This window comes from Puntigrus tetrazona, chromosome 3 (genome assembly GCF_018831695.1).
Source record: "Puntigrus tetrazona isolate hp1 chromosome 3, ASM1883169v1, whole genome shotgun sequence".
Taxonomy (NCBI): domain Eukaryota; kingdom Metazoa; phylum Chordata; class Actinopteri; order Cypriniformes; family Cyprinidae; genus Puntigrus; species Puntigrus tetrazona.
The window spans coordinates 17,574,394-17,635,062 of NC_056701.1; the positions used below are offsets into that span (position 1 = coordinate 17,574,394).

Genomic DNA, 60,669 nt, shown 5'->3' on the forward strand with positions numbered 1-60,669 from the left:
TTCAATTCATAATGCATCTATAAATGAGTGAACAGGACACACTAGATGTAACGAGATGTATTGTAACAGAATGTGCTTTATAGTTGCTGCATGTTGTGGAGTAAACTATTACGTTAGCTAAAGTAGTGTAAGGAGTGAAATCAATTCCATGTGAAGCCAAAAAATCAGGGACATGGCATGCAATAAAGCAATAAACCCTCCAATCTGGCAGTAAAAAAATAAAACATTTTTACTTTTTGGGTGAGAAAATAAACTCTGTAAAGTCAGAGGCGGATAGCAGTAAGGTATTTACTCGAGTTTATTTTTATTTCTTATACTCTTCTGTAGTTAACTTCACTACGTTTGAAACACAAATATCGTACTTTTCACTCCACTACGTTTCTATCAAGGTCCTCAAAGTAGAAAACCAGTTTCTATGTAGTAATTTTTTTTCTTTTCTAATTGTAATTTCTCTAATTGTGATAGGTTGTCTATCACTTGTAAAAACACCAGTTAGTGATCTCTCTTGAAGACTCCTGTGAACTTTAAGTCATTTTCTGTTCTCAGACTGCTCTTTTTTTAATCCCCCTCGTCAAAGACAACTGATGATACTCTGAGAGTATGTTTCAGTTTTGGGAAATAATTAAAGACTCAATTTGTTTCAAGTGTTTGCCAAAAACGAACTATATATTACAGCCTCATTTTAATAAGCTCTTTATTCTACAGATATTAGTCAGTGCTAGTCAGTGTATTATACAGTAGTTTTCTCCAGAGGCATATAACGTACAAAAATGAAACTGCATTGGCCCAGAAATGTACTCCTAATACTTAAGTACTATTGAAAGCAAGTGCTTTTATACTTTTACTCAAGAAAATATAGAAAATATACTGTATTTTAATGTTATTTTGGTAACACTTTAGAATACTGATCTGTCATTAATGAATAACTACACAGGAACAAATGGCTAATGCACTATTAACATTGTAGTAACTACTATTATCTGACAAGAAACTCTGATTAACAATTTAGTAAGTAATAACACTCAGTAGAAACTGGCAGTTCACCATTAGCTAATCAAAAACTACAGTTTTTTTAATATATCCTGGAGAACTCCTAAGAACTATTTTATACAGGTTCATAATTAATGTGAATTACGCATAATAAATAATCAATTCCAAAATTAAGATAATGGTAACTCACTAGTGATGACTGAAGTGTTACAAATCCTTGTAAAGATCAGTATAAGTATTCTAAAGTGAAAAAATATAACTGCCTAATGTCAGCTGACATCATTGTAAGCTTTTGAGATGTGTGTGTTTTTGGATAGTAATGACTCAAATGTTACTACATCCTTCTGAAGAAACTACTAGTTATCTGGATCCATGTTCTAAAGTGAAGATCATGGTAACCCACTAGTAATGATTTAAATCTAGCAAAGTGGATTACTAACCAGAACCTTACAAAAACCTCAAAGGTTTACAATGACTTCAGTAATTAATAGAGAGTTATCATGATCTAAACTTTAGAATACTGATCCAAAAAATGTAGTAAGACCTGAATAACTATTATTCAATACTTTACAAAACATTGCAACAAGCTTACAATGATTTCAGTCATAACTAGTGAGTTAACATATTCTTACTGATCTTAATAACTTAATAACTATCTCTGAAGTATTTGGTAATACTTGAGTCATTACTAGTGGGTTACCATGACCTTCACTTTGTTTCTCTCTCTCTCTCTCTTTCTCTCTCTTTGTGTATAGTGCAGCTTTTCCGAAAATTACTTTAACCCTCATAATGAATGTAAAAATAAGACAGATGAATAATAAGCTTCCTTCCTACTTGGTCATAGTAATACAACAAAAAGTGTGACATATGGAAACAAGACTAAAATACAAATGCATTTCTGAGAGATTTAAACTAACAGATCAAAAAAGTCTGCATGTCGTGTTGATATTTGTCTTGACATATTTTTGGTTTGGTTTCCAGTACTAAAAACTCTCTAACTGAGATTATTCGTTTAAAATCCACCATTGTTTATTTTACCAGCAAAAATATGTCTTATGAGTTATTATCATCAGATAGTTTTCATTAAAACAAACATCACCGCCCACAGAGGAGCTGCTTTTAGCTTGGGGATAGTTAACCGCTATTTGAATACAGTAGCTCGTTTAATTATATGATTAGCTTTTTTCTTGACAAGCTGCATTTTCAAAGCAGCTTCTCTTAAGATGTTGGATGGCGGCGGTCCCAGTCCATTCCGGCATTCAAGCCAGGTGTTTGATTTCGACACAGCTGTGAAATCAATGAAAGTAAATAACCGTTGGACACATCCTCTTATCCCCACCTTCTCTCACGCAGGTAAAGCCGTTTAGAGCTTCTTCCCGCCATTTGGAAATCCGTTGCTGAGAAGAGATGCCGGCTGGCGCTTTGTTTTATTGGCTCTGCTAAAGAATAATTTCAGTGTACTGAGAAGCACCTCGCCCCAGCAGCTACGTAATTAATGTGTCCAAGGCTATTTATAGTAGCGGGGAAAGGCAGTGGAGACGTGGGTGGTGTAGATGGGTGAGGGGTATGGGTGGTCGCAGGGTATAAGGATCGAGCCGGAGGGGGGTGAAGTGACACTTTGCGTCACCTCTTTGCCGTGAATTCTGGCAAACGGCGAAATGTCCCGAGACCAGGGTCTGATGTAACCTTAAAAAACATTGAAAGAAACTGAACCCAGTCTGAACATCTGATCATCTTCTGTATAAATCAGCCAACCCTTGTCAGACGTTTTTCTTGAGAGCGTGGGCAAGGATTGAGATCAATTTAGCAGAACTCAGCTAATTCATCCTTCACTGACTTCTCAGCTCTGCTTTCTCAGATAAGTATCAAAAATGTGTGAAATATTTCTCCCGAAATTCCTGATGTACAATAAAAATAGGCATTGTTGATATAGTAAAAGCTATAAAGTGAATGTGGATAGCCAACGATCTCATGATAATTCTTACGTAAAATGTTGTTCTATAAAATATGCATTTACTTACATTTGCAGGCACCAAAACGTACAATAATGATGTATATTCGGCATTCAAACATACAAATACTTAGGTATTTATGAGAAAAATATATATTTTTTTATTTCAAGTCACTCCATTTGATTTCATTCCTTTAATTTTAAAACCCTCTCCCTCAGGTTGTGATTGATTGTTTTTCTTGTGAAACCTTTACAAACTTTTACATAAGAATACCTCATTGTTAATCATATTTAAGGAGTCACCACTTAATGGAGTGAAGCATGTTAGGTTCACTTGATTATCCATACATAATTTTCAGAAATATTATGTTCAAGGTGAGTATCAAACATGATGGTTTTGAGGAAACTTTGTATGTGTTGCATGTGACTTTGATCATAAAACTAAGCATTTAAATGTTCGTTTTCATCCATTTCATCAACCATTTCATCATATCATTTGGCTGTAAATATCAGGAACATTTTTTAACGTTTCATTAAAATAAAAGAGTTTACAGAATTAAGCAGGGCCTTCGACCCCAGGTTTCCACAATTCTTTGAATAAAAATGGCCCGTGATCGAATGCGTGTGTTCTGCTTGAGTTTAAGAGCTCTTGTGTGCGACATTAAACCAAATGAACAAGCTTGCCAAAGATTGTGTGTTAATTTCCTGAATTGACTTGCCAGATCTCCCTTTTCAGACTGACGTTGGCTCATCCAATAGCTGTGTTGACACTAATCTAATCTGGTTTCCTACATTGAAAAACTGGTCATCAATAACCACAGCTCAATAAGATCAGCCTATATTAGCCAAAGAGCGGGCCGGTTTGCTTTACGTGTACACATTTCAAATCAGAAACCCAGAATAAGAAACAAAACGAAACATCGAAGTAAATTTTCCTTCAACGCCCTGTGCTTTTTCCCCCTCACTCCTCCGGCCCCGAGCACTAAAAGCATGGTGTTTTCTCATACTCTCACACGTATGTGCATGAACACAAGGCTCTCACACGTTTGGTCTGTGACTGCATGAGTCACCGCACTGTTTGGGAGCTCGGGTCCGCGCTTCTGTTTTACTCATGCTAATAAATGTCTCAGATCTACTGTCTGCAGGGTAGCACCTCCTCCTACTGGTTTGTCTAATTGGAACAAAATAGAGGAGACCTACATAAATGCCAAGTCTTGGCTGTGGCTTGCTTTCAGGGAGCTCTAAAAACAATAGCCTAGAGGTTTTATGGAGGTTTTGTGAGATTTGCCCTAGTTGTGCGATTCTGGCAAACCCGCAGTGAGGGAGAGTCAATTATTGGGCTGATTTATAAAATTGTAGGCTGTCCAGACTGTGATATTCATCTGTTTGGCAGGCAATACTCACGCAACCCTTATAGAGAATCTATTATTCCCCACACAAAGCAGACGACTTGCCGTAGCTGCAAATGCTCACACTTTCTGGACGTTTACGTTTTTAATTTGTTCTTATTATTTTAGGTCGCGGCACATAAGCTACAGGTACAACTGAAACATTTTCCCGTGCCACAATTGTATAAAACGCGGCAAAGCTGTTCTTTCTTCTGACAGCCCCTCAGCAACAGCTAGAGGCATGCAAAGTAGTCTTGCACTTCCCTTTACCATATATAGCTCGTACCGGCGCGCGCAAGAGCCGACGGAAACGTCTCGGAGAAATTAAAACGTTTTCCTGTCATCGGATGAGGACAAATTAACGTTTATTGCTTAGTTGACATCTCCCGTCTTAAAGGGATATACCACCAACCAGTTGCGTAGATTTCGATGGGCGAAGAAAAGTCTTGAGACGCACAGAAACAGTCGCCGGGGCATCGCGCAGCAGTGAATGAGAAAGCCACAGGTGAGGTGCATTTCTCTGGATTTATACGTGAATCGCGTTCTTTCGTTTAACATTATTAACTCTAACGAGTCTAATAAGCTTGTGCGGGAAGTATTAATGGCTTTACTCTATTACCTGTCAGTACAAGTCAATGCATACGTTGTTTAGTCTCGCTTTACACCTGCGTTATAGATTTTTTTCAATATACCAAATCGCATTATTTTTGTAATTTTGTCTGCGTAACGACTTGCTTCGGATTCCAGTTGCGCTTTAGTGGCTTCTTGGGCTTTTTAAGCTTTTGATTGAACGTTTCTACGCGCAGATCTCCGTTTATGTCTTATAGTAGCTAGTTCAACACCTGTAGCTATGTCTCAACAGATGTTATGGGTGGCAAAGTAGCTCTCAGAGGGCGCAGATTTAGCGTTTATTTAATCATTTATTTGTCTGTCAACGAAAAAGAGCGTTTGCCCTGAAACTGAATCATCATCTTGCTTTTGTGTTTGTATGCAGCCACTAGACACAAGTAGAATTGCAAAGGATGTGTTTTTGTGTAAGTTTTGTTGGTATATGTAGCCTGATGGCTGATACGTTGTTTCACATCGCATTCGTTTGAATAGATTATAAAATGGAGTGGAATAAATAGTGCAAAACTGCTTCATGCACTAAAAACAAGATTTCAGCCGCCAATAATGCAAGAATAATTGAGAGACGTGCGTATGGGTAACTTAGGGTGCCCCTAAAAACTGTCATTTAAATGCGAACACAATTTATTTTACCCCTGAGTAATGTGTTGATGGTGCAATGGTTCACAAGGGAGTTAGTTGCCAAGACAACAACACATATAGACACAAGATAAGGTTGAAAATCAAGAATCAAATTATAAATCATGTGTAGCTAGAATATTAATTTAAACGCGTACTTCGGAGTGCAGAAACTTTTCAGTGCAAAGAGGAAAAAAAATCACATAGAATTAAATTGCACATAGGAGCTAAACAACTTTACAGGTAGTTTGCTCAGACGAAGTGGAGTTTATTCATAACAGTGCTTTAAATAGCTACTGGCTCAGAGTGAAATGAACATAGTTATGATAAAACCCACGTGATTTTTCACATTCTTTATTTGTCATAAACATCATTTCGTAAATTGTCAAGAATTGCGATAATATTTTATGCAAGATTGAGACATCTAGATGAAAAATGTGTCTTCGTATTTTTACACTGGCCACAGAGAAGCGCTCCCGCAAGAGCTCGTCCAACTGTAATTGAATGTGAAAGCTCCGCAGTCTTCCCTTTGGTGTCTGATTGACAGTTTAAATCTTTGCTGTTCTTAATGGGGGCTTGAGCAGACGTGTGAGCAGAGCTTCCTGCCACAGGTGAAAGACAGCACTCCATTCTCTCATCTGTCTTTCTCTGAGTTGCCGAGAATGTCTCAGTACAGCTATAGAAAAAAAAAAGTGGAATTGTATTACTTTTTTTTTTTTCCTCAATGACTAGCCTATATATTTTAATGTGCTGCAATCAGATGCTGTCTTGGAGTTTAAGGGTCCTCTGATTTGAAAGTAACTGGTGTTTTATTCTGTTTTTATTCCTCTGGCTCGTCATTATTTAGAGTTTATGTTTCCCAGTAATCAGTCGCTCCACTTAGCAGAGTAAAACTCCACTACCTAATTTGAGAAGACTGCTTGAAAGTTGCTGTTTATTTGAGCAGTGTTAAATCTGTTACATCTGTAGTAAATGTCAAAAAAATAAAGACAATATTATTGTTTCATATGAAATATGCAGCGCCTAATAACATAGCCTAATAATGGAAAATATATTTAATAGATGGTAATAATTGTGATACGTAAACAGCATTGGCATCCATAAATGAAAATTAAATGATGAAAAATGAATTTGTGATTTACCTTCATTTACCTTCACAGCTCTATTTCTTTTATTTCATATTTATATCACATTACAGCTACTATGCTTAATAAGGTCCAAAAATGCATCATACAGTTAAGTTTTCTTGTATGCAAGTATTCTAAATTTATTTAAAGCATTTTTTGGTGAACAAACTTCAATTTTTTTGTCATTATTTAATTAAAAACTCTCAGTGAGTTCAAAACTGTTGTGTAGCTGCAAGAGCTCAATTTTATTATTTTTAATTATGTTTGGAGCTAAACATTTATGCACAGACATTCTGTATGATGTAACAGAATTGACATTTTTTGGGTGAACCATCCCTTTAGCTAGAAAGAAAGAAAAAAAACTAGATGAACTGCTCTTTTTCCAAGAAGCAAACATAAATTATGCAGGTTTTAGCTGAATTTCCTAGCGCATGTACCCTTTGTGGAGAATTTAATTCGATGATCTGTTGGAAAATCAAACAAATAAACATAAAATGAAATAAATCGCTAAAAAAATATGAAATATGAAATGCATGATAGATGCAGTTACACATGTGTATATATAATGTAATCTAATATAATCAATTCAACATTAAAAAATGTATTACTTAAAAAGTGTCAATTATTTCTACTATTTAAAATGAGAAACTTGATTTGCCAATGGCAGCCAGGGTTTTCAAGATATGCAACGATATGGCACTTTGGACAAAGACAATGCATCCCAAATTTCGAATGATTCTGTAGTTATAGCCATTTCCATATAAATCTAAATTATATATTGGGTAGGATTTCGCTTCCCTAAAACATTGCCATTTAAATTCTGCCCCACTTAATTTTTAATTCAATTAAATATTGGGATATAATTCATCAAACATTTCAGCCCCTTTTTTTTCATGTTTAAAGGTTATTGCAGTATTCCCTCAAAATCAACGTCAAATCAACGGTGTGCTTCAAGCCGCCTATTTGGAGCTCTGTTTGTGTTGCTGCCTATAGCCAAATATATACTGTACTACTACAGGGCTATAGCATGTAGCTTTTGATTGATTCAACCTGATGGCTAGTTTGCTACGAGAAGTCACAGATCACAGTCAATGCAGTCCGCTGAAGTTCTCCAGTGAGATGACTTGCGGGATGACTTTTGACATGTTGTTTGTTGAGCTGTTCTCACGAATCAGCTCTCCTGTTTGTACGCGAGCAAATTCGCGCAGAAAGGATCAGGGAGAAGAATGATCTCGTAATTGATGCACCTAGCCAGTGATCAGCTGTGCAGTGTGCACGGCAGCATGACAGGAGACAAGTAACTGAGTCTTTAAGTGTCCACGGGGAGATATTTTCAGTCATGCAGTGCATGTTTGGCTTATTTTGAAAGTTTGTAAGAATTCTTTCGAGAGGCTGTGATGGTTAGGATGCTGATTCAGAGGGAAATTGCCCATGTCGGCATTGAGGCAGATCACTAGGTTTTAGAAAAGGACCGATAATTCACTAGCTGTCATTGTTCGGTATTCAGTGACACACCTTTGGTGTAAAAAACGGTGTTGTTGGACATCGATCTGATATGTTCCGTCGCATGGTATAAGTGTATATAGCCGTAAACATCTCAAATGCAGCTCGGAGGGACACAAAAATACAGCTATTCTTGTTTAGTTTCATTTCAGAGAGACCAAAAAGGGTTTCGAGTCCGATCAATCCCAATTGCAAAATGTCTGCGGTATTATGCCCGATGTTAACGTTGATCAACACTGCAGATTGGCTCTTTGAGAATGGCCTTGTGGGGAATAAGCTGGCATAGATCCCCCGATAGCCCCATACACCTTTATCACAGCCTGGAGGATTACTGGCTCTGAGATCGTAATGATACGAGCCCTGGTTCCTGCCCTGTGCTACCTGCCCTGTATTAGTGTTTCCTAACCTGTATTAGTGTCTCAGGACCCCAAAAGCCCATTAGTAGAACTAAGTGTGAATTCTTGTTAGAATTAAGTAAAGTTACTGGCCATCTGGCGAGTAAGGCTATTTCAGATACTTGCCAGCACCGATCATTACTCATATTAGGTACTTGCCAAGTTTTAGTTTTAGGCCCTGGTTATTAAATATAGTACTTTTTTTCCCTTTTGTGTATCGTTGATTGCAATCAAAATATTAGTATTTGAAAGATGACATATTTACATTTTTGACAGCTCTGGTATTCTTTTATTAATATATATGTTGTGTGTATACTTTTTTTTCCTCCTTATGCTTTCTGTTACAGAAATAGAAATTCTTCTACGTTCCCATGGAATCACCCACTCACTGAGCAAACCCATGTCTCCTGCCGACAACAGCAGCTCTGCCCCTGCACTGACTGATCGCAGCTCTGTCTGTCTTTTTGTCCGTCTGGTTAGACATAGCTTTCACTCCAAGGTCTCGCTTGAGGAGAAAAAGCTCAGGGCGTTCTTCACCCACACATCTAATATAGATGACACATTCTGAGTGGGTCTGATTTGATTGGATCGCATTGTGACTAGACAAGTTAAAATATTAAATATATGTGTATATAATTTCATTATTGAAGTGAAAAAAATACAGGCACCCATACAGGCAACCTTTTACCTCAGCATTCAGAGCTTCATAATGAGAAGGACACTTGACATTTCTCCAATTCATGAAATACTGGAGACACGGTTATGGGCTGTCTCTCAGTGCTTATCCAAAAAGACTTCATTGTGAGAGAAGAGAGCGGTGATTGCGTCGATGACAATCACAGGGCCTGCCATCACAAATGATTATGAAAACAGTGCTCCTGTTGGATTAGTGGGCTGAGAGCAATAGAATAAATAGGGAATAGTGTTCACAGCACATACGACAAACATTAAAATATCACACAAATAATTCAAAACAGAAATACAGAAATACTATGATTTCAGTGATGCAGAAAATGTGGACAGAATCGTGGAATCCAGTCATAAAAATGGAATACACTGTCGCTGGAAATTGGTTAAAATGTAAATGAATAAATCAAATGTAGGTCAGTATACTTAAATCAAAACGCTATTCGGACTTTGTGTTGTGTTTGTGAATTTTAAGCCACAAAAATACTATTCAGGTATAAATCCATTATGTTCTGCGTGTCTTTGTGTAAACGAATGCCGCAGGGTTTCAACCGTTACCATAGAGCGCCTCAATATTTGCTATACATAGTTAATTCATGAGCATTTTACCATTTATTTTGAGTAAACCTATCGTCATATCATATACAAATTGAAACCTAAATGCAAGGTTTATCTTGAAGAAACTGTGACAGAAATATATTACTTAATGTAATGAAAGAACTACTACTAGGCCTACTAACAATAAAATGATTATTAAAACAATATTTTTAACAGAAAAATGTAAATACACAAGACTACTAAAACCATTGTAATAATAATAATAAAAAATACTCTACTATAAATATATATAGAAATACTATAAATTTTTTGATTGTTAAAAATCATCTATAATAAAACCATTAAAAGGGTTTTAAGAAAATTAACGGTAAACACAGACTTTAGTAAAAAAATATTTTTAAAATTTTATTAAAACGTACTTTTTAAATGTCATTTTTGTTAGACTTTTACATTTCATGTAAATGTACATTTCATGCTTTCAATGAATTTTACTTGCCTTTCGATCAATACAAATTGATTTAATTTAACCATTAAAACGTTAAAACCAAAATACGTATAAAAATGGAATCCAGAAAAATTAAAGCAGAAAAAAAATTAAATAAATAAAGAAATAGTGACATATGAAATAAAACATAAATACTGACCTGGAAAACCTCATTGTAGTATGAAAGGTCTTCTTCCTTGGATGGCATAACTTGTCAGAAGGAATTTTCTACATAAATGAAGGCTGAGGAATAGGAACCGGTCAGCCCGGCGAGAGCATTATACAGCAGCCTTGCCTCATTTCACTTGACAAAGATCAGAAGGTTAACTCATCTCTATGAATGACAATGAAAATCCATACAACGAAGCAGTCGCTCAGCCTTTTGTATATGAATGAGAGTAGGCATCTTTGTAAAAGAAGATTATGAAATCAATAAAACAATTTGGTTGCAATTGGCGAAATTGAAATCGATAAATCCGAAGCCAAAGAGAGAAGTGTATCAGCGATATTGCTTATCTGATGGGGGCGCTCTCAACTTTTACATGCGAGTTTAGGAATAGAAGACGATGTGAAAATTTTCCCGGAGGCCCCTGGTTGCCACTGCCAGCTTAACTGCCCCAACAAAAGGTGATATGAGCAAAACAAAAGCGTGATTTGTGCAGCTTTTGTTGAATCCTGTGTACCTGCATTGGCGGTTCCTCTCGCTCAACCGTTACCATAGAGACCCCTCCGTCCCCAGCGGAGAAGCCTTTGACTGCCAGGCTTACCGTCTCTCTATTGAGCAGCGGTGTCATTCACATGGCCCAAGAGCTTCTGTGAGGGACAGAGGCTCAGCGGGGACGACCCGGTGAGAAGGAGCCGATGTTCCCGCTCTCGGCTACGACGGCGCTCCCTTGGCAGCTGTTGTCTTCTGTTTGGTAGCGTGTCAGTTCTCGCCTTTCATGGGAGCTGATGACTGAGACGGAGTGACATTCAATTCAGATGGCGGAGTGCGTAATTGAAATGAGTTCACCTGGGAAGCAGCTGCTCGGTGGCCTGGTGCTAATTGCCACCAGTAAGAGCTGAGAATTCAGGTGAATGTGCCATGGTGCCATTCGATTGACATTGCGCTCGATTCCTGCACAGAGACTGGCAGAATTCGGTCTGTGGAGGTAGTCGGGAAGGGACTGCTTTGCTGTGTCTTATCTTTCGATGTTTCTTAATGCACGTTCGGTCAGATTAATAAAAGGGGGAAAGCAAACTCATCCTTTCCTTTGGCTTTCCTTTGGAAACCAGAAATGAGCTTGGCTTGCTGGGAAAGAGAAACCTTAAATTCTTGCCCAGATTGACGCTGGTTGATGACAGTCAGAGCCAGTCTGCATTTTTGAGTTTCATATGAAAATCTTGTTGTTTATGACGGACACCGATTTACATGTTTATTTTGAAGTTTCAGGCTATCATTTCATGCAGTCGGACAGGATCGAACATGTTTGAGATTTACTGTTTACATTTGTCACATCTTCTTGCAACAAGGCACATGTTTAGGCCAGTGCACACAGCACAGACAAATGCCAACAAACAAGTTGGTTGCTGGATTTAGAATTTCTTGAAAATTAACTGTCACATTCACACTGCAGCAATATATACCGACAAACTTTGGGTCAGAGATTCAAGTTAGTCTGACAGGGGAAAAAATGTAAACCTGTAACCACAATCAAATTTTTTACGTTATTTTTCACCTGAAAAGGCAACATAAAAAAAGAAACATAAAATGAAAGGTGGCGATGCTGTGGTTGCTGCTGTGGCAAGGACGGGGCACCTACTTGAATTTTTTCAGATAATAGCAGTCAGAAAATTTAAAAGCTTAAAAAGTTTTGGCTCTGTGGTCCCCAATCAGTTTCCGTTTGTCTCAAAACCTGACATTTTTAGGATAATTTGCTAAGCGCGACCAGCAGCCAACCAGCACCCAGTTTTGCCTCATTGTCATGGCAATGGTTCGTGGCCTGGTAAGATTACATCAGTTTGTTGAAAAATCGTATCACATTGCTCAGACATTTCACAACCCAACAAACACTGCTTGAAGACGTTCAGTCTGTTTGAAATAAACGCTGACCGATGGCAACAGACACAGACAGGGGTAACTCACTGATCCAACAACCTCCGACAGACTTGTCTGTTGGTATTTGTTGGCATTTGTCTGTGCAATGTGAATTGGTCTTTTGTTGTGTCTGGAATGACTCAAACGTCTGTTAGTGTGTTATAATTCATTTAGTATTTGATGAATGGTTTATATTCACGAGTAGAAGATATTTTAAGAAGCAGCAAACCAGCTCAGGATAAAACAGGGCTAGTTGTGCTTCTAGAAGTGCCACTGTCCTGGACAACATAGCTTCAATCCCAATTAAACACACCTGAACAAGCTAATCAAGGTCTTCAGGATCATTAGAAATTTCTTAACTGGATAGATTCAAGTTAACCCTACAAATGAACTACCTAAATTGGTAATCAGCATAAATTCTCCTTTTATTTTGTGGTGTTTTGAGGCAATTTCATGCTAGTCTTGTCAGGTCTTGTCTTAAGCCCTAAACACACTTTACAATTTTCAAAAGCCCCAGATGAAATATTGCCATTGTGGAGATGTTTCTGATCGTTGCACCTAAATGGTGCTCTTATGCTGTACGGTAAGAGATGTTCTTAGACGACCGTTGTTATGATTTGTGACCAAAGATAGCCTACGCTAAAGCATGATCATCGTGTAGTGGGTTTCCTGGTACGATTCATGTTTACTGACCAGCCAATAAAAATGAGAAATGGAATCAACACGACATGGCACTACAACATAAAAACTGCTTACCGCAAGCTCTTATGCCTTCATCTTTCAACGTTCCCTTTGTTTACTACTAGTGCGTGCTGATGATGTTGTATTCAACGGGTATACGAGTCAACAGGTGTCATCCTGATACAGTCTACACACAAACCCTAGCCAAGTTTATTAGATCCATGACGGACAGCTTGATATACAGTGATCTTATAGCATTGCTAAAATCGTGCAGTGCGTTTTGGTTTTAAGAGTCGGTCCAAGCTGGAATGTAGTAAATAGCTTAAAAAACATGATATAAACTGGTCCAAACTGGTTTCTTCACTGATTTAAAATGCTATATTTTCAAAAAAAATATATGCCCTTAGCCAAAAAATGGTCAATCCAGTGTAGTAATGTACCAGTGACATGTAAACGTAGAGTCATATTTGCATGTCTTTGATGTATAGAAAACAACTGATTCGACAGTGGGCTTCAGAACTCCTCCTCGTAACATTTCGAGATTTGACAAAGGAGGACTGACATGAGATGAAAGAACCGTTTGTACATCTGCACGTGACATCTCAATCAAAATTATCCTCCGCCACTCATTCTGTCAATCTCTTACTCTGTTTTTCACCCCATGGTTCTTTCTCTCTGCGAGCACCGCTTTTCCCAGAAATGTGACTGAAAGTGGCTCACTAGTGAGTCACTCTCGGTCCTTACCTACAAGTGGCTGTTCTTCGTTCTCTTTGGGTTAAGAGCCTAGAGTTTAAACCTCTGGTTCCAGCCATAACAGAATTAAGAGCCTGTGCTGAACTCTCACAATCCCCGTCTGCACCACATCTGAGCTTTGGGTGAAAAAAAAATCCGCCGCCGTCTTGACACTGAGAGTAATTGCAGGCTTCGCTTCTCACACCGATGACCGCTCGCTGCGGCTGAAGACAAATGTGCCTGACACAGACGTCAATTAACACTGGACAGCAGCCGCGTGCGCCCTATGTAAAGTGTGTTTATAACTGGATTACTAGAGGGAGGGATGATGTCTGTAATTACTCATCGTGCCCGTTGTGAGCACAGCCAATGGTCGGCTCGAGAGGTGGACGCTGGGTTAATTGTTTCGTTGCTCCCGCCTTTCTGAGAAGTGCTGTCTGATAATGGCCCCCACACGTCCCCTCGTTCTGTCACCTTTCCACCCCTCCTGCGGCGTAGCTGATGCAGTGTGTGGTATTCTGTGCAGATAGTGAAGGATCATGTCGACGCTGCTGGATCTCAAGAGCAGTGTGCTGAGGCAGGTGCAGAGGAGCCAGTCCCTGAGGACCAGGAGGGAGCCACCGGCCAGCACCAGCGCTGGAGGGAGTCCCCCGCCGCTCGCCCGCCGCTCGGGCACCATCGTACACAGGTGAGTCCGTACCACCAGAGCTCACTTTCTCAACACTAGCGCTTCCATTACAACCTAAAAGGCTTTTACTTCTGTACTCGCTTCTTTGTCCAGTAGTTCTATTCTATTTATGCTTTAGAAAGCTTCGTTTTACCTTACAGAAGGGAAACACAGTCCAGGATTGAATACCGCTGCTGTAAAGCACTAGTACAAAGGTTTATGCCTTTAACAGAAGAGAATAGTTGGAATCTCTAAAGAACAATGAAATCAATTTGATTATATTTGTATGTATTGTGCTTCTCACAATGTACCGTTCCAAAGCTCCTTTTACAAAGAATAGCCTTGTTCAACCTCCCTGAGAGCACGACAAAGATGAATGTTTAAGGAAGTTGGAAAGAAAGTTCAGAAAGGACATGGCTGTGGCCTGCATTCTCACAATCATAGATGCATATAACATTGGTAACAATTTTACAAGAATCATACAAACCATGTTGTACAAATTTTAATTAAAACAGATGTAATGCAATCATTTATGTAATATAATATAATCTAGCATACTCTTCAAGATTAAACTCACTTACAGCAGTTTCTTAGCAGTTAGTAAGATTTTCTTATTTTTGTGAAATTCAATAGTATTAATGAAAAAAATCAGTAATATTGTGAGATATTATTACTGTTCAAATTTCCAGGTTGTAACTTATTCCTGTGATGCAAAGATGAATCTTCAGCACCATTATTCCAGTCTTCGGTGCTATATGATCCCTTACAAATCAGGCTAATATATTGATTTGCTACTCAAGAATATTCTTCTTTTTATTAAAAACCAATTATCAATGATAATGGTATTGTTTAGTTTAAACACTTTCAAGGAATAGTTCACACAAAAATTAAAATTACAGCATATTGTACTCACCCCAAGCCATCCAAGCCATACGACTTTCAGATGAACACAGTCAAAGTTTTTGTAAAAACTGCAGATATATCCCACTTATGGAGATTCAAAATAATGGCTGCTATCCACCAGCATTACCAAGCTTGGAAGAGCCAGGAAAATGTTTTAAAACTCTGACTGTGTTCGTCTGAAAGAAGACGAAGTCATATAAAGAGGCTGCATTTTCAGTGATTTCAAAAATGTCAAAAATGATTTTTGTCCATAATGAACATGTGAAGTGTGGTTTTACCAGATGTGTAAACTAAAGGCTAGTTAGAAAGGACGAAGACTTCAATAGGACTTCTATGTGTTTATATTTCAGTTCAGAAAAGAAATTGCACCCACAATGTGCAATTTCATGGTTGCTTTAACAACCATTATTTTACAGAGTAATACAGTAGAGGTTAACACACTTAACAAACGGGGGGCAATTGTTTCGATCTTCTTACTGCTTCAAGTTTTGTATCGATCTATTAACTTCCTCCAGATCTTAGCAGATGGTGGCATGACTGTCCATGAACAGGCCAATGACTCATTTGTCTCTTGAACGCCTACTGTGTCTATAGTACATTCAAGCTTTGAGAATGACTCAATCTCGACACCTTGCTCGATCACATTTCAATTTTATCGTCGTTAAGAATTCAGTACAAGAAGGCCTTTGTACAGATCATGCAACAATTACCTTTCTGCCTCAGTGCAGTATTACCAGGCTTTTTCTTTTCCATTCAAGCCAGGTTTTTTGGGTGGAAAATTTCCAGGCAGCAAAGATAAAAGCGGTTTGGTCTCTGTGGTTAGCTAAGAACGATAACGCAAGTCAGTTTGATCTTCACGAAAAAGCAAAGAAAGTCCTAATACCAGAGGCTATAAATATAACACGGCTTAAGTGTTTTCCAGCACATCTCCACCGGTGTTACAAGAACAGAACATGTTTTTTTACCTCATCTGGAATATTTGCCGCTTTATGTCAAGACATCGCTTTGACTTATTTTGTACAAGTTCACGTGACTTATAAGGCAACTTCAAGTCCACAAACATGTATGTGGTAAACGGGTTCACTGCTGTAGGTAAACAAAGTCGATTGTTTTTCAGCCGTCCTCTCTGTCTGTCTTGTTTTGATTCCTTTTTCGACTGATTTCAAAGCCAAACGTAATGATGGGCATATGAACCTTGAGGTTTCTATAGCAACCAAAAACACGTCTGTTTATCACAGCTGCTCCTAAAATATGAGCTGCTTTATTTTTAATGACTGCACCTCTTCTGTCTAGGAGGGAAAAACACCTGTTACGTGCAGAGCTGAACTAAATGATTGTTTTGCGCTTGATTTGATGTACCCTTCTTCGCTAATGTTTTTTCATATCGTAGGCGAGGGTGATTGCTGTCATCGCCGGGCAGATGTAACTAGCAGTGGTCAATGCAGGAAATCTCCCCATTGTTTTTCTAACTAGCGTCTAGACTAGATAGGATTCGGTCATCCTCCTATGAGACTCTGATGTGTTTTATCCGCCGTTGCCTCAGGCTATATGACTGCCTGCCATCATTAGGTCTGCAGGAAGCAGTTTGTCTCCTTCATTAGCACCAAAGAGAACTAATACCTGTAACCCAGATACTCACTCATTAATATTATGCAAATGATACAAAGCTGTGCTGAGCACTCTGTCCTTATTCACATCACAGGTGACCCTGATTACAGCCTGTGTAAGATCTACAGATCAGTGGAAACGTTTGAAACTACTATATGAAGTAAGATCCTAATACCAGGCACAGATTCTTGGGTGATTACTGGATTACTATTTTATTACTCATATATTTGGCGCATTAACATTCATTGATGTTTTTAAAAATGCATATAGGTTTCACAGCTGCATCGGTACCTTTTGTCAACACTGATCAATATTCATGAGTGCATTTAAAAAAACAAACAAAAAAGTACAGGCTCCCTTCAGGCTTTATTCATAGTTGGTCTTCTTTCCATATTTCATATGCTTTGAGCTCAATAAGTTTTTTTTTTTTCTATAATTTGATCCAGTTTTGCTTAAATTATGTACACTATTTTACAATAAGGTCCCATTAGAACAAAAAAAGAAAAACAGTTCAATATATTTGCTATAGAAATTACGATGTTACAATATAAGGCAATCTTGGCTAGATTTAGTTCATTATTCATTGTTAATTCCTCAGGTCAATTAAACAATATTGACACAACTTTAAAGGGTTACTCCTCCTGAAGAAATTGTATTTTTTAATTAAATAACGTTTCCAAACCCCGTAAAAGCTATGTTCATCTTCAGAACAAAATGTAAGATATTTTAGATAAAACCCTGGAGCCTTGTGACTTTCCCACTGAATGCTAAGTAAATTACACTGTCAAGGTCCTGAAAAGTATGAAAAAAATTGTCAGAATACTCCATCTTCCATCAGTGGTTCAATCTGAATTTTATGACATGACAAGCATACTTTTTGGTTTGGAACGATATCTGGAAAATGTATTAGTGAATGTTGAATTTAACACTGTGGATGTTTTGTTTGTGTTTTCATTTACCATGTGTTTTTCAGTCATTGTCTGATTGTTTCATTATGTTCAGGTGCACGTCTTTTAATTATCGTCATTATCTCCCCTTTATAAATTGCATTCAGTTCAGTCTTTCTTCTTCTCTTCTAATCTATGAATGTGTGTGTGCTGCCTTGCTTGTTGGATTACCTTTCTGTGGGTTATTAAAAGACTGTCTATTGTGGTTTCTTAACTTTGTGCATTCTTCTCGCACCACACCGTGACAAACACAAACTAAGGTTAATAAATGCCTTTTAATGGTTAGTCCATATTTAAGGATTAGTTCACTTCCAGAAAGTCCAAACAATTTACTCATTGATTATGTTCATGTCTTGTCATGTTCATGATCGTTTCGCTACATAAGAACCTTATTCCCCTGCAAGCCCTTTGAAGCTGCATTGAAACAGCAGTTTGGATCTTCAACCCATTGGCCACTAAATCCAGGAATGTTTTTCTCAAAAACCTTCATTTTTGCAATTGAAAAAAGAAAAACATGAACATCTTAGATGACATGGTTGTTATCAGGAAATGTTCATTCTGCAAGTGAACTCCTTTAACTTGAGTAGGTAACTGTTGTTAACGTGGAACCTTTTTGTAAAGTGCTACCATTATATTTTGCATTATATTTTGTGTGTCTAATGGTGCTGACTGTTGAGTGGTAAGACAATAAAAACACATTATGTAGAAGAAAATGGAAGTAAATAAACCTCTGAACATTTGAAATAATCCAAAATAATTCCTCTGTTTAGATACTTACCCTTGTTATTCAGTTCTGTAGCCACTGGTGTCCCATATCTCCAGAATCAGAGCAGGGTTTCCATTATTTTTCAGTTATTGATTAGATCAGACAGTTTGTAATGGCTTTTTTGTCTTGGTAGTATCTAATCATGCACACTAATTTGAGTTGATCATTACAGCGAATAGGAGAACATTTTATTTTGTATCGTCAAGGCGACCGCAGACCGCAGCTCAAACTAAAACGCACAGAGAGCAATTTGTCATCATTTTAAAAGAGGTGGAGAGTATCTCCACCACAAGCTTTTTACTGAATCGCATCATTGCAGATGCGTACATGACAAAATATGAATGTTTTTGTTCTTTTGTACAAAATGTTTATGTACTTCTTGTCTATAAGTGAGTATATAGCTGTAAATCAAAGGAAAAATATTATGTTTTTATTGCTTAATACAATTAGCGATTATAAGGATGCTCACCCTCATGTCTTTCCAAACCCTTAAGACCTTTGTTCGTTTTCGGACTGCAAATGAAGATATTTTTGATGAAATCAGAGAGCCATCTGACCCTCCATAGCAACACAACTAAAATGATCATGGTCTAGAAATGTAGTAAATACATTGGTGAAACAGGATGTGACATCAGTAGCTCAATTTCACTTTTTCGGCGCTACAAGAAAAATAACATAATTTACTCCCCCTGAGTTATGCCTTCCGCCATTTTGGAGAGTATCACAATTCAACACATAATGCGTATAAACGCTTTAACATATTTGACACAATCAGCTTTGATTATGTTCAGTTGAAAAACCGCTCTCTAAAATGGCAGAAGGCATAGCTTGTGGAAGAAAAATGGTTGAGTAAATTGTGTTTTTTTTATTTCTTTGTGCAAAAAATCCCCAAAACATCGCAAAACGGAAGTCGAGTTGATTGATTTCTTCAATAATATCTTAATTTGTGTTCTGAAATTGAACAAAAGTCAACCCTATAAGTTTCTCTTATTACACTTATCTTTCTTTAATATATAAATATGTATAAATATGGTTAATTGAACCTGTGACTTTAAATGAATATAAATCATTTTATTTCATCCAGTTACTTTATATTTTTCAAAGCTAATAATGCACACTCAGTGTGAAACTAATTAAATAAAATGAATAAATGACAGCTCAGAATGTGACAAACTACAAGAACCCAAAAAATTTAATTAGAGATTAAAAGTTAAAAATTAATCATCCATAAGAAATAAATATTAGAGGGTGCTGTTACAGTTCAGCGCCATGTTTACTTCATATAATCACCTTGTTGTGAGAGAAACAGCGGTAGGATGTGTAACTCTCATATAGCTGTGACAGTCATCTAAATGACCTGGTTAAGAGAAAGATCTTGTATTATGATGCGCCCACAGTACACTGTGGAAAATATGAGGAATACGGTTGATTGGCGGCAGCATTAGAAATTAGCGTAATCATATGCAGTACGACCTGAAGGGCCCGAATGGAATCAGAGGTAATGAGCTCCATCCAGAATTTTATTTCCTGTTGTGTGGGTGAGCATTACTTTTATTTTCTGCACGAACTCTGCAAAATGATTTGTCTCTAAATGTCGCCTTAACCAAAGGATGATTATTGCATACTTAACATTTAATTTTGCTGGCCATTCATCTGATTCATAAGTGCCAAGCCGTATTTTTTGTTCTGTGCCTCAGAAGTCCAGTCGACGGGAAGCTCCTACATTCATACACTTGTATCTGTGTGTGTTTGTGTTATGTCAGTAAATAATTTACTTTTTCATTTTTTGCTCTCCAATACAACCTTTGAAGTCTGAATAATGAAAATAAACAATATTGCTAAAATAATAAAAAGCTTCGTGGAAAAGTCTGTTTCCTAGCAACATGAATGTGGACGGCCAAATAAGCTTTGTGCCTAGTTGTGTTTATGTGTGTGTGTGTGTGTGTGTGTGTGTGTGTGTGTGTGTCACACTCGCATTCGTATAAATCGCAGAAGTTGTAATAATCCATGCCTCCCATGCAATCACTTTTCAAGTAATAACAGCACAGGAAGGTTTAAAAGCTTTGATTGGAGATGTAAAGCCAAGCACATACGCAAAGTGTTCATGACTTTTAAACAGCAACCTTATTGGTTTTCAGCATCAGAGTAAAATATTACAGCTTAGAGTTAACTGTTTATTAGCTTTGTCAGTTATGTTTTAGATGTTTCTCTTAAAAGCAGGGTTTTTGATTTGGTTCAAAAACATTTTTATGCTGGTTGAAAGTCTCTTCACATCCTAATAGCAATCACTAAAGGATAGTTTAATAGATTAGATTAATTACTCACCTTCAAGTTGTTCCAATCCCACAGGACCTTCATCTTCTTTCGGAAACAAAAATTAAGATGTTTTTTGAAAGCCCAGAGCTTTCTGACCCTACTTGCCAGCAACGCAACTACCACGTTAAAGGCTCAGAAAGGTAAGGACATCAATAAAATAATCCACCTGACATCAGTGGTTCATCTTAAATTTGTGAAGCTACGAGAACTATATCTTAATTTGTGTTCTGAAGATAAACAAAGGTTTTATGTGTTTGGAACGACATAAGGGTGAATAATTAATGACTATAATTTTGGGTAAACAACCCTTGATTGTATAAATATATTTTTATATGGTCTGTGGAAGTTCTAGTACTATATAATGTTTGTCCAATCGTATTCCTTGGTCCGAGGGCTGTGATAGACTGTCCTACTTGCCTGTCAACATATGTATAAGAAGACATGACACACCATCAGTGCATTCGATTAAACAATTGCAGAGCAACCGAGAATGGAAAGCGGTATTATTGTAATATTATGCGCTTACTGTAATATTTTCTCACCGGGAATGAGAGATGAGGTAATGTTGCATTCAGTCCGCAACCAACGCCATCGCTGGTCAGCCTCCATTTGCTTTTGAGAGTGATTTGCAGATTTGCATCTTATGCTTTCAAAGCTGGCTTTCTATTGCTAGCCTCTCCAAAATCACCTACCCTAGGGCAGTTGTAAGACAGTATATAGCCACAAAATGTATTCTGATAATAGAGCTCAGATCGTTTGGTTTCGAAGGAATCAAACATTCTGAAGTGTTTAAGAGTTTCCATCAGAATATCTGACTTTTGATTGCATACTTTGATATCTTGGCACACTTTTGACACTCTGAAGATTTTCTTCTGAAGATCTAGAGGAGATGAGGTCTTTTCATAGAAGACAAACTCTAAGAAACAGTCAGCTTAAATGTGCTCCAAGCAGTGTTTTTTGAATACCACATATAAAATGTCCTCACTACTTGACACATATCATGGTAATACATCTCTACCTGTCTCTATCTGACAGTACTAGGCTCTGTAAACAGCTGAAAATAGCGAGAGAAGCGGCCTGAAACTAACCAATCAGAAACAGTCTCTGCCTGTCAATCATTTTTCATGGTTTTCAAGGATGTCTGTAATACCTCGAGCAAGCCTGTGATTTGATATCTGCCATCTGTGCTCACGCGAGCATAACTTTTTTGATCCAATCATCTGAGTGGAAAATCTCACGTGACTAATCACTTCAGAGTTGCTCATGACAACGCTGATTAGCTGATGGCATCATAAGAACAGGAAAAAACATACAACATTATGCTGAATTGCATACTCTCTGAGAAGATAACGTGCTTACTTGGAGACCTTTTAAAAACGGTGTTCTGTATAGTATCAATGTGTGTAGTATGAATGTACTACATCTGTCATGTTGTCATTGTCATGTGACCTATCAGCGTTAGTTCACAGCCATTCACAAATCCTCTCCTGTGGCTTCATGGGAAAGAAAATTATCTGTCGGTGTGCACTCTGTCTGTAATCTCACTGGGAAGAGTAGGTCTTCTGGGGAGCTTTTGTTTTTTTCTTTTTTGTGTTTGTTTACTATTCACCACGTTGTGCGTGCTCTTGGATGGATGAAATACAGAGCACAAAGTACTGGACACCATACTTGACTTTCCCTTTTCTCGTTTTAAAGGGGACATCGGATGATTCACTTTTACACAGTGTTTGCATATAAATGTATCTTAGCAGTGTGTGGGACACCCTAAAAAGAAAAAAAATCCATTCACTTATTTTTAAAATCCCGTCGTAATAATCAAGCTGTTTTGATTATGCGATCGGTATGATGTCATACCGCTCATGCACTTACATCCTCAGCCAGTTTTATGCTGTCTGCTGTTTTCTTTTTTTATAGATGTTTATGAACAAAATTATTATTATTTTCTTCCAGAATCAAAGCCACTAAGGATATAGTGAATTAGTTTTGTTTTTAATGGTAATGTGCAACAAAAACCAAAAAAAATGGTTGGGGTGAGCAGTAAGCCATTATCATTTAAAGAGACATGCATCAAAACAGGTCGCAAAACAGTTTTTTTTTTTTACATGACTAAGGGTGTTGTTTTACACGACTATTGGACTAATTTTACCCAAAGTATGTTGCAGACATAAAATTGCCTGCGAATGAAAATCGCTCGCAGCACCTGCGCACTCTTTTATCTCATTGCCATCTATAAGAATCAACATTAAAGACATTAAAGCTTAACCTCATTTGAGATTTTTTTTCTTTTCTTTTTTTTCTCACAGGTAAGTACAAAATGATCTAGACAGTCCTAGAATTCTCAGACAATGATATAATGCATGGCTTCATTGAGAGTGCATTAATATGGATGCATGCGAACTAAAAGTGTCATCCCTAATTCATCTCCCGAGGGAATCCCAGGAGCGCTCTGTTGGATATCTGGGGGCGCAGGTATCTAATGCTCACCTGCTGTGATGGTGTTGATAAAGAAATGGTCTGGAGTGCTGTGGGCCGGATAAATAATGAGAGACGGGGGGGCTGGAGCTCACAGAGGGAGTATGACAGCTGTATGGCCATACTAATGCGTTCCCCGCTCATTCCTCCACACTCTACTGAAGTCAGGCAGGGCAGAGCAGGAGAGATGGGCGATATTCCCTAGGTGCTGCATTCTGCCAACCAATCCCGCATTGAACGGGCTATCATCACCATGACGACGGGGTCTGGAAAATTAGCAAGTGGCAGGGGTCCAGGAGTTCACCCCGGTTTACGGGAGATGCACTCTTCCCACCTCCTCCTCGGATCGCCTGGCGATAAGATAAATGAAGTTGGACAGTGTGTAAGAGTCTTGATCGGAAGCGGCAAGACGTGATTGTGTACTTGTTGCACTGATGATGTTTAAGCAGCGCGGCAGTGACTAATGAGGACGGAAAACGTCCATCATCTTCTTATCTCCATGGAGGCCGTTTCTCTGGGACGCGCTTCAAGCTGTTGATTTGCAGGCTTGTCAGAGGGACGGGGAGGCCTGTCACCTCAATCCCCAGTGAGCGCAGGCGTTCTGCAGATAAACTCGAAGCAACAAGGTCCACAACAAGTCCTGATATCTGCTGTCAGTGTTTCCCACCATGTTTGTTTGTTTTGCTTGGCTGAGCCACATCTGCTTTCTGAGCCCATTCTTTCAGATGTGTAAAGTAACGGATTACCTGCCTCGCTGAAAAGACCAGCATGAATTTCCATTATGCATCGGTCTGGGGTTGCAAGATTTGCCGTTTCCAACATAGTTCAATGATTTGACGTTTCTTGAATTACAGCATTACAAACTTGTTTGGTTGAAACTACAACTCTCTGCCAGTGATTACAAGCATAGTTTCTTGTTATTGTGACATGGACTTCATGCACTTCAGCAAAATAAGAAGCTGGTATTTTTTAGGAGGAATTTTGACCGTGTTTGCAATTCATTAACAACAGATTGTGTAGCCAACGTTGTTTGAATGAAACGCAGTAAAGTTCATATGTATTTTTGCCAACAGACGTGACTATCTTGTTTGTTTCTCCAGTGCACCATACAATGATAATTAAGCAACAGGTTTCAATGTCATTGTTTAGGAAACACACCCCGATTACTGCTAGTTTTGTACTAGCCAACTAGTGAAATGTTTATCAGCAAAATTTATTAATTTAATAATTACAACCCAACAAAGGTATAGCCTTACCTGTGCAGTTATCTCATGCATTCCGATATATAAAAATACCCTGCAACTGTGATTTTAGTACTAAACTGGCATACTTAAAGCCTGCTCAATTGGAGCAACTAATTTTGTTGTATTAATTTATACATTTTGCTTAATGCACTTTAATTGTGGGAAAGCACTGCTGAATTCTGACTAAAAGTATATCTGACTGTGCAACACTTTACATAGCTCACATTTAAAGAAAGATGTATATAAAGAGCATACAATCCTCATCAGTAGTGACATGTAGACAATTTTAGGCCTATTGTTAAGAAATGTGCATTATGCACAAGTAGCACTCCAAAAAACTTTTATTATGATTTTTATATTAGTAAGTCTCAAGTGATGTCAATAAATATATTAATAGATATGAAGAACACTTAGTATGAAATAAATATATGACTTTTCTTTTTTTTTTTTTTTTTTTTTACTAGGGTTGTCTTTTCAATTATATTCATTAAACATGTTACTTTTAATTTTGCAAGTTGGATAATAATTACAGTGATAATTTTTTTCTAATTCATTATTCGTTTCTGTTATAAGTCATTATTTTTGTAATTCAGAAGAAGGTGTTCAGCACATCCAAAATAGCCACTGTTATTATGTATTATTAGTGTTCACATAGAATAGAGAAGTTTAACTTACACTTCTCTTAAAACTAAGCATTGTCTGAAAGTAAAAGCTTAATACTAATTTGTCCCCAATGTCAGCAACGCTCTCAGTTTCAGCCTAAATTTGACAATTTGACAGTTTATTACCACTTCTCCATTTATCTATGTTCCAGTAATTACATGTCAACCCAAAACAAGAGTTTGCTGGATGCCTGTCAAAGATCTCTCAATGTTGCTCATCTTATCTTATTAGTGTGACTGAGAAGCACTCGAGAGGTCCAGATGAGCGTTCAGCCTATATGTGATACTGATTACAGTGAAGCAGAGCCAGGGAAAAAATGTCAAAAATAACGTCCCAGACTCAGGCCTGGAAGGGAAACTCTTTTTGAAGCCACATTGTGTAATTAAATGTAAACAAGGGTGAAATGTTCCGCAACTGAACTGATCCGTCTCTATTTCCAGGGTTGCCAGGGGAAACGGGGAGTTCTTTGACCGCATGAATAAAATCCTCCAGAAACAGGATAGTCTGCTGTCTGCCGGCCAAACAGAGGTAACCACATTTTTTAAAAGACTGCATCCCTTCCTTTACCAAGGTGTATCCCTGTCACCACATTCCCCCGTGTGCTGAAGAATCAGGTCATATTAAAGCAGTTCTTTCTCCTGAGCATTGCTGCAGGATTTGGCGATCACAAAAACCCAGACTCCCTCTTCCCCTCATATAAAGACAGCACCAGAGTTAATGTGTTTGAATTAGATGTTTATTGAAGAGCGTTCCTCTCCCACTGTTCTAGCAGTCAGTGTTGAAAGGGACAGCAATCAATGCTGGCTGAGTAGTATTTGCCTCCAAATGGTTCTGGGTGATAAAAAACAGCATTAACTCTTATAACAGGAAGTATTGTATACTCATTATTGAAGAATCCTACAGAAATGCGAACCTTAAGATCTAATCACGCAATGAATGTATGAAATGATGCTTTTTCGCATCGTTATTGAACACAGTGATTCAACATTCACATCTTTGTGAGGAAAATTGTGCAAACCTTGATCTTTAGAAATGTTCTCCTTTATCCCTTAACGCATGAGTAAATGGATCACAAAGTAGTAAAAAGTATCACTTTTACTTGGAAATAAGCATATTGGCATGTTCTTTTCTCTTTACGTCATTGAGATTTTTGTGCTGTCTTGCTTCAACAGGTCATGCCACAACATTTCATTCGGCTAAAGGTCAGGACTTTGACTTGACCATTGGAAAACACAAAATTTCTCTGGTTGCGCCTTTCCGATATCGATTTGCTTGTGTGTTTAGGATCATTAGCATTGCAATGCGTGACCTACAAACTGTTCAGCTTCACCTCGAGGACGGATATCCTGACATTCACTAGTAAATTTTTCTGTGTAAGCCAAGTCAGGTTTAGTGCCATTCTTCTCATTACAGTCCAACTGTAAGAAAAACAATAATAATAATGCCTCCACGACCTTACATGCAGTGACAGTGGCAATGATATGAGGAAATGTCACGTAATAATGGTTATAAATGTCAGCTAACCTAATTGACACAAATAATGAATGCAGATAGACTAAATGCAGTGCAGAATGAGATACAATGCCTAGTGAGATTGGATACAAAGCGGACAGAGACATTCACCGGCGTTAGCCGGCGCTTCTGCCGTGGACATGAAGAGTACAATTAGGATTCATTATGCTCACAAAGACTGAGAGCTATCCGGTTCTTAGGCTGTAAATCATGATACTCCCACCACCATATGGCACGTCTGCTATGAGGGTCTGAAGACGGAATTTGCCGTTTTGCTATGGTCGAAAATAACTTTCCCATTTATGCTGTAAAGTTCACATTTCACTCTGGTGGATGTGTCTGGACCGTTCTGGTGGTCTTTAACAAAGATGAAATGAGCTGCACTGTTCTTTTTGGCGAGCAGAGAATCCCTCCTTAATAACTTCCCACGCGCACATCTCTGGCTTAGTGTTTTCCTTACAGTGGATTCATGAACTCTTGACAGCAGTCAGCGCTAGAGTTATTGCTAGTGAATTGCTGGCTGTTTTCCTGGGATTTTGTGATCAAGTGACTGATGCAGAAAGTTTAATTGAATTGAAGTCATGTTCATTGGAGTAAAAATCCCATTTATTTTCTCCGTATGTAGAACTAATATTTATAAATAATTAAAAACATACTTACCGTAAGCTACAAAGTTTAATCGTTAGTTTATGCTTTTGTTGACGCAATTAGTCAACATTTTCCAACCTTTTTCATTTTTTAATAATCGTGTCATTTTTTATAATAATCGTGTGTAAACAATTCCTGTTGTTTTTCCATATATTCATGTTATTCCATATATTCTTATATGTGCATATTGTGCAATAAGCTAAACTGTGGTAACTTTCTCCATGCATTTTTTTTATTGATTTCATTCACAATGCTTTCTGGGATTATAGTTTCTTAACTAGTTAAAGCGAATAAGTACATAATTGTTTACTTTGTGACCCGTTTTACTTTTTTTAATGTTGTGATTGACATCATAGCTGGTTGGTTTGATTAATGACTACTTAAAAAAAAAATCTTTGGAAAAATGCCAGAAACATGACAGCACTTTAACAGACATGGCATTCATGGAAATGTTCTTCCACACTTGTTTATAAATGTCTTAAATATACATAACTATATATGAATGAAATACAAATATATTTAGGTGAAGGTAAATTTGAATAGCAATTGTGTATTTTTTGCTATTTTGATTCAAATTCATTTTTAAATTAGTTATAAATAACTAAAACCCAATACTGTGAGGCTAATGATTAATAACCATTTTATACCAAATGAGTGCTTCATTCATGGCCCAGGAATGAATACAGTGGTACTATCATTGGCAGTAAACAATGGTAGAAAAACCTTTTTATCTGACTTTATGTTTGTTTCAGATTCTCCATGAAATAGCTGATCTTGAAGACATGGATTAGAACATTCGTCTCAAATTGTTCCTCTCAGAAAACTGATTGCATTGTAGATTTGCCAAGTAAAAATAAATGACGTTCATCGTCAAAAGTGGGAGTTTATCGCTGTGTCATTGTCAAGATCTCCTTAATCTACTAGAGTAGCTCAAATGAAAACAAGATTATATTTTGGATCAGATTTCTCACAGAGAATAAATGTGAGGGGCTCATGAACTCTCCTCTTGCCAGCTCATTGCTCTCAGCCGGTGAAGTCCTTGAATCTACACGGCTAGAGAGCTGCTTTGAGCTCATTGTTACGCGCAATTAATGATCTCCCCACTCTTCATTGATCACCTCACCTGTCATCTTTGTTTCTATTGGTTCTCCATCCTCATGCATTTACAGGAGGAGAGCAGCTGTGCTCCTCCTCCCCCGGAGTGCAAAGACCAGGCTTTTGTTCCAGAGAGATCCACCAGAGATGAGGTGAGTCTCCTGGTCATCCTTTCAAAAGCAGTGTGATTCCGAGAACCATGGTTCCTTCTTTGTGGTTTTTATAAAACCTTTTTGAAATAAATCTTTCTGTTATAGCTTGATTTGTTGTATGAGGAGGCCATCTACACCGTGGTCAATCGTGTTGGGGTACCGTCGCCTGAATATGTTACTAACGAAGGGGACATTTTCAGCTACCTACAGAAGGTGCAACTTTGTTGTTTTCTCAATAAATTGCATTGTGCATGATTTAAACGCTCCTGCATCCCTCCATAACAACACAAATATCACAATGCGCTTCGCGCCTCTGGTGCTTCAAATCCGCCAAGACCTAAATAAATATCATGCTCTGATTGATTTCTAAATAGAAATGAAATACAAAGAAATTCTTGTTTTATCTTTTGTTTTCAAAGCACTTGCATTATTGAAAAAAAAAACCTAGTTCTTGAAGGGATTGTGGGGGAATGGAGGGTTAGGCTTGGGTGGTGGTGGGGGGGTTTGTTTACTTTGACTTGGTTTTATGAGTTGGAGCAGATGCTCTTGTCTCAGACATGATTAAACATCAAAGCCCGTGCCCAATGGGGATTGATGTTCGGTGCTTATATTACACCCATGAAACCCCTGTCACTCCGGAGGAGCCTGATTCCATTCTGAGACCTCTAACACAGAGGTGAGGAAGGTCTTATGTTTGAAGTGTCTGATCTATAATGTTTTTCTCCTTCAAAAAAAAAAAAAAGTTGCCTTAACGGCTGACATAACCAAAGCTTCGATTGCCATTACAACTATAAAAGCTAAGAAACCTTTTTCAAGAAGCACTCATAACCTTTGAAATCATTTTTTAAAGAGTTAAAATGAGAATAAGGTAGACATGTAGAGTAGTTTCACACACACACACACACACACACAAATAAATTAATAATTGTTGTTTTTTTGACCCATTATCATTCTAATAAATATGCTTATGTCACCAAAATGTCAACACTTCCAATTTCATATTACAATAAACTATAAGTAAAGCATTGCTTGCACTTGGGGTTGGGAACTACCAGTGGTGCAAGCTGATACACTGATTGAACTGCGGAATTTTCTTTTACTCCATAAACAAACTAAAAAACTATGGAGCCCCGTGCCGGACATGCAGGAAAAAAAATTGTAGGCTAAATCATGTACATTATTTGCTATTTCATTCCCTCAATTTAGAAATTATGCAGATGATTTAATAATTTATTTCCTCAATTTGCTAAATCATGTGAATGAGTAAATTAGCAATAGATGGACTGATGTCAATTATAATTATTCACGGTGTTGAATGCCATGCTTCAATGACTTTGATTCCTATTTACATCACTTCAGAGTTCTTACTGGCAGTGAAAATGCAAAATACTTATGTCAGATTTGTTTTTTATAAATTTGATGAATTGAAACAACATTTATTTTAAATCTTTTGAAACTCTATTATGTCATTAATTTACTAATTACAATTAATTTACAGTCACTTTTGATCAAATGAATGCAATTCCTGCAGAATAAAAATCTAAATTTATTTTAAATAAATACATGCATAAATAAATGTATGTCATATATGCTGAAGAAATTGTCCCATATAAGACTTGAGAAGACAAAAACTGAGTGAAAATTTCATTGCATTACTATATCCATAATACTCAGTCATAAAAAGTTTCATATTCAAAATGCTATTTTTTTTTTTAGAGATTGATCTTTTCTCTGATTAATCTCTCGCTCAGGTCTTTGATATGGGTGAAGAGGAGCATGACATCATCCTTCAGAGAGTCAGAGAATCCAAGGTGAGCATCTCACGTAGATTTTGTCAAGGACTACAAACATGACTCTCTTCTTCACAAGCTTTTGTTCTGAAAGTCTGCTGCCTGCTCGATATCAAGAGCCAACTTCTTATTTCTTTATAGACAGATTTTATTTTACATAATTCTTCAACAAGTGGAAAATGCTGAAAAAGAAATATATATATATATATATATATATATATATATATATATATATATATATATATATATATATATAATCTTTGCAAGACCAAAGCAACTTTTAAATGTTAAAATGAAAGAAGCTCTACCTCTTATAACCTCTTAAAGGTCTTTGAAAAGAACAGAAAAATGTTGTGCTATTTCAATGAGCATCATAATGATCCGAACCTTCATTTAAACAGCAGTCTGTCACTTCCTGTGTCATATAATATACTCACCTCTAACACCTGAAAAAGAAAACCTCTATTGATTTCTTTCCTCTCGACAGGCCTTGGCACTACAGCACGGCATGCTTGCATTTATTTTACTGTGCACTCACTCGAGGTGCTGCCACCATGTCAAACAGCAAATGAAACATGCTCAGTTTTTATTACTACCATGATGCGTTCTAATCCATGTCTGAAATTTTCTTTTGTAGAAAGCCAGCTTTTCTCTCAGGGTCTCTGTAATGAAAGGCAAGAATCTCATGGCAAAAGATGCCAATGGTAAGATGTTTTTGCCTTTTGTGAATCATATGTGACTTTTGTTTCTGATATGTTTTTTTGATGTTAATATGTTGATAAAAAAATTCTGAGATTGCATAAATGATCTAACAGTAAGGCTTTTCCATTGAAACAGAATTTGTTTATATGCTTTGGAAGTATTGGCCTTTATTGAATTTAATTAGTGAACATTTTTGTCTATGGATGCTGTGCAGGCTACAGTGACCCCTACTGCATGCTGGGAATCCTCTTGGGACAGTCGCCCAAAGACACTGAAGAGAAGAAAGAGAGGAAGTTCAGTTTTCGCAAGAGACGGGAGAAGTTAGAGAAGCGCTCAAGTGTTAAGGAAGTGCTGGCGGGCCGAGATATCCAGGTGACCGAAGTCAAACCAGAGACTCTTAACCCAGTGTGGAATGAACACTTTGTTTTGTGAGTAACCCACTGTTAAAATTGAGTAGATATGATTAGATGATCTGTGCCGCTTTTAAACGTGTTTGTTTTCCACAGTGACATTGATGATGTTCACAATGACCTGCTCCATCTGGACATATGGTAAGATGCATCAGCATATGTCCCTCAGAATGAGAACAGTCATTTATGTTTTGCTCACTGAAAAATTGCTTGTTATTTTCCACCCAAGGGATCACGATGACGATGTTTCTGTTGCGGAAGCCTGTAAGAAGCTGAATGAAATCAGTGGATTTAGAGGAATGGGCAGGTAGGTCAAACAAGAACCGTCTGTTGTCTTCAAGCTAATGAGCCTGAGATACGTCTGACACATTTTCTGCAAATACTGGATCAAATGCATGCTGAATGTATGACTCAAACGGTTGCATCACAATATTAGATATTTCAAGCAAATTGCCAAATCCGTGAGGGCTAACGGGGCCGCTGCATCAGGAAGCGAGGAGAATGCTGATGACTTCCTGGGTTGCATCAACATCCCGTTGAATGTGAGCTCTAATTCCACACACTTTTTTATTTTCTACGTTGAATCTGTCATTGAATCTACTTTTGAATCGCTTTCTGTCTCGCAATAGGAGATCCCAGTCGTCGGTTATGATAAATGGTTTAAGCTAGAGCCCAGATCCAGCGCATCTAAAGTTCAAGGAGAATGTCACCTGATTCTTCGCCTCTTTACCACTCAGGTACTTCTGTTCACCTGAGATCTATCAGCATTCATTTTTAGGGACAGTAACCCTAAAGAACCTCTAAGAATTCTGAACAAAAAATCAAGTAGCACATTTTATGCACAAAAAGATTAAGCTCAACAGCTGTTTTCAACATTTATACAAATAAGAAGCGCTTTTTGAAGATCTAGCTTTGAAATTCGTTAAAATAGAAGACATTTTAAATTGCAGTATTTCATAACGTTACAAACAAATGCATGCTCATGAGCAAAAGAGTCTTTTATTACTTATTACTCTTGCTTCTGCTCAACAGAGAGACACAGCCTTGAGTAAAATGGCCTCCAATGTGACCATTCACAAGAAGATGTTGAGCCAGATTTTGGACTATGAACATAATCAGATTCAGGTTGCAGTTTTTTTTTTATTTGCCTATATATCATTCACCTGCATCAAATTTAGGAGCTTATCATTAACAATAATACCATTTTAATTGCAGAAAGAGCCTTATAACTGGAATGGACAGGTGTGTGCGGCTGCATGGACTGTGCTGTCCCATCATGCAGTGCAGGCCGACCTCTCCCCTCTGCAGCAGGCCATCATGTGGGTATTAAACATCATAGCTCATCTGTGACATGCCACACGAGCGGCGTGTTTATTGACAGGATGAGCACAACAGCATGAAACAGCAAATGCTTATAACACCAAGACCCATCCTGATAATCGCTGCATGCTTTAGCTACACAGGCCTGCCAACAGTGAGACTGACACTAGTGTGTAAAACGGATGTTTTTGCATGTGTTTGCAGCCGTTGGCAGTGTTACAGCAGCCATCACCGCTCTCAGAGGATGAGCTACGCTCTGCTCCTCAGGCTGCTGAAAACCGTGGAGGCAGAGTGGGAGGATACCGCTGTGCACGGGGAGCTGGTGGGTTTTCACAACAGCTCACTGACCCTCAGTGTCTGGGCACAGAGGCCCGAGATCACTCGGGGTCCCAGCGCATATTAGGGGTGAATTAACTGAGCTGCAGAAAATCATGTTCTTAATCAGCGGTTTTCAGTAAAAAGCATATGCGTGTAGAATGAGACGCTTTTAGGTAAGAAGCAAATTTGCATGGCATTGAGATTTTTTGCCTGAGAATGTTTTGGAAGCAATATTTTGGTTACACTTTATTTCAATAGTCTTAACTTTGAAACCCAAACAACATTTTAAAAGCACTGCTAAAAAATCACCCTTTATTTTACCCATTGTCTATCTCTGTGTATTTTAGAAAGTTTTCAATTTTATCTTGCACATCCGAAAGCAAATCTAAGCCATGGGTAGACACATACTAGCTCAGCCTGCTATGCAGTAGCCATGCTCCAAACCCCCACTATTGGTTGAATTGGAAAAGAGTTGGTCAGTGTCTACAGTTTTGTAGAGATAATACCATCAATGGTACACTTAGTTGCCAATAATTTGCATTCTTTGGTCGAATCAAGGGCCCCCCCTGAAGGGGAAACCACCAGAAACTGATTGAAAAAAAAAAATCATCTTTAAGTACATTGATGTTTCTTAATAGATTTTAGATACTTTACTAAAAAACAAAACACAAACAGGATATGTTTTTGCATTTGAAAGGCACTGGATAGTTTGGTAGAAGATAAAGATAAAGCACTTTGCTTTATGTGAACAAATACGCTTCCTAGGTTTATTATATTCAGCGATATTAATCTGGTGTAGTTCATGTTTTATGAAGTGCTCGCAGAGCTGCATCTTGCAAATTGCGACTGGTGCTAATTTGCTGCGTAATACCTTCAGCGAATCGAGTGCTAAAACAACGCAGTCGGCGTGTGCAAATAAACGGCGCTATCAGCGGGTGTAATTAATTCCCAGTGAATTCCCCCCTAAGGCTCTAGTTTGGAACTAATTCTTTTCATCTGGGTCCAGTCTGTAATTATGTGTTTCTGAGTGCAGGAGGGTCTCTTGGCAGAGAGCTTCAGACTTTACTGTGATTACTGCCTGTCTCAAATGAAGAGTATGCGTCAAGTATTCCCCTGCAACAACTCCGCTGCCATCATTCGCTGTGAGCTTATGCTGAGGTGAATTCATACACACACACACACACACACACACACACACACACACAGGCTACAAAAACTCACCAACTCACACATATGTTCACAGTAGCCGGCTTTCATGCGGTCGATTTCCAGGCCGAAGTACCAAAATAAAACCATTTCAGTACAGATATTTTTGCCATCAATTACAGCAGCTGTGTCTGGGAGCTCATGGTGATCTGCCCTTTCGGACTCCTATAGGTAGATCTGTATTGGGTTATGGGACACACAAATGTTGACATCCTGTGGGCATTTCTAGTGTTGCTACTACAATGTAGTACGGTATACTGGGCTCCACCAACACACAAACAATTCATGCAGTTTCCACATGGTGTCGTTGAAACTGTTCTTTGGATATTGATCTGCTGTGTGTATGTGTGCCTAAGGAGCATCGGTCACATGCAGTCAATGCCAGCCTTTAGAGCCGTGTGTTCAAACCGCAGCGAACTGCACTTGGAAATAGCAACAGTTATAAAGGTAAGAAGGTGATACAGACATACAACAGTGAGACATACAATGGTTCCAAAACGTATTTGGACACTGAAGCTACGCTTATCAAAATGTTCAAAAGTTCAGAGTAAATAAGCTCTGCTAATGCCCTGACTGAAAAAAACAAAACAAAAAAAACTATAGACATCACTGAAAAATTTCTAATGGTTTTATAATTGGAATATAAATGGTTTTAATGGAAACTTTAATGGACCCTGTGTTTTTACTGCTAATTGCTCACCTTTGACTGGTGGCTTGTTAAAACCAGTCAATTCTAATGGAATATGTGCCGAAACACACCACAGAAAACCATTGTTTAATAGTTAAAGGTTTGGTTTGCAATGTTTGTAATGGTATTTGTAGCTCAAACCATTAGGATTTTCTGTGATGGTTTCTATTGTTTTTTCAGCAGAAAGATTTTTATTTAGTCAAATTGACCAAATGCGACAAAAATCTGTTGTAACATTATAAATGCTTTTCTTTTTTTCTTTTTAACTTTTTATTTCCATTTCATTAAAGAATCTTGAAAAAAATGTATCCTGGTTTCCCCAAAAGTATGGAAACAGCACTACAGTTTTTAACATGAATAATAATAAAAAATGTTTATTGAGCATCATATAACCATTCTATAATGATTTTTAAAGGATTGTGTCACTGAAGGCTGGAGTAATGATGCTGCAAATTCAGCTTTGATATGTTTTAACACAAAACGTTTATTAGGTTTCAAATTGTAAAATGCTAAACACATTGTTAAAAATACAGACAAATGTATTGCAATACTTTCTTGTTGCCAAACATAGAATACACTCGTGTGATGAAGTACACCTGTGGTTGATATATTACACCTTTGTGAACTGGAGAGGAAATGGCTTCCAGTGGTTAAAGGTCATGGCTCTCAGAAAAGCTCTAGCAGATGCTACTTGATTTTATATTTACATTTCTACAGTCATTTTACTTTACATGTCCTAAATTGTCCACATGTTTTTTGTCGCCAATGTACACAGTGGTTTCAAATAGTTAATTTTTACTGTATTATGGATATATTTGTATATCACTGCTTTTTGTAATTTATGGATTCTTCATTTATTTATGTCTTTAGAAAGGTACAGTTGAGTGGTATGAAGGAATAATATCAAACATCAAACCAGATGAAGGTGTAAGTATTGATTTAATTGCTATTTAAAAATGTTTTAAATGCAGTCCCAACCATTTATCTACAGCACAAAGAGAGCTTGCAAACTTAAATGAACACCTTGACCCTTTATATTATGACTTATTTTAGCATGTAATATAAAACTAGAACAAACAAAAATGTTGTACTGTATGTATACATACTGCTGTAGCACCTGTAGTTTCTCTGCTGCTTATAATTGAAGAAGAAAGCATTGGTCTGGTCTGATGTACATGTTGTCTGCACATCTCTACAGACTCTAGAGGAGCAGCTGAGGCGTTTGGTTATGGTGGTGGATGCAGTATGTGTTGATGTGCAGAGAGGACAAAATGTCTACAACAAGCTTTATTACAGGTATTTTTTAGACATTGTCGCCTTGGAATTATATCTGACATTTTTGTTAAAACAAAGTTATTTACATATTGTTATTATGTGACATTTTACTTACATTATGTGATGTTTCTTTTGTAAGCTGTGCAAAGTTTTGGGCTTTTCCTTTTTAAAAAACAAAATGGGTTCTATCTACACAAGTTTATGGAATGCAAAAAACTTGGAAGCTCAATATCTCAAAATTGCTCAGAATGCAGATAGAACCTTATAAGTCTAAGGCGACGACGTGTAGTTTCAGCAAAAAATAAAGACTAATTTCAAACTATCCAAATCTTCCTGCCTACCATTGGTGGGTTAAACAGTCGCATTACAAACTTATGTCAAGTCAGGATAGCTATGTTGGGAAGAACAAACAGAACAATGTTTTGATTGCCCTGCAGAGAGACAGCATTCAGGAAAACCAACCTATGAATAGCTTATTTAAAGCACACTACATTTTAATGAGATGGGTTGGGACACAACAACAATAAAAGAAGCTTAAAAGAATGTTTTTGTGTCTCGTCTTTCAGCTCTGTGAAGGTTGACTTCTTCAGCATCTCCTACCGGCAGTTAGAGAAGCTTGTAAGCATGAGCACCCCTGGGAGCGTTTAAAAATAAGTCTTGCCTCAATAAATGGGAGTCTTTAATGTTGTGCTGTGTCTCCAGGTGGCGGATGACGTGAATGTGGCAATGGAGCGAGTGTGTGGGAACCTGGAACAGGAGAGTTCACGACTCACCCAAACCATGGGAGAGACGCTTTTTGAGCTCTACATGTCTCTGAAGTCCCTCAAGCGCTTCAGGGAGTTTCTGCCTCTTAAGTTAGTCATTGAGTTCCTCCTGATCCATCTGCACGAAAGCTAATTTATCGGCTATGCTAATTAAAAGAGTGAATGTACATGAGGGTTGATAGATTGATGATTTTACCCATAACTGACACGGTTATCTATTCCTGAGTGAGCCAGAGGATGGCTTAGTCATAACTGGTGGTTTCCATGTGGACATTTCTTTTCAGAGACACCAAGATGTTGGCTCTAACCGGATTTCACAACTGGTTCAAGACCTCTATTCATAAATGGCTGCAGATTGTACATGAAAGATCCACTGACAGGATCCGCAAAGCTGTGGAAATGGATCAGGTGAATTATAGAATTATAGCATATCATAGCTACCAATACAATACATGGCAAATTCATTTGAGTTTTTCAATGGCGTGGTCAGATAATACAAAATAGCAAGAGATTATCAGCCTGGGACTATCTCCCTGAAAGCTAAGGATTGACTTGACATGAACATACAAGCACTTTACATTAAGAGTCTCTGTTTATTTGTAAAGTGCTGCACTGAATTATACTGAGGTCCTCATAATATCAGTCCACTTTTTTGACAGATGTGGGGCGAGCAATAAGGTGGAAGCAGTGTTTTAGGCAAATTTATTTTAAAAACATATTTAAATTGTTGTAAACAGTGAATAGCACTGCTGCAGATGAGTAGACAGAGAGAAATTGCTTATGGAAGGTGATGAATGATGGTGACATGATGACAAGCCAAGACATGTGTAATGGTTTCCATGCCTGCCAGTGAGACATTGTAAAACCCAAAGTATATCCGTTCCCGCTGAATTTTATTCATATAGATGCCTGCATCCGTCATACCAGTACTTTGTATATACCAACATTAGCTGCTCACCTAAAATGTGTTATTTATTTTTTTTTATATTAGATTTTCAAATTTAAATACACTTTTGCTTTAATGATAAGAACAGTGGCATCAACTGTGTTCATTTTAAAGATAAATTCCTCGCGCTTTCCGATGCTTTCCAGACTTTGCATTGCTTGTTACAATTTGAACCTATAATTGTAAGAATTTTTATATAACAGTTTTTGTGAGCTTTTCTTTTTTATAAAACACAGACTTGGCAGAAAATATACTTCACGGTAAAAAATAAATGGATCTTTTAAGAACTGTTCACTGAAAGGCTCTTTTGAGGAACACTGAATGGTTCTTCAATGGCATCACTGCAAGAACCCCCTTCATTTTGAAGTGTGTGCTGAGAGGACCTATAAAATCAACCTGTACAAATGACACAAATCAAGCTAATGTACCCCGCTGAGAGTGTATTGTATTGGCTGCACAGCGTAACGTGTGTCTATTTTAATGATACAGTTGGAGCCGATCCAGAGTCAGACCAAACACAGCTCCTCGGCGGTGGACGTTACGATGTGCTTCAGCCAGGTGCGGGAGTTCTGGGCCCAGCTGGCGTGGCCCGATTCGGCGGGAGCCTTCATTTTCATCACACGCCTGACGGACGTGAGCGCCTCTAAGCTCCACTTTCATAAGCATGCAGTTTAAGCTCGCACAGCTGGAGAGCGACGGTCGAAAACACTGAAAAATAAAAAGCACGCTCGTAATGGAAAGGAGAATTGATGGTTTCACCCACGTAACGCAATTCTTTCTTGATGTGTGGCAGAATTTCTGCAGCGAGGCGGTGTGTTACGCCGAGCTGATCAAGCGCAAGATTGAGAGGGGCCAGCTGGGACGAGACCACAAGAGTTTCATCGTGCAGGTAGCGCTTCTGGGCAAGGGAGGGTTGGCTTTCATTACGAGCGAAGTAAATGTCAGCGTTGAGTGCTTCTCCCTGACAACACTGACGTCTCAGCGGTGCGCCTGTGTCACAGTGTGTCTGACCTCGTTAGCGCCCCCTTTTCATTTTGCACTGTATGCTTTCTCTCTCCCTCCGCCCCATTTAGACCTTCTTATTTTCTTCCTTTTTGTTCTTTCCCCTCTGTACCTGTCCTTTCCTCTTTTCCGATCTCCCGCCCCCTTCTCTTCCTGGCTGCTGCTTTGGCGCAGGTTTGTGTCGCTCTGAATAGCACGGAGCATGTGCGCGTGTACCTGGGGGGTCTGCCGCGGGAGCTGGACTGGCGGGGGGTCGAACTGGCCATGGAGGAGTCGTGCGGCTTGGAAGGGAAGGAGCAAGTCAACAAGTCCCTCAACGGGCAGCTCTACAACGCTGATATCGACCTGCAGAGGGAGGCCAAACGCCTAAACACACACCTTACTGATAGGGTAATGGCATACATCAAGAAGCACAGTTCAACTACAAAGAGACCCGACTGCATCAAGAGCTACGGCAACATACGTGCAAGCATGCTATGGGAACGCTAGAGTATATTGTTCCCAAATTGAAAATGAGATTTATAGGGACGCCTTTTCCATTTAAGCAAGTAACTTGTAACATCAATAAAAGGAATAATTCACCCAAAAATTTAAATTAACACACAATCACCCTTAAGCCATTATGTGCATAAATTACATTCTTCTTTCTGACAAATGCAATTGGAGTTAAATTAAAAATGTCCTTTAAAATGGCAGTGCTAAAGACCTCCTGAAGCGAATAAATGCAGGAAAAATGTCCTAATTTAAAACACGCAAACAATTTCAGAGCATTTTAAAACAAGCCAAGAGCAGACTGGTTTTCTTTTGTTTTAAACAACGAGGCATACTCATTTTGATAGATTGATGAGTATGAGGCATACTCAACTTTGTCCTACACAGATGCTTCCTGAACTCAGAAGATGCATTCAACACATCAGCCTATCTCCAGACTCCATTAACACTGATGAGGCAAGTATGAAGAAACGGAGAAAAAACATGCAATTATGGCCTAATGTGTTTTTCAACATATGTCCTCTTTGATGAACCGCTCCAGGCTGTGGCTCCTCTGATGAAGTACCTGGATGACACTCTAGTCATCCTCAACGAGTCGCTGGTTAAAGAGAATCTAACAAGGTAATTGCTTCATTTAGTGATAAGGGGCACATACTGTAATGATAAGAGTAATGACACACAGATTTATCTTCGGAAGCATGTTTTCCAAGTAAATTGGGCTCTGTAAAGTGGTAATCGACTGCATGTGAAGGAGGTCACTGTGTCTGTGAGCGTGATCTTTCTGGTTGTGCACGCCAGGGTTCTGCAGAGTCTGTGGGAGCTGCTCCTGCGGATGATCCTGGACACTGTGGGGGAAAACAGGGGTGTCCAGGTGGAATTCTACACACGGTTCCAGTACACCGTAGAGGTCAGTCACAAAAACTTTCTCGTTGCTTCATGCCGATCTAGCCCAGCAGGGAAAATATATGGCTTCATCAGTCATTGCCTCAGTAGTCAGTGTTAGATAGTAACTGATTACATGTAATCCGGATTACATAATCTGATGCAGTCTACCAGCATGCTTCCAGGTAATCGTAATTGTACCTTGCCAAACTAAGCTCAAATGGAAATATAACTAAAACTGTTCCTTAAAACTCTTTTAACTATTTGGCTGTTGTGGAAATAATGAGTATCACAAATTCAGTTCACACTGTGACCAGCTTTTTATTTGACAGCTTGAACTTTAGTCTCAAACACATTTATTTTTCAAATCAGGCATTTGAACTGAGTAAATATTGTTAAAAAAGTCTCAAAACAGTCTCGAGCGCGGATCTTTTAACATTTTTCAAATCAGGCATTTGATCATTTGCATCTGTCCTATGATTTATTTTGCCATATGTTGTTTCTTTTTCTTCCAATATATTGAATGGTAGAAAAAAATAAGATTGTACATGTTGAATAATATTGGTCTTTAAATGCGCAGTAAAGTGTAGCTAAAGTATGCAACTAAATGCAATAGTCTTTCATCACAATCAAATATACTTCAGCTAGTTGCTATACTGCAACACAGAGCTAATCTAAAACAGCAGATTTTGTAGAGCTAAAGCTCAAATGATTTATTTTTACAAAAATATCAGTATTTGGTATCTGCATAAAATAAATTATTTATGATACAGACATGTTAATTTATTTTTGCCATATAAAAAAACTAATATCTATTTAGACTCCTATTTTGCATATTCCATTTATAGTGATATGAATTGATAAGAAATGTGTATTTAATAAGAGTAGCTCATTACTGATCAGAAAATATCCAGGCTGGAATACACTGCACAGCAAACACACAAAGAAACATGCGGATGGAAACGCATGAAGAACAGATACTGTATATGTTAAAAAATTAAATGTACAATATCCTTCAAATGGATGGAATCATAATCTAACTATACAAAATAAAAACAGAAAATGGGTTTTATATTAGTGAGAGCCAATGTGTTTTGCAAGCTGGTGGTTCACTACAAGAACTTTGTGACTGCAAAGGGCAGTGATCCTCATGTCCGGTTTTCTCAGTCCCGGTTTTACATCATTCGCCAGCGCTCTTGGCCACAGCTCAGTGGAGAACTTAGGACGTCCCCGGTAGCATGTCAACATGCGAGGTCCAGTACGACAGAGAGGAACTGGCAGGAACTCACCACAAGTGCCAAAGGGAGCACGTGGGGTGAATATGTTGTTTACCGTATAGTCGGTCTATTAGCATAACGAGTCTCAAGAGCGTGTTACGAGAGTCTGTGAAAGAAAGAGCACAAGAAAAAAATGGCACAAAGTACAATGACTTGTGTCGACTGTCAGTCAGGTTACCTTAATTAAAAAGTCTTTTTATGCAGACACTGGTGCGGTTCTTCCACGCTGATGGAGAAGGGCTGCTCTTGGAAGACCTTAAGAGCGGAGATTATAAGGTATTCTCACCTTTAATCAATGTGGCTGACGAAATGAGTAAGCATGGCTTCATCCGTCTTCCCTCTTCCTTCCCATCAGGCCCTGGACGAGGAGCTGCGTCTGAACAAATGCTCCTCCTTTGAGCTGATCGAACAGTATTTCCTGGAGAAAATCTCTCAGCAGGTGGGTAGGAGTCCCGCTGGGCCGCCACAGCTTTTAGCTCCAGCCCTGCAGAGAGAGGAGGTGTTGATTAGGAGCTAAGACATCACAAATACTATTCCTTCCTCTGATGATTAAAAGTTTACATCAGTCATTTCCTCTTTGACTAAGCGTTCTTTGCACTGTGAAAGATTTCGCAGCTCCTGACTGTGTCTCAAATCCTGCTAAGCTGACTTGCTGTCTGCTGCCTACGGAGGCAGATGTCTGCGCAACCAGCATGTTACGAAACCGAACCGCGTAACTGTCTTTTCTGAACTGCTTTGATAGGCGGCAACTTTGTTAACTTCTTTTTAAAGTGTGCTGCAAAAAACAATTATCACATAAAAGACATGAAAAGCATGCCCCACTGGTGATGTTAGCATGTTGCTAAGCTAGTCAATTCTGTAATAGTTAAAATAAAACTAAGAATTGTGGGAGTTCAAGTGAGTTTGCTTTGAGTATGAAAACATCTGCAATTTTATATCTCTTTTCTTCCTTTTTAAATGTGTAGTCTCTTGGTTTAGCTGAATGAGTGGCATTTCCTGGCTTTAGCTTTGCTTCATGAACATTACAGCAAATGCACACACAGTTTTCTTCTAAATTCTAAATCCCTCTATTCCGAAAATCGTGTTTAAAAGAAAAAAAACGGTTTTCAGGTAAGGTAAATATCATTTTCACACCAGGTCAACGTCTATGGTTCTTGAAAATGCTGTTTCACTTGCTTTTGAGACATAACCGGTTTTTCACCAAAAGCAATTATAGAGTCTTATCTTTGCCTAATGTGTTAATGCAAATGTTATTTGAAACATGTGCTATAGATGGTGATCTTTAACACATGCACATTTTATTTACAGAGAATCTTAAAGCACAGTCGTTTTGGTCGTATCAGTGTGAAGTGTTACTATGATGCCCCTGAGCAAAGACTCACTGTGGAGATACTGCATGCAGCTGACCTCATTGCCCTGGATGCTAACGGTATATATATATATATATATATATATATATATATATATATATATATATATATATATATATATATATATATATACACACACACACACACACACAACATTCTTTTATGTATACAAACAACAAGTTTAAATGTAATATTTTGCATCTTAATATCATAAAATGATTATCAATTTCCAGCCTAAATTAATATACAGAAAAGCATTTTAAAAATTTTTGTATTTTAATTTTTTCAGAAAAAGATGGAATGAAATTGTGAATACATATTCTAGCAGCGTTTCTACTGTGACTCGCTGAGCCTATTTTTTAAACCTATAGACTCCATGTATTAATGATTTTTATTAGTTTTATTATTATTTGGGAAAACATGAAAGAGAGAGACTTTAGGTCTATTTATTTACTGAAAACTAAAACATTATAATACTAAACAAATATGTTTTAAGAAAAAAAAAACAGCTACAGAGATGTAAAATTAGAATTAAAAACTCTTCTATTGACTAACACTAGCATTGTTCAGAGTTTAATATGTCATAGAAAGTATTTTCATTACTTTTGCTTTCTTATTGTCTTCCTTGCATATTTTAAGCAGTTACAGCCAATTTACAACGTAACAAATTAGTTGCATTGCGTGTTGATTATGATGTGAGCATTTTCCTAAAATGTTGGCACTAGTCCTGTGCTGCTGTGTTTGCTACTGATATTTCCTTCCAGATCTAGTCACTGATATTTTCGTTACTGGATTGATCTCCAAATTCGTGCTTTCCTAGGCCTTAGCGACCCGTTTGTCATCGTGGAGCTGTGTCCTCACCATCTGTTCCCCGCGGCTCGGAGTCAGCGCACCCAAGTGAAGCTCAAAACCCTGCATCCGGTTTTTGATGAGCTTTTTTACTTGTGAGTACAACACCAACTGCTTACGTTAACACTTGAGTCGCAGTGGCCCAAACAGCCCTTTGATCCCGTTTGCTTCTTCGCAGCCATGTCAGCCCTGAGCAGTACAGACACAGGTGTGCCTGTCTGACCTTCACTGTGATGGACTATGATTGGTTGTCCACTAATGATTTCGCTGGCGAGGCTGTTGCCCCTCTGAGTGACTTCTGCTGGCCGGGCAGGCAGAGCGCCACACCTGCTGGAAAGACCCTTCAACCGGTTATCCTGCACTTGTCCCGCCAGAAACCAAGCGGTATGCTAATCTGTGCACTCGATCCACCCACCCGTGACATTTCTCCTCTAGAGTAAGCATAAAACGTTTTAGGGGTACTCAACTCTGCTTCTGAAGATCTACTGAGCCTTCCTAGATCTATTCCTGCTCTTAAACACCTGCCTGCAATTGTCTAGTAATCTGGAAGACCTTTATTAGCTGGATCAGACGTGTTTGATTAGGGCTGAAGATAACGGTACCTTCATAATTCCTGGGAAATTCCTACCTACGAGTACAATGTCAGGTGATTTTGATCTGAACAAAATAGAAGTGTTAAGCAGTTTTTGTACATCTTTCTCATTTTTTTTACATCCTAAGACAAAGAGCTGTTGCTATAAATGGAGGCGGAAAATGCACATTTCCAGATGCTTTTTTAAATGTGTTGTATTTTCTCACAAACCCACGTTGGGTATAATTTTCTTGTTATTGTTAATGTTATTGCTATTCTTCAGCATCACCAGAAAAAAAGAACTAAACAAACAAAAACACATACTCAACTACAGATTGATTCTTGAACCATCGATAAATTCAAGAAAAACTAAATTTTGATGTGATTTAGAGTGGCATAACCCCTCCACAAAAGCAAAAGCAGCTTCATAGAAACAGTGTTGAGTCTTAATAATGCGCAACTGTACAGAAAATCCGACGTGTTATTTAAAGACTGCTGATAATTTCCACATTCAGAAAGAGAAAAGCAAGTAGGACTGGTTAGATTTGATTGTTTTGTCAGCATTGCTTAGTGTTTAGTATCTGTTGCAGCCTGTCCTCTTGAAAGGATTTCCAATTACGTGTGTCATTGTCTATCGAGAGGTCTGCCACCTGAACGTTATTGTTGTGTCTGGTCTGATGGATTCATTTCTGACTGAGCTGCTTCTTGTGATACAGAGAAGCCCATCATGAAGATGCTGGAGGCGAGAACGGGAGACAGAGAGGCTCAAGAGTTTGTGCGAAAGCTGAAAGAGATCGAGAAGTCAATGGAGGAAGAGTAATGTGTTCCCTGTAGTGCACGTATTTCTGATGGTGGTCTTTTTTACCTGTTGTACTATGTTTACTCTTTACATGCAAACTCTTTTAAATGTATTTTTCACTGTTGTCCAGAAAAAAAAAAAGTAAGATCATGTTTAAAGATCAGTATTTTATCACTGTTCAGCACTTAATGTGTGCTGTGTTTTGATGTTGAAGCCCTCTGATGGAGCTTATTGTTCATAGGATTGTACGAATTTAGTAGTAGAAGGGTCTATTTTGAAAGAAACATTTGAATTCAAACGCTTATCTGAGCTATAGATTATGACTTGAACTCAGAGAACTTGAACTCTGAAATAAACAGACGTTTACTTGAGGATTTTCCGCAAACACTACAAAAGTAACAGAATTTGTGGACAGGCGGCAGTTTTACAAGGCCATGTACACACTGCAGATTAAGAAGAATTTCTTAACAGTATTTTTGGCAAGATATTTTGGGAAATCAAAATATCTAAACATTCTTCTAGAGATTTGTTTTCAGACAGGATATTTTAGCCATGTCCGATGAGTAAAAAATTACATATACAGGAAAAAACATTTTGAAAATATTTTAGCACTAGTATATAAATATTTAGTTGTTATATATAGTTGTTATATATAGTTATATATATAATATATATATTATATATAGTTGTTATAGTTATTTATTTATTTATTTATTTATTTTTGTGTAAAACTAGGTTTCGTTTTTTTTTCTCAGGTTTATGCTGTTAATCATTCAAATTTTTGTAGTCTCTTATGCTCACCGAAGCTATATGCATTTATTTTTTGTATTTTTTATTTTTTTTTTATTCCAAGTTTAATTTGTTCCTGTTTTTTGGCAAAACTGAATTTTCAGCACATGATGTCACATGATACTTCAGAAACCATCCCAATATGCTGATTCGCTGCTCAAGAAACATTTAATATTATAAATGTTGAAAACAGTTGTTTTAGGTAACATTTATTGAAATTGTGATGATTTTTTTTCCAGTGATGAACACAAAGTTAACTTTGTAACTTTATAAATGACATTGCCACTTCTAAACAATTTAATGCATGCGTGTTAGATAAAAGTATTCATTTACTGATCCCAAAAAATCTCTAAAATTTCTTCATCACTAAACTGAGTACCGTAAACTACCAGCCCACAAGATTAATTTCAATGGTTTATCTTTGCACCAAGCCCATAAATTAAATGTCATTTTTAATTGGCCTTTTAAATATTTCCCCAGAATATTTGAGATGAAAAAATGGCCTTTTTTTCCCCACAGCCAAACCGTTGCTATGGTTATCACCATGTCAACCATCCCAAAAGAGACTCCTGTATTCCACACACACAGAAGGGATTCACCGGCGCATTTAAATGCCGTCGTCACTCCCAAAACTTTGTAGTGTGTACGTGGCCTGTGAGTAGCATGAAAGGCAACAGAACGTTGATGACTTTTTCATGTAATCAGCAGCGCCGATATAATAACGTTTACCTTATTATTGCTCGAAAATGTTCTCTGTTTGCTCTTATCAAGGAAAATACTTTCAGAAAAAGTCCTTTATCTTAAACTGTGAATGTTCAGTATTTGTCCTTGAATCCCACTGGATTGTGTTGAGATTTTATCGTAGCATTTCTGTAAGATGTTGTCTTTCCTAAAGAATGTATTCGTTTATGCCAAGTGGTTTATCAATTTACGGGTTTAATGTTCAGATGGTTCTCTTCTCTTGTATTTTCTCTGCCAAATGACTTGTTTTTATTGCCAGTAAATGATTAGGGTAAAAAAAAAGTAGAAAAAGAGTTTTTTTCCACATCACAGAGGCTTTTCACCACTACATTTTGAATGTTTGGCGGCTTTTGTGACTGAAGCGGTACAGTACGGGGTTTATTGGATTCATGAACTATTCTATCACGTTATTTCCCATCTGTACATTACCAGTAGCTCTCAGCAGGACACTTCCTGTTCAGCTATTATAACTTCAGCCTGTTACTTTTCCTCACCAGCACCTCTCTTGTTCTGACCTTCACACTTATCTTGTGCTTTTCACCTCCTGGTGGGTGAGTGAAAACCACCAGAAATTAGCCACTCGCAAACAAATGAAGGCCAAAGCCTGCTGAAACATACCGCAGCACCCAGCAACACTGATATTACTGCTCCACTTGAAACATGCTCAAGAATGTGATACTGTCAGCAACTCTCTGTCTCCTTTGTGACTCCAGTAACGGTGTATACGGTGTGTGTGTGTGTGTGTGTGTGCGTGTGTGTGTGTGCGTGTGCATGCACGTGTGTGGCGGCGTGCACTTTGATTTCAATAAACAGATGATAACGATTAGAAAGAGATGTGTTCATGCTGAAAACGTGTCATTGTGTGATCATTACGGGGTTTTTTGGCAGTTTCTGTGCACATGTGGTGGCCTTCAGCATCTCATCTTCTCCCACCAGCAGAGATGTCTTCAGCCTCATTATCACTGCATGATTTCAATCCCACACTGCAACTGAACCACACAATTCTGTAGTTACTCCAGGTATTTGATAAATACAGAAATGCAGGATTTTATACCCTTGTCTACTTCTTAAAATACAGGTGTTTATATGGGTTTTGTTAAACTTAAGTAAGTGCTTAAGTAAAGCGCATTTTTGCAATGCAAATGCCTAAAAACAGAGTAGGCTAGGCTAGTATTTATCAATCTACAACGTGTTACACCAGGTAAATAATTAAGTTACGGATATTTCACAAAAGTGGTTTCTGCATGTTATTTCCTTCTAACTCGTATTTATCATATTATTCTATTATCATCATAAACACACTGGTTTGCCTCTAAAATCGTTTTACCATTTACTGCATTTCGTTTGCAACCAAACCGTTCAAAATGGCCGCTCCCGCTATATACGTTATAAATAAAGTACACATTTCATATTTGGTGTCGATTAAAAGTTTGAAAACTACAGTACAACATTAACAAGGAGGAAGTGACCACCAGGTGTCCCCACAGATTTCTGTATTACTGTCTTTAGTTCCTTGTCCGTACACTAGATGGCGGATTAGGAGGCGAGATATGGGTTAAAGATGGTAACTGTAAAGAAAATACTTATTGTAAATCACTAGTGATAAACTGAGAGGGCTCCTGAAATGACAGATAACATAATCATAAAAGACGAAAGTTCAAAACGCCTACTGGAAGAGGTGGGAAGCTAATCTGTGTTGAACTGCAGCATCATAATTATGAGCGCACCATTAAAACACAGAGAAGCACCTACTTATTAACTCAAGTTATTAAGTATATATACTTAGAATTTAGCAGTCCTAGTTCAAAACTAGCATGACGACACTGCCTGGTATTGTATAACTACAATGTATCATTAGACTGCTAAAATGAGAGGTGTTTTAATATTGCTTACTTTACACATTGCTTATATTATTTAACAATTGTTTATACACCATGATAGTATTGGCAGGTATTTTATATATTATTTTTATTCAGATGACATTTGGCAAGATTTATTCATTTATTTTTATACTTTTTGACTTTCATTGCTCCGTTGAGTTGTGCTCAGAGATCAGTGTGTGTTGAAAAAAATCCACATGTCTGTGTCCTGGCTGCGTCTCATAAAGCCAGCCATGGACTGTTAAGCTCTAAGTGGCTCCTGCTGATGGCAAGGCTCTGTGGACAGATCTGATACCTGGTGTGTGAGCTTGATTGGACCCAACACACTAGTCTGTGTTCAAAATAAACCACTTCACTGCCTATACTGCCTACATAGTCAGCTGTTTTCTAAGACAGCATCTGTAATGGGACCTCACAGGTGTGAGTGATATAGAACGCTCTATGGGCAGATACAGCACTTTTACCATGGGTGAGAATTAAATGTAATGTTTTCAGACACTTAACTGAATGTTAATAGCAATTTAAATTAACAGTATAATTCGTTTAAATTTATGCTAAACCTGACAAATGCCTTTTGACCCACTTTGTAAAGAATTAAGTTTGATAAATTTCATAACCGCCTTGGTATTGTAGTGTAATGAGGATTGTATTGAAGCATTTATGGTAATATATATATATATATATATATATATATATATATATATATATATATATATATATATATATATATGCACTACTGCCATAAAATCTGGTATATCGTGGTAAGTCAGTGTAATAAATATGCACATATAATGAAAAAGCCTTTATATAAGGAACAAGACTCCTTCTTCTGCAGGCAGCTAACTATGATTTGGAAAAGAAGTCACGTTTTTTGCTTGCTCGCTGACTCACTCATACCCCCAAAGCACTTGTTCACTTACACGTTCATTCAGATGTTCTGGGAGGATATAGATGAGATCCCCTGATGTCACGAACAGGAACTGTTTTATCCTTATGGCCATTACATCACATTATTAACACATAACAGGCCTAGCCGTGTCTGGTGGAGGGGGGAGGGCTAATTGCATTTCCATTCCACTTGTCACACATGTTAGTCGTGATGGACATCTCTGTACACATGGTCCTCATCCAGCCTGAACTTCCTGGACGTAGTGTTGTTAAAAGAGACAGATGCAGCAGGCCTTTTTAACCCCCCTCCTTAGCGCTCGTCCTGGATGTGGATCTCTCCGTGGGGGAACGAGGCCCTCTTCTGAGTGTATGTGTGAGGGCCACATGGCGCTTGGGACGCATGCCTCGGTAACAGCTTGGTGGGGAACCGTCCCGAATCACGGGGGCTGGCTAATGAAGAACAGAGTGTAGATGAGGAGAGACTGTCAATCCTTTATAAATATTACATAGAATGACTGATGAGGAGCACAGAACGAGAGCGTGTTTGATAAGATGGAATGTGCTGATATGAACGCCCATGCCCCGCTGAACATCCTGAATTATTCAGAGGACATGCACTACTGCATCTTCACAAACACAAGCTAATTCTCTAAACCACATTTTAGCAATCAGCATTTTTTTTTTTTCGTTGCAACTCATTTAGAAAGTTTGATCTCATGCCTTAAAGGACTATTCTGGGTTGAATAGCCTGCGACTTACAATATTGCTGCAGATGCTAATGATTAGCACAGAAAAAGCTTTATCCCTCAGTAATGAAAACACATTTACTTGTTTTAATGCTCTAGCAATGGAATAAATGTTATGCAACTGTTAGGCAAACAATTTTCAGGATGCATTAGCATAAGAGTGACTGAATCCACAAAGAACTGCCTACATAAAGCGAACAGCAAACTCCATTTATAATAGGTTATGTAGGCTAAGTGCATAACCAGAAGTTCATCCACTTTGAAAAGTAGTCCCCTATAAATGGATGGTTTAGTGGCTCAAATACACTTTTTAAGAATCAGTGTAAGCTCTTTAACAGAATAAAAAAGCTTGACATTTTTTTTAAACCTTAACTATGAAGATAACTATAAAGATAAGGATAACATCCACACTGTTGAAAGATATCATCTGCTTATTCTTTAGTCTTTAGTATCCATCAGATGCACACTTCAGAATTACAGAAGTCATATGTTTATCTTTTCCTACTGTTTTATGAACACTGTGAATTTTGACATAATGCTCTGTACGCTGTTTTGCTTATGTGACCCTGGACCACAAAACGGATCATAAGGGTATTTTTTTTAATTGAGATTTATACATCATATGAGAGCTGAATAAACAAGCTTCCTATTGATTTAGAAAGCTATTGAGTTGTCCAAACAAAATTCTTAGCAATGCATATTACTATGCAATGATAACTTTTGATATATTTAAGGTAGGAAATGTACAAAATATCTTCATGGAACATGATCATTACATAATATCCTAATGATTGTTGGCAAAAAAGAAAAATCTATAATTTTGACTCATACAATGTATTGTTGGCTATGGCTACAAATAAACCTGTGTGACTTATGACTGGTTTTGACTCCAGGGTCACATATATAAAGGACGTATGCATATTTAGAAGCAGCCATCAGCTGGTAGTTTTTCAATTTTGCAATTCCATTTTGTTATGCTAGAAATGACACACTTCACCTATATAAACAAGAGTTTATCTTGATTTTAAAAGTAAGAAAAGGCTCTCTTTGGGTGTGTGGAGAGTATTTTAGAGAAAGAGAGAGACGAATGCTGGCCGAGGGCTGTGTTTAGGGGTGGGTCTCAGTTTGGATCTGGCTCTGTCAGGTACATTTAACAGTGCTCTAATCTCACGTCCCTTATCTGTTCTCACACAGCCTTAATCCTCCCACAGAAATGCAGCAGTAAAGAGTTTCATCAATAGCAAGCCCCACAGCCCCACCGCTGAGTTACACCTGCGCGTTCCTCTGTTTCACCTGAGCAGCCCACACTTCAGGATTAGTAATGATATCAGAGGGGATATGTTTCCATTTGAGAATTATGCATGGTGGGCTGTCATTAACCACAGGGTTTGCGTTACTACTCTCATGTTAAAACATGTTGTCGAAATCCTCTCACGGGGAACTTCCAGACTTCCAGCAAGTCAAAGCAAATGTCATCAAAGGCAAAAGAAAATCTGATCTGCTCTTAAAAAAACCCCACAGACTCTACAGTATTGAAAGAATCGGACTATCCCATGAAAGTCAAACCAATAACCGAAAAAGAAAGTTCCTGGAAACTTTAACAAAAAAAAATCTTTTGCTTTGTTCGAGAGCACATAATTAGATTTCCACAGATAAAAGCTGAACAGAGGCACCTGTTGAAAGGCCCTTTGGCAGAAGGTCACAGGTGAGCTGCAGATTGGAAGTGGCGTAGGGGTAATTAAGCATTTCAGAAAGGAAGGTTGGGAGAGCTGGGGTGAGGATATACCAGCACAGCGACTCCTTTGTGGCTGCCAGAGCTCCTGTCAAAGGGAGCAGAAATGATATTGGACAGCTTGCCCCTGAGGAATGCAGCTGGACCGGCAATGGGGGCTTCGCTCAACCCCTTCCTCTGTCCCTGTCCCTCTCACCTCAGAGGACTTCTGAAAGTGCAGAGTCACTCTTGTTATCTCTGCCGAAGAGAACGAAAGTACAGCGAGTGTGCAAAATTAAGAAAGAAGGTAGGTTGTTATTTTAGGAGAATAGTTCACCCAAAAATGAAAATGCAGTCATCATTTACTCGTTCTCAAGTAGGGCCAAACCTGTGTGAATTACTTTGTTTGCTGAACACAAAGGAAGAAATAAAAATTTAAAAAAGGTTTGTAACCAGGCTGTTTTAGTCACTATTGACTTCCATTTTAGGAAAAAATACTATGGAAGTCAACAGTGACCCATGACAGCCTGGTTACAAACCCTTTGAATCGTGGAGGAACTACAATAAACTAATGCCAAGATGTAAACTCCACCCAGAAAATCTCAGTTGGGATTTGAACCAAGGACCTTCTTGTTGTGAGCTAACACCCCTGTTAAAAAGAAGCACATGTTGGTTAGGTATGTTTTGAACTTTGGCTGCTGGTCTGAGATGGTTTAAGCTAGCCTTGAGCAGGAGATAGTTGCTTAAAACCATCTTAGGACCAACACATGACCAGATAAAGATCATCTTAAACCAGCAGCCATTCTTCAAAACATACCTAACCAGCATATGCTGGATTTTTCAACATGGAGTGCTATCTTACTACTGCAAGTATCATCACTTTTACAAAGAGTTTTCACCATTGCTCATTTCATTTCATGGCCATGAGCTCCAGAACATTACTGCTCTGCACCTGTAAAATATTGCACATTTTATTATTTTGAAATTTTAGTATTTTGGAATTTTAGTATTTTATTATTTGGAAATGACAAATCAGCTCTTTATTGCATTTAAAGCTTGTTATAACTTTATATCCAAAATAGTATCAAACTAGGGGGTTACTTTTTTGATGTAAGGCCTAATGAAATGCTAGAAGTACCTCTGTGTGGAACAGTTTATGTTGGGACCTTTGTTGGGAAGGAGACTGACTTAAGAGACTGAATGCCCTAGGACTAATGTATGGAACATAAACACCCATTAAACACTGTGTCACAGTAACATAGTCATAAACAGTATTCTACAGAACGCATGATGACAATTACAAAGAGCAGCTGACACCAGCGCAGAGCTTCAGGCCTGGGAAGTCGATCCTGAATATAAACGATACATTGTATGAACTGAACTTTTAATGTGGCTTCGTTGGAAGGGGTTTACATATACGAAGACCTGTTAGCAACCATAATGCTAGGAGACAACATTTCTGGAACGGCTGAGTCCATAAATACACTGGCAGGGAATCACATGAGCTTAATCTGATTTCTTTCCTTTGTCCTTGTGTTTCTGCCATTGATATTGTTTTCTGAAACAGAATGGCTTTAAGCCAGCATTACAGAGAGAAGCCAAACAGTCCATACGTTTCATAGTCTCAGGGGTCTTAGCTTGTGCAATTTATTAGCTAAGGTTGGCTCGCTTCCTTCGGTGCAATCGAATAACATCAGATTGGCGGACTCATTTGTTTTTTCTGCCCTCAGCCAAATTTGGGCTCCGCTTTGCAATTGTGTGTGTGGATAAAAGCAGAAAGGCTTCGCAACAAAAGAGGGGGACAGTCGGGGAGTGACGTTAACCCACTCTGGGAGCATTTTCTGAAGCCTGAGATGTTCATTTTGGGAGCGCTCTAATGCGGTGGATGTTTGTTCTGCTGGGTGGAGCAGAGGGGGAACAGCAGAGTACCCATTATTGTGGTGAGGCTGGGCCACATCAACCCTCTGTTTATGCCTACAGCCCTGCATACTGAGACATTCTGCCTCCTGCTTCTGCAGTCTCCTCACACGAACAGCAATGCTTCAATGAGCAAACCTCACACACTCGGACTCAAATGACAGCAACTGGACCAGAACTTTCATATTAACTTCCTATTGAAGGGCTAGTTTTCCCAAAATATGAAGATTCTGTCATCGTTTATTTACCCTTATGTCGTTCCAAGCTATTATTACTTTCTTTCTTATGTGGAACACAAATGATTTATGTGCAATAATAATGAATGAGGTTTTAAACATCAAAAATTAAATGACGCAATACCACTTTAAAGGAGTCCATTGAACTTCTGTGCTAAACTCTGTTCAATATCACCATAGAGTGCGTTTCCATCCTCATAATACTTAATTTCTTAATGACTTCATGTCAATAGCTAGTCTGGTTATATACAACAGGTGAACTCGTGAAACAGTGTTTTACAATGTTTGTTTCGTTTTTTCCTTTCTGTACGAAAACTATACCAAACAGTTCCACAAAAATCAATTAACAAAAACCCTACATAACACTGAATCTAAAATTTCCTGCAACAAATTCAAATCCTTCATATTAGAATTTCCTTCAACAATAGTTAATGAATTATTCTAACCATTACGCATTGAAAACAATGAGCTATAAAAGTGATTTCAAGGACATATCATTGAACTTGTCTTTTCTAATTCAAAGACTTCTATATGCAGTTAGTTCCTCTTCCGTAGGTTTTCGATCTAAAGTAGGGGCAAGGGTAAGCAAAGAGAAGCACAGGCTTACTCAGCACAAGGTTTAATTGAATGTGAAGGACCACCGCACTTGTGTTTGCTTATGTGTGCCCCCCTCCATCTGTTCTCTCTCTTGCCATGCACTAATACCATCAGAGGCTTAACTAATAAAGAAGTACCCCCCTGTATCCAGCGACACCGCACTGCAGTAATCTATACTTTATTTCCTATCAAGACTCCCCAAAGGCAGGCATTTGCCGGTCAAGTGGTCAGTCGTCGAGCCAAAGTGTCCACAGCTCCTTCCCTTTGATGTCTTTCATGACCAGTGAAGTAACAAAGACCATGGTAGCCATGACCACCAGCAGAGCAAGAAAAAGAATGACCTCGGTTGTCATGGATGCAGTCTCCTGGTTCATGTGAAGGTCACTGGAGCTCCTCTATTTCTCAGTCACATTTAAGTGAATAAAATGAAGCTGCAGGACCTGACATATACACCATTCAGCCTCCTTCAATGCATTCTGATGACAAGGCACCAGGACAATATGGATGATTGATTTCAAATTTGCTGATGCTTTTATATTGAGAGACTTACAGTTTACTCATTACAGAGATGGCCTCTCCTGAGCAAACTAAAGCTCACACCTCTGTTCAATCATTCACACCGATTATCAGACTTGGCCTTGTGCTGAATACCTATTATTGTCAAGTGAAGCACTGGGAGCAGTTAAATAACTAAGAATGTGCGGTTTATATGGTGCTGATATTCTGCATAATGGCCTTGGTCTTTTTATTTATCCTGTCATGAACTAAAATACACAATATATAACATTTTTTATGATATTGTTCGGTTTCTGAAAATCCTCTATAGGTAAAAAAGAAAAAAAGTGTAATACAAAAACATAAAATGATAAATAATAAATAATAAATGTACAGTTAAGGTTCAATTTTGTTCTAGAGGAACAACAAGTGTTGTCACTTTAAGAATTTCCCTCTTGAATTTACACAGATCTGTTTTGATAAAACGTCATGAATTACAACACAGAATGTCTTTTTGTAGTTTACAATTCTCAGGTAAATGCAAAATAATTTCATATATAATTATTTTTACACATGTGATACTGTGAGTAAAGAGTAATTAAATAGTGTTATAATTTATATACTTATATGATTTACAATGCAAAACTTTGGATATTACATTGAAATTTTATTAAATGTTTGTTAAATAAAAATGTCTTCAATATATTTAAATGATAAATATAATTATTTAATTTATCTATAAAAATACAAAACATTTCTTTAAGATTTAATATTTAACTAAATATTGAATATATGTGTATTGAGCTATTATTACAAATAAAAGTATAAATAAGAAATTATTTCTGTTTTTGTTGCAAAAAAAAGGGCAGGTAAGTAAATAAATAAATAAGTCTTACTTGATAGCTTTACTTGATTTATACTTACTTGGTTTTGTTTGCACCATATCCAGTTCTTGTGTTTTTTGATGCAGCATGTTGGTTGAAGAATTGGTGCGAACGTGTAAAACTTGACATCTTCACAACTAAGGGACATTTCGATTAAAATCTTAAAAGTTTAGGAGAACAGCATGTGAAGATATTACAGTCCGTTATGACACTGGAAAAGGGGTATGTAAGTGAAATCACATCCATCTATGCATCCATTAAGTCTCCAAACCAAAGGCAGGAAACACCTGGATGACCAGTGAAGCACTCGCACAGTACAGAGGGTACCGGAGTATGTAGACCAATTAGAAGAATTTTCTTGAGAGTTCCTGTATATCTAAAGGTTATTAGATTATCTGTCAGGAGTACCCCAAAAAAACCTGGTCTGAACCCTTTGAAACTACTGTACTTTCTTACAACTTCATTAAAAGTGCCATAAAATGTCCCCTGGTGCGAGGCTCAGGCTCAGATAAGCCATCTTTCTTCTTTTCCTCTGACCTCTATTGCTCCTGGTCGTCCAGTTGCTGAGGAACTGTGGGAATGCTTGTAGGGAAACTTCCCACTTGGGACGTCTGTGTGTGAGAAACACAAATTCCTCAAGGGTTGCTGGTCAAAAGGGCTTGTGGGTACAGTGTTCTCGTTTACAAGGACTGGTCAGGACATCAGCAACTCTCTCAGGCCCTGCGAGTCCAACCGCGCAGAAGGAGTCGGGCTGATGGCATTTGCCCTCCACACCACTCACAACGGCCCCTGAACTACCCCGCTGCCATTGGCCGGCAGCAGCCTGAGGGAGGCGATGTGGCCTGTGCACTCCACTGCAGGAGGTGAGCGAGGGGAGCTTTTTGATGGGTGCCGAGCAGCTGTTAAAATGTTATCTTAAAGGTTTTTTTTTTTCAAAATGCACAGAAACATAATGTTTCAACAACATGTGGCATTGTCTCAGCTGTTCCTCCTCCCCAGTTTATATTCTGTGAACTTGACTGAGAACATGTGTTTTTCTCTTTAACTCTTATGTCTTTATTGTTCCTTCTCAAGTATGTGGATTAAACTCATTTGTAGTGGTGTTTGTTCATGCAAGCATCACTTTTACTACTGGATTATCCAAAACCCCTAATCCTAAATATTAAACTCCAGCATGTAGTTCATCCCACAACACAATTATATACAAATACGAATTCCTTTTTAAAATATACACGCATGTGTGTATTTAATATGCATAACAAAAATACACAGTACATATATTATGTAAAAAAAAATTTTTTGATTGTTTTTGTACAATTTTGGATGTATTTAATTGCAATTATTAGTTTGACAGCACTAATACAATGTATTTAAGCATATATATATATATATATATATATATATATATATATATATATATATATATATATATATATTTTACGGAGTTTTATCATCTAACCAAATCCTGTGCATTGAGTGCTGCTACAATTTGGTTGCTAGAATGTTCTGAGTTGTTGCCAGGGGGTTGTTGTGTGGTTGCTAAGGCATACTCAATAGAGAGCAAAAGTCGGGTTGGAGGCAAAATCATGACTCGTTCAACTCAAGCTCTCATTTACTTACTGTCACTGCGTGCTTAAAAGGATCTTGTTTTGCTCGCCTAATGCGCTCTTGCCGACAAACAGGAGCTTTAGCAAACAATTTTCTTTAATAGACCTGTTTACACACCGCCATCGATCAAAAACACGAGCTGTGTCAGAAAGGCAGCTCGCTGTGAAATTAATACAACGACTCTGAGTAATCTTCTATTAATAGCAAATTCAGGTACATTTGCCTGGGCGAGATTATTCAAATACAGCACACTACATCTACATTGTCACTCCATCCATCACGTTCAGACACGCTCAAGGTTACTCTAACAGCTCTCTCCTCACGTCCCGTTAGCATCCAGCAACCACAGAGCCGAGGTTAAACTCTAGTCTCACGTAGCCAGAAGTTTCCAAAGAAAATCCCGCTTCCACTACTCCCGATGTAACCTCTGCTAAACCTGGGATTCTGACAAGCACACGTGAAATCGGCGTGTATGTGTGCGGGTTCGGTTTCAAAGAAGAGATGTTCGTTTGGTGAGCACTGCCTGTGGAAGACAAAGCCCAGCCGGGAGAAAAACAGAAGCAGATGCCTGTTAATGGATAACACCAGCCTGCACTGTCCCTCTGCTCTTCTGTGGCTGTCAGAAGGCACATCGCCGCCTGGATTAAACCCCCGAATGGTCTCTTTCGATTCTCCATTTTTGTTTTTCGTGCTCTGCTCCTCCTGGTTCCACTCCTCTCTTTCATTACCGCACACTTTGTAAACAGCAATGAATGATCCAGACACGCAATCCGATGCAGCTGGAGGAACAAACAGCATTGGACTATACCGTGGGGTCCAAACGTCTGAAAGCACTAGCGAAAGAGAGAAAGTCACATTTTTCTAATTTTTTCACAAAATGTTCTGATAGCAAAAAATTACATTCAAATAAATTGCTATTATGATTTTTGTTCGTTGGTTTGTTTCTTAATATTCATTGTGGCTCTCTTTTCTTTTACTGACAGCAACTGACAAAGTGTTCAAAGTGGTCTCATACATTCGGACCCCGCTGTAACTTAGATGGTATAATAAAAGCACATAAAATGCTTTAGTTTACAATTTAATATGAGAAGTAACCTTTTATAATAATTTCTTGGTTGTGTCCCTCGTTTTTCATTAATTATAGCAGCAGTGAAAATTATATTTCTAATTATAAACTAAATGTTTTCAGTACAAATTTTATTTTTATTTTACTTTATTTTTGACATTTCTTAGTTATGTCCCATGTTTTGCATTAATTACAGCAGGACTATTAAAAATGACAACTGCATTTCCTATTTTAAACAATCCAAATACAGTACAAAGCTATAATTTTACTTCATTTTATTTTAACAACATTCGCTGCGCCCCCCTTTTGATTTTAATGACAGCCGCACATGAGCTGAGATTATTTTCAGCATGGTCTCATACTTCTGGACCCGACTGTGAAATTAATAGCAGCGTAATAATAAAGCAAACGTTTATTTTTAACACAAACAATTAAATGTGGAAAACGGTGTAGAATGAACTATTTTTATTTCTCAATGGGGGACTTTTAGATGAGGAAGTCCCAGCAGGGATGATTCACCTAATGGGAAATGTTACGGAAAAACACATTAGATTCTCTGCTTCTCTGGAATCACTCCATGAAAAAAGCAGGCCGCAGGCTAAAAGCTTTCAAGGGAAGAAAAAAAGCGCCAAGGTCTGCCTCCATGGTTTATTTGCTTTCCCTGAAGCAGAGGTGCTATGACATCTCTGACATACTTTACAGCTTATTACAACCGCAAACTGTCTCATACCCACACAAATGCTCATAAGCAGATGACTTCACTGACTTACAGTATTGCTCATTAATCAGTTCTGCTTTGGCAAAGCAAAACTCGCTAGTGGCTATGACTGCCAACAGCACAAAGAGAAAGCAAAAGCTAAAATGCTACTTTGGCTCATTGCACACCCCCGTCTGCTTCTTTTTTAATTGTCCTAAACACGCAGCCACTTTAGAGGAGAGCCATTAAGGAAGATTACGAGCGTAAAGAAGATTGCTGCAAGAGAACTACAGTATACATAAATAAACAACACTTTCCCAGCAAAAAACGACTTTTCTTGAAACAATACCCAGGATGGCACGAGAAGAGGATAATATTTAATAAGCAGGGGTCACACATGACTCAGAGCTCCTATATGACTGTATTCATTACATGTAATCATGCAGTTATTTGTGCAAACTCTGGCTGCGTTCCAGCAGTAAGCTCTACAGCGTTCGCTGCCAAAACGTTCTGCATCACTTGGCGAGGAATATTTCAACAAAATGATTTAATTTTCCCCCTGCTTGCCATAAACAATAATGATGTCCACACTCGGATTACGTTCACAATGCAGAGATAGACCAAAAAAAAAGCTTCGGGATTCCTTCAGCACAATGGAGAAAAATAATTTGCAAAGACTTCAAACGTCTTTGAAGGTTTGTTGCCCGCCATTCATCGTAGGAAGGATTTTGCTGCCGACGACAACAGAACTTTATTTTCCACCCTCGATGGTTTCATCTAGTCAGAGCAGACGGCGTTTTTAATGTGTTACAAACAAAAATAAAGCTGTGAGGCATAGAAGTACAGTCTGTTCCATACTTCAGTTATTGTGCGCTTGGATGTCGATCATTCAGCACAAAAAACATTTTCCAGGAATTTCAGAGGAAAATAATTGCATAATTA

The 60,669-nt window shown here is 38.0% G+C and overlaps 1 protein-coding gene across 1 annotated transcript; it reads left to right on the plus strand.

Moving 5' to 3' along the window:
• The first annotated feature begins 4,346 nt into the window (after positions 1–4,346).
• baiap3 (BAI1 associated protein 3) lies at positions 4,347–47,828 on the plus strand. Its single transcript, XM_043225571.1, has 34 exons — positions 4,347–4,834; positions 14,345–14,506; positions 25,845–25,932; positions 28,734–28,811; positions 28,917–29,024; positions 30,563–30,622; positions 31,239–31,305; positions 31,518–31,731; positions 31,810–31,854; positions 31,943–32,020; positions 32,150–32,255; positions 32,343–32,450; positions 32,746–32,838; positions 32,929–33,032; positions 33,238–33,355; positions 34,385–34,509; positions 34,914–35,004; positions 36,116–36,172; positions 36,444–36,541; positions 37,087–37,138; positions 37,223–37,374; positions 37,569–37,692; positions 38,720–38,863; positions 39,024–39,119; positions 39,407–39,622; positions 40,112–40,180; positions 40,266–40,345; positions 40,523–40,631; positions 42,088–42,159; positions 42,239–42,322; positions 43,192–43,312; positions 44,074–44,197; positions 44,281–44,486; positions 45,390–47,828. The coding sequence occupies exons 2-34, from the start codon at positions 14,358–14,360 to the stop codon at positions 45,491–45,493; spliced, it is 3,540 nt and encodes a 1,179-aa protein (XP_043081506.1). The 5' UTR covers positions 4,347–4,834; positions 14,345–14,357; the 3' UTR covers positions 45,494–47,828.
• The last annotated feature ends 12,841 nt before the right edge of the window (positions 47,829–60,669 follow it).

What these genes read in the sequence shown, in the direction of transcription:
- baiap3 (XM_043225571.1), top strand. Translation starts at nt 14,358, where the DNA reads ATGTCGACGCTGCTGGATCTCAAGAGCAGTGTGCTGAGGCAGGTGCAG. An exon ending in TTCGCCTCTTTACCACTCAG is followed by an intron (nt 32,451 to 32,745) that starts GTACTTCTGTTC and finishes TCTGCTCAACAG; the next exon opens with AGAGACACAGCCTTGAGTAA. An exon ending in GTTAAAGAGAATCTAACAAG is followed by an intron (nt 40,346 to 40,522) that starts GTAATTGCTTCA and finishes TGTGCACGCCAG; the next exon opens with GGTTCTGCAGAGTCTGTGGG.